Source organism: Pinus tabuliformis, chromosome 6 (assembly GCF_031772625.1).
Source record: "Pinus tabuliformis cultivar Carrire ecotype Pingquan chromosome 6, CPIR1, whole genome shotgun sequence".
In the NCBI taxonomy this organism is placed as follows: domain Eukaryota; kingdom Viridiplantae; phylum Streptophyta; class Pinopsida; order Pinales; family Pinaceae; genus Pinus; species Pinus tabuliformis.
The window spans coordinates 1,371,898,786-1,371,970,874 of record NC_142292.1 but is presented as its reverse complement, the minus strand read 5'-3'; positions in this window follow the sequence as shown (position 1 = coordinate 1,371,970,874).

Genomic DNA, 72,089 nt, shown 5'->3' with positions numbered 1-72,089 from the left:
AGAAGCTTTGCATCAGCAAAGCAAGTGGATGAGAGCAACATAGGATTTGGAATCTTGGAGAAATGAAGGCAACATCAACAGTAGGAAAACAACATCCTACAAAGGAGGCACAACTACAACACAAGGTTTGGGATCCTGGAGGATTTAGAAATTGATGACACATGACTAGGAGGTCATGACATTTTTCTACCTTGGGATTCATATCCTTTTCTACCTTGGAATTCTAATGTGGGAGCATTAATATAGCTTCCCAAATCCAAGTATCATTTTAAAGAAAAGTTGTAAAATGGGTATCAACATTAAAAAGGAATTCTAATTCCTTGTTTGTAAATAATCTTAGTTTATTTAATTATTATAGAATAACTTGAGGAAAGAAGTGGATAGGAAATAATTTGTCAATACCTTGAAAATCACGAGAGATTTAGGGAATAAATCATGAGAGATTTGGGGAATGAATCGAGTGATTTAGGGATCTAGGAAAAGCTATTTTTCCTTAATATTGTATTTAATCATTGTAAGCCTAAGGGAAAAGCTAATGGCCAATTGAATGTGAAATCGTACCATATAGAGGAGGAGAGTTTCTGAGTATATGTGTATGTACAAATTTGATTTAATGAAATAGATTTTCATGAATTTATTGTGTTGATCAATTCTATGTTTATATGTTTGCTTGAGAAGAATTCTAGTATTTGTGAAATATAGAATAAGCAAAGTTTAAGCATCTGTGGGAATATTGAAAATGATGATAAATTAATTTATAAATTTTTCATGTGAAGAAGTAATCATGTATAAGGATTAAGGATAGTTTATGGTTAAGTGGAATGAGAGAACAATTTTTTTCATGCTATAAAATTCACTGTGTGGATTAGAATGGTTTCTACATGATTAAATCCTTGTAGAGAAAATGAGAAGACGTGTTGAAGATCACATGAGGATTGGGAGGCAACATTAAAACATTCCATGTTGAATGAAGAAATCACCCAAATCTGAGCCATAGGCATTATGTGGTGGTTAGAAAAGGTGATTCGTGGGTGATATGGAGTAATAAACCTCTATGGAAGAAAACTATTTCTAGTCGTTGTTGAATTTGGTGTTTCAATCACTGACAAAGAATTCTAAAAACAAACTAAAGCAATTCTGTGTTTTGGTATTTTGCATGTGTTAAAATTCTAATTGTTTGCTACAGGAACTCTTTGTTCTAGTTACTAACAGATTTGATTTCCTGTAGAGTGCAATTTCTTACGAGCTAAGTTCGTGGAAGGATTCTATTGCATGGAACACTCGTTGAGGGTAAATTGACTTGATGTTGATGTAAATGGGTATTCATATCATCCATTTCATGGAATGAAATACCAAGCCAAATTGATGGTCAAAAACAAATGGGGGCATGCGAAAAAATAATCACACCGACCATATATTATTAATGCATTCAGGTTGTCAATCAATCGATTGAGAAGCGTGAGACCCAAGAAGTGGAACTTTGCATGAAAAGTGGATTTCATTGCTATCACACGTCCCCCAATTCACCAGATAGGTGGGACACTGGCAACCCCTACCTCGCTCCCCCAGTGCGAGAGTCACTTGTTCCAAGCCAATTATTTTTTAATTAAATAAGAAAAAGTATTGAGAAAAAAACATTAAAAATATCAAAAAATAAAAAAATAAAAAATTTAATTATACCAAAACTCAATATTGTCATATTTATGTAAAAATTAATGAAAATTAAATTAAATTATATTTTTTATTTTGTTTTTTAAAACTATTTATATTTATTAGGAAATAAGTGTCAAAACATGGAGTTGGGTTACACTTTTTGGCAAGAGAGGGCGAATTTAGGTGAAATAAAGATGGATTGATCGAGCATTTTAAGTGCTCGTTGGAGCCATTTTTAAGCACTTGATCGAGCTCCTTGAGCACTAAAAAATACATCGGTGGAGCATTAAACCTAACTCTAAATCTCCTGTGTACCATGGGTTAGGAGCTCGATTGGGCTTTAATGATCAATAAAGCTGGAAATTTTAAAAATTATGTAAATGTCAATAATGATATACATACTTTAAAATTTTAAGTATTTAATAGTTTAAAATAAAAACAAATTTAACTACTAATTACATTTTAATAGGTAATTAACAATGGTGTGGATTAAATTCTAACTACATTTCTAGCATTTTGGTGTATAGATTTGAAAATGGATTCTATCCCACTTGCAATTGAAATTGTAATATTTTTTGGTAACTTAAAAAATAGTGTTTAATATGATTTGAATTTTCAATGTTATAATTTAAATAATAAATTGATTAAATGTAGGAAAATTTATCGATTTGATTTTAATAGATATTATAATTTTTTATATGAATAAGTGTAACTCAAAAATGTGAATTTGACATTGTTGGAAACGTGTATTTATAAAATTCACTCAAGAGTTAATAAATGATGGGTCATAATCATATCTATCTATTAAAATAAAACATATATATATATACGATCATAGACTTCCTAAGCTAACTTTAAATTCCAGCCAAAACCACCTAAGGCTCAATCGGGGGTGGCATAAAGACACAAGGGCCTGGTTAAACTATTGGGAGAACAACAAGAATGATGCATTGCAAAACATAAATAACATTAAAGATATTGTTACTTCTAAGTTCAAAGAAAAAATGTGGTGTGAGAAAGATTTAGCGGCTAAAAGAAAATTAAGTTATTATAAGAAGGTCATCAACCCCACCCTAGAAGATCAAAAGTATCTCTTTATTTTAACTAGCTCAAAGAAGAAAATTAATATAGCAAAGATTAGAACGAATTCTCATGAGCTCCATAGTGAAATAGGTCGTTGGATAGTTCCTAAAATGCCATGGATGGAAAGGATCTGCCATATATCTAAGAATAGGAACATCGAGGATGAAAACCACTTCCTCTTAGAGTGCCCCGCGTACAACCACATTAGATCTCAGTTTCACAATCTTTGTTACAATACTGACCTTCCTAGCCTTTTACAACGTCAAAATTATAGTGAACTCGAGAGGCTTCTCTCCAAGCTTTTTGAGAATAGGAATAAAATCTTAAATCAAAATAAATAATTTGTTTCTTTAGGTCCGATAGACCAATGTTTGGTCTCAACGGATGTTAACCATCATCATCATCATCATCATCATCATCATCATCATCATATATATATATATATATATATATATATATATATATATATATATATATATATATAGTGCAGTAATATCCACTTGTTCGGGGAAAGAATTAAGTGCAGTATTAATTAATGTAGTTGTAATAGTTGTGATTTATAATTAATACAATGGTATATCTCTCTCAACTTGTAAAATGTGATTCCACTCAATTCTGTAATGCTTTTAAATGTGGATATAATGCAGTAATATCCACTTGTTCAGGGAAAGAAATGAGTGTAATAATAATTAACCTAGTTGTAATAGTTGTAAGTTATAATTAATATAGTTGTAATGGATGTAATGGTATATGTTGTTATAAATTTGGCTCAACTTGTAAAATGCGATTGCACGCAATTTTGTCTTTAGCGTGCACAAGTGCAAAGTATATATAGAAATTTTTACTACTAACTTAGGTTTGCAATATATACTTTTAAAATAATAAAAACATAAGGAAATCATTTAAATTTTAAAACATTATTTATCTAATTTGAATTTGAGTAATCTATATTTAAGTTATAAAATTTACAGAAATATAAAGTAATGATTTGAAAAAATATAATATATGATTTTTTTTTTAATTATTAATAAGTAATGCTATAGAATCTATATAATTAGTGTTTAGTTTTGTATTATATTTCGTCCATAGTTTTATATATATATATATTTCGTCGATAAGCATATCTATATGAATTTTAGATGGAAGGAGGTTTGTTGAATTTATTTTTCTTTTTTAATTGAGAGCCTATATTAAATCTCAAGGGAATATGCTCAACATATGTTTCTTCTTAATGCTTATCAATAGTTTTAGTGTATTACATAGTTTTTTAGGTTGCATTGACTTTTAATAAATGTAAAAAATTAGATTTGCACCACGTGGCTCCCCACCCACCAATTCCTTAGAGATTTGAGATTATTCCAATTCTAAGAAGTTCATCATCATTATTTATAACATTCATTTATATATAAGAAAATTTTATTTAGCAAAATGGTCCATTAGTTTTATTAAATTCAAAAAACTAGATTTGTACCATGCGACTCCCCACCCACCAATTTCCTAGGGATTTGAGATTATTCTAATTCTAATAAGTTCCTCCATGTTGAGATTATTCCAATTCTAATAAGTTCATCATTATTATTTATAACATTCATTTATATAAGTAGAATTTATTTATAAAAAGGGTCTATTACTTTTAATAAATTTAAAAAAAATAGATGTGTGCCATGTGGCTTCCCACCCACCAATTCCTTAGGGATTTGAAATTATTCCAATTCTAATAAGTTCCTCCATGTTGAGATTATTAGAATTCTAACAAGTTCCTCATTATTATTTATAACAATGATTTATATATAAGAAAATATTATTTAGCAAAATGGTCCATTACTTTTAATAAATTTAAAAAATTAGATTCGTGCCATTGGCTCCCCACCCACCAATTTCTTAGGGATTTGAAATTATTCCAATTCTAATAAGTACCTCCATGTTGATATTATTACAATTCTAATAAGTTCATCATTATTATTTATAACATGCATTTATATATAAGTAAATTTTATTTAGGAAAATGGTTCATTACTTTTAATAAATTTAAAAAATTAGATTTGTGCCACATGACTTCCCACCCACAGATTTCTTAGGGATTTAAGGTTATTCCAATTCTAATAAGTTCCTCATTATTATTTATAACATTAATTTATATATAAGCAAATTTTATTTAGCAAAATGGTCCATTACTTTTAATAAATTTAAAAAAATAGATTGCACATGGCTCCCCACCCACCAATTCCCTAGGGATTTGAAATTATTCCAATTCTAATAAGTTCTTCCACGTTGAGATTATTCAAATTCTAACAAGTTCCTCGTTATTATTTATAACATTCATTTATATAAGAAAATTTTATTTAGCAAAATGGTCCATTACTTTTCAAATTTAAAAAATTAAGTTTGTACCACGGGGCTCCCCACCACCAATTTCCTAGGGATTTGCGATTATTCCAATTCTAATAAGTTCCTTCATGTTGAGATTAATACAATTCTAATAAGTTCCTCATTATTATTTATAAAATTCATTTATATATAAGCAAATTTTATTTAGCCAAATGGTCCATTACTTTTAATAAATTTAAAAAATTAGATTTGTGCCACGTGGCTCCTAAGGATTTAAGATTATTCCAATTCTAATAAGTTCCTCCATGTTGAGATTATTCCAATTCTAATAAGTTCCTAATTATTATTTATAACATTCACTTATATATAAGAAAATTTTATTTAACAAAATGGTCCATTACTTTTAATAAACTTAAAAAAATATATTTGTGCCCTGTGGCTCCCCACCCACCAATTTCCTAGGGATTTGAGATTATTCCAATTCTAACAAGTTCCTTGTTATTATTTATAGTATTCATTTATATATAAGAAAATTTTATTTAGCAAAATGGTCCATTACTTTTAATAAATTTAAAAAATTAGATTCGTGTCATGTGGCTCCATGCACACCAATTTCCTAGGGATTTGAGATTATTATAATTCTAATAAGTTCCTCCATGTTGAGATTATTCCAATTATAATAAGTTCTTCATTATTATTTATAACATTCATTTATATATAAGAAAATTTTATCTAGCAAAATGGTCCATTACTTTTAATAAATTTAAAAAATTAGATTAATGCCACGTGGCTCCCCACCCACCAATTTCCTAGGGATTTGAGAACATTCCAATTCTAATAATTTCCTCCATGATAAGTTCCTCATTATTATTTATAACATTGATTTATATATAACCAAATATATAGCAAGGTATTTTCCTATGTCTTCACTATAGTGCAAATAATTTCATCCATTTTGATGTTAAGATGTCCCTCAACATGTTCGAAGATCATATTGTCTACTCCAATATTATGCTCACAACGAAAGAATATGGGCTACAAGTTGTAAAAAAAAATTAAAATGCAAAATTTGAAAAAAAATGTTTGCATATTAAAGATAAAATTGATAGAAAAATATAGCCCAAATATAAAATAATAACATTACTTGAAATGCATAAAAATGTTTAAACCATGAAAACTTATTTCTTTTCATTGTACATATTAGTTGACATTGAAATATTTTACTTAAAATGGGATTTCAATATTTTACTTATGAAGTACATTGTTTATATTAATAAGTTTCATGCTAACTTCCTCCATGATTAATAAATTATGAAATTTAGAAATTATGGCTGATGTTTTCAAATGTATTTTTATTTTAAAAAAATGAAATGAATTATTTTGTAAATTTATTATAAGTAAAATAGATGAAATAAAAATATAAAATTGGGGTTTTTCTTTTACCATTTTTTCTTCTTTTTTTTTTTTTAATTTAATTATCAATTTTGGAAATATATCATATGTTAAAAATTGTAGATTTATAGATTTAAACTTTCATCAATAATGTTTCACATGTTATATTTTTTTAAAATTTAATATATTCAAATGAAATTATGGTAAATGAATTTATGAATTTACAAATGCTTATTTCGTTTCATTTTATTATATGAATTTATTTTTTAAAAATTCATTATCTATTATTCATTTGTTTTTAAGATTTTGCATTATATTTTGAATTTGTTTTTCATTAAAAAAAACCTATAAAATAATAATTTATAGGGTTTATTAATCTAAAGCTTTATATGCCTAGGATATAATATTATTCATATGGTTTATAATATTAATCTTTGGGTTTAATATAAATCCATTGGGTTTATAATGATGGCCAATCATGGCCCAACGTCACATTGTGATAAAGATTTTCCCATTATGAAAATCAACCAATGTCACATTGTGACAAGCATTGTCTCAATATGAAGAAAAAAAATTCATTGTCTATTATTCATTTGTTTTTAAGATTTTGCACTATAATTTGATTTTTTTCATTAAAAAAACTATAAAATAATAATTTATAGGGTTTATTAATCTAAGGCTTTATATTTATAGGGCATAATATTATTCATAGGGTTTATAATATTAATCTTTGGGTTTAATATAAATCCATTGGGTTTCTAATCATGGTCAACCATGGTCCAACATCACATTGCGATAAGGATTTTCTCAATAAGAAAATCAACCAATGTCACTTTGTGACAAGCATTGTCTCAATATGAAAATCAACCATGGTCAACCATGTTCCAATGTCACATTATGACAAAGGTGGTCTCAACCATGGTCAATCATGGTCAACCATGGTCACATTGTGACAATGACTGTCTCTTGGTAAAATGTCACATTGTCACAACCATGGTCATCCATGGTCAACCATGGTCCAACATTGCATTGTGACATAAATTGTCTCAATATGGAGATCAACCATGGTCAGTGATGGTCAGTCATTGTCCAACATCGCATTGCTAAAAATGTTGTCACAATATGACAATCAATCATGGTCAACCATGTTCCAACATTGTATTGTTACAAATATTTATCTTAGGATTTATAATATTTATCTTAGGGTTTATATTCCATGGGTTTATAATATTTATCCATTGGGTTTAATATTATTCCCTTGGGTTTATTATTCCCTTGGTTTTATAATATTTATCTTAGGGTTTATATACTTTGGGTTTATAATATTAATCCCTTGGGTTTAATATTATTCCCTTGTGTTTTTAATCCCTTGGGTTTTTAGGATTAATCCCTTGGGTTTATAATACCATTCCCTTTAAGGTTTATATACCTTACATTTATAATATTAATCCCTTATGTTTAATATTATTCCCTCGGGTTTATAATACCTTTGGGTTCAATCATGGTTAACCATGGTCAACAATGGCCACATTGTGACAAAGAGATAAAGATTATCTCTTGGTCCAATGTCACATTGTCACAACCGTGGTCAACCATGATCTGATGTCGCATTGTGACAAATATTGTCTCAATATAGAGATCAACAATGGTCAATGATGGTTGACCATTGTCCAACGTCGTACTGTGACAAACATTGTCTCAATATGAAAATCAATCATGGTCAACCATATTCCAACGTCGCATTATGACAACTATTTATCTTAGGGTCTATAGTATTTATCTAAGGGTTTGGGTTTATAATATTTATTGTTTGGCTTTAATATTATTCCCTTGGGTTTATAATATTTATCTTAGGGTTTATATACCCTGGGTTTATAATATTAATCCTTTGGGTTTAATATTATTTTGTTGGGTTTATATTATCAGTCCATTGGGTTTTTAATCCCTTGGATTTTTAGTATTAATCCCTTCGGTTTATTATTCCCTTGGGTTTATAATATTAGTCCCTTTAGGGTTTATATACCTTGAATTTATAATATTAATCCCTTAGGTTTAATATTATTCCCTGTGTTTATAATACCTTTGGGTTTTAGAATTAATTTGTTGGGTTTATTATTCCCTTCCATTTATTTGGTTCATATTCCTAAGGTATAATATTATTCATAGGGTTTATAATATTAATCCTAGGGTTTGAAATAAATCCCTCGGGTTTATAATCATGGCCATCCATGGTCAACGACGGTCCAATGTCACAATGTGCCAAAAAATGTCGCAATATGAAAATCAACCATGGTCCAGCATTAGATTGTGACAAACATCGTCCCAGTATGAAAATCAATGATGGTAAATCATGGTCAACCATATTCCAACATCACATTATGACAAATATTTATGTTAGGGTTTATAATATTTATCTTAGGGTTTATGTTCCTTGGGTTTATAATATTTATCCCTTGGATTTAATATTATTCCCTTGCGTTTATATTATCAATTTGTTGGGTTTTTAATCCCTTGAATTCTTAGCATTAATCCTTTGGGTTTATTATTCCCTAGGGTTTATAATATTAATCCATTAGGTTTAATATTACTCCCTTGGGTTTATAATAATTTTGGGTTCAATCATGGTCAACCATGGTCAACCGTGGTCACATTGTGACAAAGACTATCTCTTGGTCCAACATCACATTGTCACAATGATGGTCATACATGGTCCACCATGGTCCAACATCGCATTGTGATAAATATTGTCTCAATATGGAGATCAACCATGGCCAACGATGGTCAACCATTTTCCAACGTCGCATTGTGACAAACATTGTCTCAGTATGAAAATCAATCATGGTCAACCATATTCCAACGTCTCATTGTGACAAATATTTATATTAGGGTTTATAATATTTATCTTAGGGTTTATATTCCTTGAGTTTATAATATTTACCTTAGGGTTTATATTCCCTGGGTTTATAATATTTATCCCTTGGGTTAATATTATTCCCTTGGATTTATAATCCCTTGGGTTTATTATTCCTTGGGTTTATAATATTTATCTTAGGGTTTATATACCTTGGGTTTATAATATTATTCCTTGGGTTTAATATTATTTCATTGGATTTATATTATCAATCTGTTGGGTTTTTAACCCCTTGGATTTTTAGTATTGATCCCTTGGGTTTATTATTCCCTTCTGTTTATAATATCAATTGATTTTGTGTTTATATACTTTGCATTTATAATATTAATCCCTTGGGTTCAATATTATTCCCTTAAGTTTATAATACCTTTGGGTTTTAGAATTAATCCCTTGGGTTTATTATTCGCTTCAATTTATAATATCAATCCCTTGGGTTTATTTGGTTCATATTCCTAGGATATAATATTATTCATGGGGTTTATAATATTAATCCTAAGGTTTAATATAAACCCCTTGGTTTTACAATCATGGTCATCCATAGTCAACGATGGTCCAATGTCACAATGTGCCAAATATTGTCTCAATATGAAAATAAACCATGATCCAATGCCACATTGTGACAAACATCGTCTCAGTATGAAAAGGCATAGTCTAACTTATAGAAGAAACGATCTTTTTTCATGACCATTTTTTTGGTTAATTTTAATCAAAATATGACATATTTTTCAAAATTTGAGTTTAAATTGTTTAATCTTAATAATTTGAGTGCCCTGGGGGTTTTCCAAAGTGTTGAATACATTTATGCATTCAAAACTATATTTTAAAAAACAAAAAATCTTGAAATTGTGTTGTCGGATTTTGGTGAATTCCAGTGAAAAATGTTATTTCGTCTATACGTTAGACAACACCATATAAAAATCAATGATGGTAAATCATGGTCAACCATGTTTATTTTAGGGTTTATAATATTTATATTAGGGTTTTTATAACTTGGGTTTATAATATTTATCCCTTGGGTTTAATGTTATTCCATTGCAATGAGCCACTGTAGATGTTGGAGACATAGAGAGGCAGGGTCTGATATTTACAGCTATATCAAGAGTGAAATCAACAGATGGTTTGCAGATTTCATCATCCTTTTTTTTCAAAATTATGAAAAAATGAAAGAGAGTGCGAGAAGGGATTGGTTGGAAAGTGTGAATGGTCGTGATCATTATCCTGTTAATTTGAATTGGTGCAACATTTTTCATTGGTCTCGGTGTGCTTTGGAAAAGGCTAGCGTTATAAGTGTGTTCTAGTGGAGTGTTTAAATTTGAATTTTGTATCAACCACATTTAAATTGTTGTTTCATTTTTATTAAATTTTTATTTCATAATTACTTCATTATTATTTATTAATATAATTATTGTTATTATCTTTATTTATTACTATTATTTTTATGAATATTATTATTATTTAATATAATATTAATTATTATTAATATGGTTCTTATTTCTATATTAATATTATTGATAATAATATTAATAACATAAAATCTTAATATTGTTGATAATTAATATATGTGCTTGATATGGGTCTATCGGCATTTATCAACCACATTTATTAATGTGATTGTGCTAGTGTGAACATATTTCAAGTTTACTGGATGGTGACAAATTCTTAAATGTTAGTGAGAAATAGTTGCTTTTTTTTAATGGAAAATTTTATATAAAAAAACTATAAAATGATTAAGTATAAAAATATGTTATATTTGAAATAAAAAATAATAAACAAATTATCATTTTCAAGAATTTCAAAATTGAAAAATCAAAGTTAAAATATTTTATAGAAAGTCGTCTATATATTATTATAATTATTTTCTTGGTAAAATAAAATACAATTTCGATCTATAATTAAGGAAAGTTAGAGTTTGGAATATATTTGAATATTTATAAAAATTATTTTTGTGGGATAAATAAATTATATAATTCACTTAAAGACAAGTATTAAGAGGCTTTGTTTTTTTTTTAAGATAATTATGATAGGTTGGTCTAGCTATAGGCTCCTTGGTTTAACCATGTAAAGGGCTTGACCGAGGGTTCCTTAAACCCTCAATCGAGATATTTTGTAGTCATATTGCAAGCGCTCCATCAAGCTGTTGAGGGCCTAAAAAATAGAGTTTTAGCTCCTCTTCTACTTATTTCTTTGCAACACTATTTTGTACCCTAGCGGTCTCTAAGCAAAATTTGTCCTTAAGTGGCAGAGTTGATCATGTTGGATTCAGGAAGGAATCCTATATCCAATGGCATATGAGTTTGACACTCTAGATGTAACACCCCTGGTCCCATAAATAATTATTTTTTATGTTTCCTTTTGTTACTATGTAAAAATTGGTAGGTCTGATGAAGGTGGTGAAAGAATTTAAAAATTAAATATGTGGTTATTATTAATTACTTTAAAAGGTTATGTTGGTCAAAGAAAATATAAGAAAAGACTTAAAAAAAAAAAACTTGAGTTTCTAGACAGTTAGACCATTACTTCCTTCCCATGGAGATTAAAAGGAAAAATCTCATATGGGAAAGGCCCATAGTGGCTAAGGAAGGAAGCAAGAGGAAAAAGAGAGAGAATTGGCAGGATGTTGTCAAGAAGCAGATTTATTGTTGTAGGGTCTTCTTGAGCTGGTGTTAACCAATGGAAACCCTTGAAAAGAAGGAATTATGGGTTGGACTGGTGGTCTTGAGGCTCTGGAATGATTGATGTGTGAGACTTCTCTGGAAAGCAAGAGGTTGTAGGGAGGTCTAGACGACATTGACAGCCTCACAGGTTAGGTGGATAAAATAAGTCTCTTCTGGTCTTGTTTTCTAACATAGCTAACCACACATATCATTATAGTGTTACTATAACCTCACTACTTTGATTTACTGAATTTTTACTTAGAAAGAATTTGGGACTCTGAATAAACCAAATAAGTTCCTTGTTGATTTTCTTTTCCATACTGAAAATTTTACTACTATGGATAGTCATATGAACTAAAGATTAAATAGTCATTATGGGAAGAAAATATTGAAAGATATCTTGTTAATTGAATATAAATTTTTATTGTTGTGTATATGACATAAATGTCTTTGGATAGTGATTTGTTGAATTAATCTCTTTTGTTTGGAACATTTGAACAAATGTGTAGGCCGAAGGAGAAACCAAAACCGACCCTATCTGGGTATTAGCAGAAGAATGTGACACTTATTACTGATAAGTAGAAGAATTGTTCATAAATAGTTTGTGCTTGCAGATGGGTCAAATGAGTTAATGTAAAGGAAGTAATGTATAAATTAATCAGTGGAATATTTATAACAATGCGAGATAGGTTAGTTATCGTTGTGAGCCCAAGGAGCACTGGGAAATAGTTATTCTCCCAGGAAAGGGATAAAAACTTTGTGGCCAGAAGCTGCACCCATGTAGGTGTTGTGGGTAACTAGTAAAACAAACCATTAATAAACATTAACTGTTTTATTTCAAAGAAATACTTATTATGAACATAACATGTAGTTTGTATCTACGATAAATAAAATTCACAAAGTCGAATAGTAATGACATGCATGGTGAATAATAGAAATTACAAGAATCCTTATTATAAGCTCGACGGTGATAGAAAATATGACATATAAACAAACTCGAATTCTAATATACGAAATAGTTGTGGCACCAATGAAAACTCATTATGATAACCTTGTTCAAGGAATAACAACAACAAATTTAAAAGAGAACACGAACCCCAGTTGATAATTGTCAAAATATTAACCATAAAGGTATATCAGAGAAATAAATTACAAGGAATAGTTAATTCATGGGGAGAACCCCTGTATTAATTTAAAAGATCAAAAGACATTGTTTACAAAGAGACCCTAGTTTGTACGCATAGCTTTCTACCATACGTTGTCCCAAAGAACTATTATAAGTTTCTCAACTCAGGAAATTCGATACAAAATTATGAAGACAGACAATTAAAACCCTAGGTACAAAACAGAACAAGCAACCCTAACTTGTGACCTCATATTAAGGGAGTTGTCGGAAACTGATAAGAACTTGGTATAAGAGCATCCATTATAGAAGAAGCTTTAGAACCCCACAACTCAAGTCCAGGAACCGAAAGCATAACAGAGAAATATAATGAATTTCCCAACTTTCATACTTGCAATTAAACAAAGGTCTAATGAGATTTATAACCATGGTATCTTGCAGCAGTCAGCCATGTTACTACTATGAATGACAAAACCTGACTCGAATAAGTAGCAGTATGAAGGCATTAGTACCTTGATTAATTGTTGATAGACTGGTTTCAGATGATGAGCCTCGCATAGAAGTAAAAAGTAAATTTATAAGAACTTGAGGTGAAAGGGTTCAACCCAAACCTCGCCAAAAAACTAAGTAACAACAATTTCATAGTCATTCCTTACCTGGAAAGGTGAAGGTGGCTTTGTGCACTCGGACAAAACTTTCCATGGCCAAATTGAAGCCCCCCATTGCACCTTGGTGTTACGGAAGAAACAATAATGTTGTATCAAAGAACCAAGAAAAAGAAATGGCAACCTAGAGACTCTGGAAAATGAAATCTGAGAATGTTAACTTACTGAAGGACAATGACCAAAGTCGAAGTCAAGAGCCATGTGGCATAGCAGTTGTAGAGGCAAAATATCGAGAGGCAGAATGGTGGTGTTGGTGAGGGATCGAGGGGAAGAGACAGTTTCCATTAACTGCCCTTCCACAACTTAAGTCGTTCAATGAAAACCCTAGCGTGCAGACAGTGTATATCATCACTCCTCTAAAGCACCCATCGCCTCATTTTCGAAGAAAACTTGTCTCTAGAGAGTTCCTAACCCTTCCAGAGTTAACTCTTGACCCGAGACATGAACCAAAGGTGCCAGAACATAGGTTTATCGCATAGGGTTATATAGATATATTTAATCACAATTAAATAATGACATAGGTATGTGTATTAATGCGTAGTCTAATGAGGTAGAGGAGTTGCCCAGAAAGTTATGGAAATTCCCGTCATATTTAGAGAAAATCCGGCAAAGATTTTTTTAAATCCAAGTTATAGTTGTTAAATTTCAAATGGAAATTCTCGTCATATTTAGAGAAAATCCGGCAAAGATTTTTGTAAATCCAAGTTATAGTTGTTAAATTTCAAAATTTTAGGTGTCCTAGATGTATTTGATGGTGCTGAATCCATTTCCACCATCAAAAACATGATTCAAATATTGCCTCTATAAGATTTTTTTGAAAAAAATTGCTCGGATTCCAACCACTTTTGGTCGTCTGGGCAATTCCTCCACCTCGTTAGACGACTCTTGTGTATTAAGGGGTGAACCATACAAATAATCAACATATGAATTAAAGTTTAGAGCATGTTTCCGGAAGTATTAAGTCCATTGGATATCCATTACAAAATCATTGATTCATGTGTATAGGTACATAAAAAAAGATTATGGTATGGGTAAGTTATATAGTTTAGTTGTGAAGATGGTTACACTTGAAATGATATTAATTTGTTTTAAACATAATGCTTGAAACTTTTTTGGACAATTTCGAAGGGGCTAAATAAAAATTCAATAACATAAAATAGAAAGTGTAAAAAAAATTCAAAAAATACAAATATCTTCGTTACTAGTCCTCCTCAAAAGGGTATTTTTGGTTTTTGAATTTATTTAAGTAGAAAATAATATTATGTGAACACATGTGTATGAAAAATGCAATTGAAATGTTACTTCACTAACTTCAAAAAATAATAAAAAATATAATTTTGCATTAAAAAAAATAATATTGGAAACTTAGTTCTCTCAATAAATATATATATATATATATATATATATATATATATATATATATGAAATTACACATTTTAGACAAATCTTTGCTACATGAACACATGAAAACCTCTTAAGATTTGCAAAAAATGGCAAGGACAGGCATTTCTTTTCTTTTCTTTTTTTTTTCAGAAGAAAAAACGTTGCCACTTCTATTATAAATAAGTTGTTCCATTACATGTACATATCTAGAAGTTTCAAATATCAAAATGGAAAACATGCTACCTAAGAGATATCATCAAAATAGAACCAGCTTGTAGTCCAAAAAAAAAGAGCTAGTGAGGTGAAAATAAGATATACACCAAGAGTCTCTATCCAATTTGCCTTTATTTACTAGCACCCAAAAACAAAAACTAATGTCATCAAAATAATAAGGAGTGTTTATCTGAAGATACAAAAGGAAAAAAAAGAAACATTTACCACCTATGTTATAAGGAGTACCATACTAATATTAGGAAAAAAAATAGATAGTCCACGGTGAAAGCATGAAGATGGGTTACACTTATAAGCTAAATGTGATGATGAAATTTCAATTTTTTCCTCTTTTATCGAATTGAAGCAATCAAAATTCATATAAGCACTGTGAATTTTGATTCGGAGTAAAAAAGAAAAATTGTAGAGAATTTTGTTGTACTAATGATATTTTTTGCAAAAATATTTAGTGTCGTATAATATGTCAATTTTCCATTAAATGAAATGTTTGTCCTTGCAAATTTCCATACATCTTAAGAGGTATGTGTGTGTTCACATAGCATAACGTAGTCTAAAATGTGTAGTTTTAAAATATATATATATATATATATATATATATATATATATATATATATATATATAGCATTATCTATACAGAGAGAGCTAAGTTTTTTATATTAAAAAATATATTTTTTATGCAAAAATGTATTTTTTATTATTTTTCGAAGATGGTGAAGTAATAAATCAATTGCATTTTGTAGACACATGTGTTCACTAAGGTTTTTTTTCAACTATTTAAATAAATTGAAAAACCCAAAGTATCATTTTCAAGAGCACTCATAAATGAAGATAGTGGTATTTTTTGAAATTTTTCTGTTGTGTATATTTTATGAAATTGATTTTTTATTCAACCTCTTTAAAAAAATTCAAAAAAAAATCAAACATTATGTTTAAAAGAAATTAGATGAAAAATATAATATGAATTCGAAAATTTCAAACTCATATATCATTGGATAGAGGATTCCTTCATGCATCTAAAGTGATCAACTCTGCCAACTATGGACAAATTTAGCCCTAAGACCGCTAGGGTACAAAATGGTGTTGTAGGAAATTTTGCAGAAGGGGTGCTGAAATTGTGGATTTTAGCACTTAAGAGGCTCGATCGAGCATTTAGTTTCAAAATTCAAATAACTCAATCGAGGGTTTAAGAAACCCTTGATCAAGCCCTTAGCATGGTTAAATAAAGGCTCAATCTAGCTTTAAAACTTGACCTAACCTATAGCTCAATATAGCTTTAAGGCTAGTTCAAGGTCATAGCTAGATCTAGCTTTAAGACTCGATTGAGCCACTTTTTTTTAATTCCATGCCTTGGTTGTATTGGTGGGAAATTTCAAAAACATGGCGCGACCGAGCCATTAACTCGATCGAGTTGTTGGTTAACCTTGGGTTACATTGTTTAAGCCCTAAAATAGCTCAATTGAGAGCTTAATAAAGGATTGGTCGAGCGCTTAAATGGCTCGATCGAGCCGTCGCTTTTTCCACCCAAACATGCCCTCTCCCACCAAAAAGTGTAACCGAACTCCATGCTTTCACCCTTCATAATAGACAAAGTTTTCCAGAAACCAGTAAAGGCACCTCAAAATTTCCCTTTGTCATTAGCTTGCCTTCCACATAAAATTTGTCCTAGATTGAGCCAGAAGTAGCTATTAAAGCTTTCTTTGAGAGGGTATCTGCCACAGTGTGTGTTCGTTGTAAACATGAGAGAGAGTAATATGCTCAAAGGAACTCTCCAAGAGCTTAATGTGATCTATATAAACTATTAAAGAAGCGGTCGAGAAAGTAGACTGGTCAGCCACCATATTAATGATTGATCTAGAGTCCCCCTGTAAACAGTTAGATTTCGGATTTGAAGTCGCTTAGCAGATATCAACAAACTCGAGAGTGCTAGTAATTCAGCCTTTTCGTTTAATGGAAAATTGACATATTATATGGCACTAAAATGTTTTGCAAAAAATACTATTAAGACAACAACATAATTCTCCATAATGTCTTTTTACTTCGGATCAAAATTTGTAGTACTTATATGAGTTTTGAGAGCTTCAATTCGATAAAAAAATAAAATTTTAAAATTGCATCATCACATTTGACCCAAAAATATAATCCATCTTCATACATTTACCCATAAACAAAAATTAATAATAATTAATATAACTTTTAAAAATATTATAATGTCAATTATGCTTAATAAATTTATTATAAACCCCTAACATATAAGATTATAGGATTATTTATTTAAATGTAATGCAATAAAATTATTTTTAATATTTTCTAACATAATTTTCCTTTATTTTATTTATTAAATTTTTACACTATATAATTATATATTTTCAAATTTTACATTTTATATTTATTAATATTAAAAATATAATTAATTTTTATTAAAATATTTAATCAATTTTTAAAATTATTATATATTTTTAAATTCAATTTTAGTAGAACTTTCAGTTTATTATTTATAAATATTCAAATAAATAGGAAAAGACACATGTATCTTGGTTGATTTTCTTTAACTTTGTTTTATGCTAGGATCGTTTGCTTCGACAAAAACCCACCGTAACATATTGCTCATTTCTTCTCAACTTCGCAAATTAAGATAAGTCACTTTGTTTATAGTTGTTTTTAAGATAAATCACTTTGTTTATATTTGTTTTTATTTAAATTAAAATTAAAATTTTTAGAAAAAGACACTATATTTAACAAAAGTTTGTTCTTAGTTAAAAGAAAGCTCTATCTAATCAATTTGGAAGCGCTAGAAAATTTAAGATTTTGATTAAAATCAATTATGATTACTAGTGTGGAAAATAGTTTCAAGAATAGACTCGAAAAACAAATAAATGTTTAACATATAAAAGTTATTGAAAATATGTACACGAATATAATAGGAAAATGAAAATGAGAAAATCACAGAAAAAGAAAATGATGCAGGAGCATCTGGACTTAGCTAGCAATGTGAAAGTTTGTTCACATGTTGTGGCTAAACAAGTTGAAATTCATTGACCTGATGGATCCAAAAGGCAGTTTTACTGAGAGGGTTTGATCTCCCAATAAATGAGTTGTATTTCATTATTGTAATAAGTTAGAAATTGTCTTATTTTAGGCTCAAAGATAAGTTGTTAGCATAGGTGTGAGATAGAGCTAGGAATTAGAAGATTTGTTGTTAGAATGATTAAAATAGGGATTGAGTTGTTAGATACAGTTAGAGTGATATTCGATTGATAAAAGGAAGGAAAAATGTAATGAAAACAGAGAGGATTGAGGGGAGGATTGAGGAGTGGATTTAGAAGAGCGAGAGAAAAATAGTGTGTGGATTTCATAGAAACAGAGGTCTTTTATTTTGTTGTAATCGAGCCAAGGCCGAGACTCTATAACCCTTTTATTTATGAATAAATGATGTTGTCGTGTAATTTCGTTATCAAATCTGCAGAAATCGTATTATGCTTTCATATGCTTTGTTTGTGTTCAGGAGAGAATCAATGATTACCCGTTTCCATGCTTTACAATAGATAATACCGAGTTAAAAGAGTAATCGGCAAGTTTATTATATCATTTTGGTTCTGCAAGCAGAAAACCCAAAATACACTAAGGATCGACACAAAACACATTCAGATTTCGAATCCGGACTTCAAATATTATGGACGAAGGTTTTTAATGCTATCAGGTCCGTGGAACCCAAATCGCATCACTTCAGTGGAGAGGAACCGGCTTGTTGAATCGTCGAATTCCAACTTTGCGATACAACCGGATCCGAAAAGTTATAGAGAAGGCTTGATAATCTATCAGGTCCATGAAGGGTTATCACATCGCCGCATTGAAGCATAAGGAGTCTAGCCAAGTGAACACTGTGATTGCGATTGTGCGATTCAATCACAACCATTGGATTGCAATTAACCACGACTGTTGGATCGCCAAGAGGTTTTGCGATAGTGGACGATATTTCGGGCATATCAAACGTGGTAAGTTGTTTGGAAGGGTCGGCACCCGATCCCATTCAACCTTCGATATGAAGCAAAGGCGGAGGGGGAATAAAATCGCTTTATCAAGCGGTTAACTCCTGGTCTATTGTTCTATCTGAAATCTCCGACGACCATTGGATCTCACCGATCCAGATCAATAGTTCCAAAGCAACGGTGCATTGACTTTCGGCATACGATAAGCGCCCCAATATAGAAAGGTAAATCCCATTTTTTCGGCTTGTTTTTTTTGTGCATTTCAGTTTAAAAGAAGAATAGTCGGGTTATAGCTTAAAGGGGATCCACGGGGTGATTATTGGGTTTTCGTGAGTTCCGCTTCTACGCTACGTCAGAAAACGACAATACCATATGTAAAACTTCAACAAATTTAAGGAGATCAAAGTGTAAAACTATGTGAAACTTAACATCTCAGTATGTGAAAAATAAGTAATAATACAATTAACACAAATTGAGATGTGAAATTAAAAGACAAAAATTATATGAGGAATCATGGAACAATAATTATTTATAAATAAAGATGTAGAAACTAAAAAAACTTTTTCTTACCATATATGACATATTACAGATTAGAAATAAATAATTTTTTTATATCAATTTTAGGAAATCAATATTTTAAAGAGATCTAATAAGAAGAATAGTGAAATTGTTTATGATATAAACAAGTGTTACATAGTAGCTAGTTTTTGTCACTTAGTTTAAATATAGCTAATTTAAAGTAAAAATATTGAATTCAAGTTTGCGTTAAGGTTTAGAATTCAGTCAATTTAAGTTTTACTAATTAGTAAATTGAGGTATTTTGTTAAATGTAATTTTGCATTGTGGTTGTCTAGAATCTAATTGTTGGAGATTTAGCCCCTACTTGTCTCGTGCATATTAAATGATGTTCCACATCATTAACTGTAATAGTTGTGTAAGTTGTTTGGTTGTTAATCACATGGATTTTAGAGATTTAATCCAGCTAAAATAGCTCATGCTTTGGTGTTTGGTTGAGATATTCTCTCAACTAATTGATCGTATGGTTAAGATAGTATTTCTATCTTAAACCAATAATCGATGTATTTATATGTATGTTTAACGTAATGAAAAATAAGTTTTGGTGTGCAATTAGTTTCTTAAATTGGTATCAAAGTAGTGGTTTTGGGTTAGCTCCCTTAAGGGAGGGCCTAGATATTTGTGAGAGAGATGTGAGAGTTATTTGTTGTATGATTAGAATAGAGATGTAGATCAAATTAACACGTGTGTGAAAAAAATTATGTGTTCCTTTATGTTCAATTTCATACATCTCTGGGTTGTGGATGCATGGAGTTGTTTAAGATAGTACAGCTTGCGAGGATTCCTTTGGAGTTTTTTTGTGGCTCTGCTCAGTGGGCCTACGGGAAAGAGAGGAATCGTGGCTCATCAAGGTTGTTTAAATTGCATGTGCTCGCAACAACATCCATCTATTGTTGCAACATGGGCTAATAATTCCTATGTGTAGATCTGGGATTTTAATATGCATTTGAGCTCTTTGGCGACAACCAACTCGAGCACAACGAAGACGATGTTGTTGCAACTAAGGATGGAAAACATCAAGACCAATACTATGGGAGTTTTCATTGTGTAAGCATTTCTAGAAGAGTTGGGATATATAGCAGGCTTTCTGCCACCAGGGAAAATTTTAAGGATGGAAATTTATCTTAAAGTTTAGAAACATTGGTGAATCTTACTAGTCCTTGATATTTACACTTTAAAATGTTTGGTGATATTTTTTAAAAATACTCAAATAAATAATTATTTTATCCATAGTCTCTATAATTTTTTGGTGATTTTTAAGGTAAAATAATTTTATACTATAAATTTGGGCGAATCATTTTTAGGAAAAAATAGAAATTGGCAAACTTTTTCTAGAAAAAACATGAAAAAATTGTCATCTTATGAATATTAGCCCCTAAAATTTTCCATCTATGCCACTACATTTAGATATATGCTTGATTGGTCCCAGGATCAAGTCTGTTGCTTCCTTTTTCTTTCGTATCTCTCAAGATTTGGGTTGCTCAATCACTTTGGTAATTTTTAAATGATTTCTTCGAATAGGGTTTTGTAAAATCTTTGATCCATTTCGGTGAAAAGCATGTGCTCAGTAGACAAAAATAGAAGCAGACACTATAAGTCACACATTCCTTGCAATTAAATATATTTGACACTAATAAATGTTGATATATGTAAAAATCAAAGACACACCTTTGGGTGCTGAAATGCCTTGGGGACTCGAATCCACAACCAGTAATTCAATTTTGTCATAGTAGCCTTGTTTTCTTCTTCAGTATAGGCTTTGAGTTTGTCTGAATTCGCCAAAATATTAGGATCACATGACTTGACCTTAATCTCTACAACATCGAATTCCGATTACGTCTTCTTCTTAGTGGGTTGTCACTCATCTAATATTGCTTTCAAAACATATTATGTATTGGTGGTGATGCATTTGAATGACAATGAAAAAGCCTTGAGAGATTGAACTCAAGCAAGTGGGAGATAATGTCGAAGGCTTTTAGTTAAGTCGACTTGGGGGTGAAGAAGACCAATCTTTAATCGACATATTTTTGGGTTCGTGTGTGCTTCTTTGGGTGTTTCCTATAAGTTGAGCTTGGCTGGAACAATTGAGTAGTGTTAATGATCAATAACAGCCATGTGTTAAATGCATGTGTATGTTCCAGTCCTTGACATTTGAAGGCGGTGTGTACCCTAGTAAAGGAGCTTATGACCAGATATTTCCTAGCACTATTCATGTTCGAGCTTATGACCAAATCATGTGCATTGATGCACCTAGCAGATTTTGATATGCATCCATATGTAGCTTAAGTGGAGAAAATCAAGAGGGAAATCTAAAAGAACATGAAAGTGAATGTTTGCAAATATTACAGACCCATGAACTCTATCACGACTTCCAATGTAGGGATTGTTTATAATGGTAGCCTAGATCATGTGTATCTCAGTGGTGTAGTAGTAAAATTATTAGTATTATAATTTGTTTGTAAAATTGATGGCGATAACTTCCAAAATCAGATAAAGAGGTCATTTTGTAAAACTGACTCTAGATACATTTAGTATCTAGACGGATTTCCTATAAAACTAGCGAGTACAACGGTTACCACCCATGTATCTCAGTAGATGGAATTTCATCCATAAAATTACTAGTAGTCTAGTGAATGAAAACAAGTAATTGGTTTTGTTTGAAGCTATTATTTTACGAGATCAAGTGGAAGTGAAAATCGAAATGGATGGTTATCCAGATATTTTGGTGGTTGTGGATCTAGGGAAGGATCCCTCATTATTTTTTGAAGACATGAGTGGTTTGCTAATGAGGTTATGTGACAACTTGTGGATATTCAGTAATTGAATTCGGGAGTTTAGGAGTAGAACTCAAGAATATTCCAACTTGCCAACCACACCTTTATGATGGTTATGAGACAACTTGATGGATTTCACTCTGTGTGATTTCGAAAATGATTAGAGAAACTAATGAATGATTTTTCAAAAAAGAAGACCAAAGATAAGTACTCATTAAGGGAGGGTCTTGGAAATTTAACTCCTACTTTTCTTGTGCATATTGAATGATGTTCATCATCATTAAATGTAATTGTTGTGTAAGTTTTTTTATTGTTAATTAGTTGGCTTTGAAATATTTAGTCCAACTAAAATAGCTCTTTTTTTGGTGTTTGGTTGAGATATTCTCTCAGCTAATTGATTGTATGGTTAATATAGTATTTCCATATTAAACCAATAATTGATGTATTATATGTATGTTTAATGTAATGCAAAATAAGTAATGTTTTTGTTGAGAAGGTTGTCTAGAACATTTTACATTTTCTTTGTAAAGTATAGATAGATATATTTTAAAAGGTATTTATTCTTGTCATATATATCAAGGCATTGAGAATAATTGACCCCATTACCTCCCATTAGAGAGGTGCTTTAGCGACGAGAACTCAACCAATTGATTAAACCCTCAAGACTGATTATATGATAATTAAATGAATCTATTCTAATTTTTAAAGTATCTAACAAAGTTTAATATATATTAAATAAAAATTTATGGTTTGAATTAATTTTCACTTAATTATTAATGAGTTTATCCCATTGCTTTTGTTTATGAATAAAGTTATTTAATTCGACTAATAAAATTTTAAACATGTTAACTAACAATATTTATTAATTTTGAACTTGTTAATTAATAATATTTATTATAAAAGTAATTTAAATATTATAAAATAATTAAGTTACATTTTAATTACTCAATGGTTATGCCAATTGATATATAAAACTGAAAAATCAATTTCCTACTAAGGGGCAAAGATTTGCATAAAATTTGGTGGTAATAATGACTAAAAATATTGCACATTTACATTTTTACTCCTACTTATTAAGCTTGCACATTTACAGTTTTACTCCTACTTATTAAAGTGTTGAAGAAAACATAAATAATGGGGAGAAATAACAACACCTTAAGTGTATTTATTTACATCGTGTTCTTATCCATTTTTCATGCAAATACTTGCTTAAATTATGGTCATTAATAAGTGATGGTAAATATGTTATTTACATGAGTATGAGTTACTTTCAAGTATTTTACTTTTTGGTGGTTTCCTGTGAAGCTTAACAATGAAAAATCTAAAAGTATCTAAAAATCATGGCATAAATATTGCAACTGCATCCAAAAATTATGGAAGAAAAATTTGAGGCAGTTACACATGCCATTGTGTTGTGAAAAGGTTGCAATAACAATTTTTCACATACTCCCTACTATCCCTAACCCCCACTAAGGGTCTAAATTTTTCAATGCTTTTCAACTCTTTAAAACTTAAAATGGATGATATCATTGTGTTCGTCTCATTGAGACCCTTCCAAAAATATAATTTTTTCCTCTATTTTAATTCCAGATCAAAATATATGGTCGATTAATTATTGGCCTATTAAATCTCGCCATGTCATATAATTTTCCATATGGCACCCACATGGCTACCCAAATCATGGCCACCCCACTACCACATGGAAGCACAACCCCAACTATCGAAATGTTCATGAATGTACACATATACAAGAAATTCCCTTTAATTATGGTCGAATATGTAGCAAGGGTTAATAGGTGCATGTAACAGGCACGCGGGCCACTTCGGTGTCGCATCACCCTGGGAATACAATCTCGGAAGGACCCTTTACAGTTCTGCATTGAAGCTGCTAGGGAAGAGCTTCCAAGGTTACGTGGAAGCTTCCCCGTCATGTCACCACTTTGAGCCAAACACATGAGGTCCTAATGGTTATGGACCCTATCCTTCGCAACTTCACACCTCCGAGTGGGCCCCTTAGCGCCACCTTACCGTGGGATAAAATCCTGAAGGGAATTCTTCAATGCCTTCGTTCGAAACCTCTAGTGTCTAGGATGTTGGGGTGATGTCATCAAAATAAAGCATTGGGGTGATGTTGAATCATCCACATGGCCTCCTCTAAGAGCGCTATGTGTCACATGATTTATGCCATTTTGAACCTGTGAAAAGGTGAAACAAGGTGCCACATAGCACACCACAAGCGAACCACGTCACCCTCCCTTCCATCTCATGTTCCTCGTCATCCAAGGTCCCACCACCAATTCCAACCCCTTGTAATATGCATTTTCACATTATATGGGAATTTAGGGTTTTCCACCTCAATACGCAAGATATTGGTTCACAACCCCATTATTACATCATCCCAAGGATTTTACCCTAGGAGATCCCAATGGGGCCTCCTTCCAAAACCACCAAGGTGAAAGACTTCCAGGATGATCAGACAGTGGAAATATTTGGCTCATATCAAAAGTCCAAATTTCCTTCGCATGATCCATGTCAAAATATGTGTTACCCCACTTTTATTGGCCTTAACCCATTAAAAACATATCTCATATTTCATGGTGCTCTCTTGGCTCACTAGCCCACTATGTCACATCATCCTGATAGGATTTTCCCAGCCCCACATAGAAATGTCTAGGGTACCAAACCTTCGAGGTCCATTTAATAGTGGATAAATGGCTTATGATTAATGACTCAAATCACCCTCACTTTTGCACTTGGTCATAGCCTCGGTTCACATGGTTTCAACGGGTTCACACTATTTCCTTACAAAGTACTAAGTTTCTAGTCATGCACATATATGTATATATGAATACACTTACAATGGCTTGAACAACTCTTAGAGCTATCTCTCCTAAGATTGTAAATAATCGTCGCCTATAGCAAATATATATATATATATATATATATATATATATATATATATCTTAATACAAGGCTGACCTAGCCATAGTCATATTTATATACATATATACGAGCTCTCTCTTCTGAGCTCTCGGGTTCTAGAACCAAGGTTAAATAGTTAATTCATTTACAGTCCAAACCTTCTTTTAATTACCATATATATTCCCATATCTTCAGACATAGAATTTTAGGCCAACTTTCGATCCCAAATGAACACATGAATAAACTTATTCCTGTAAAGATATCCAAAACACCTACAATAGATTTTTCATGTCATATTGACATATGTAGCCATTAATCTAGCCAATTAATAGATTTGTGCTGACATATAATAATCAACATATGAAATATAAGTAAACAAAGATACATCAGTCCTCCAAGAAATAGCGATCCATAATCCATATCATAGAACTTTATCATTATTACATGAATTCACATTCCTCATCACATCAAAAGCATTAGACCAGTACATTGAACCAATACCAAATAGGATTCAAGACAACGCATCAAACATACGCTTAAAAATCAATGTATAAAGGTTGGTGTGTATACTTATCTTATCGATGTGCTTAGAAATTGAGATTGGGACTTCAACTCTCCACCTAATGATAGACAATCGACAACCAATTATTTCTTGCATCTATTACCTTGGAGCCAGATTCTAGAGCTTGAGGTAGGATGCTATCAGAGGAATTTTAAACTAATATTATCAGTTTAAACAGGGTGTCTCGAGGCTTCCTTGCCTCCACCCACCAAATATTAAAATAAAATAAAGGAAGTAAATCATTTCACTCACATACAACCATCATCCATTTGTGGAATCATTAGAGGAAATTTAATCCTAAAATTGGCCTACTAAGGAAAAATAATAAAATAATAAAATACGAGATGAATTTTGGAGGGAAAATAAGAAAGCTACTTTTTTTAATTGTATTTTTCCTTATCTCCTTATAGTTTTACTCAAATTTCAAAGTGTAGACACTCGTTGGATGCGTAATTAAATTCCACATCCAACGAGTGCCCAATATGCATACTTTTAAGAAGACCCACATTGATAAAATTGAAGATAAATTTTAAAAAAAAAAGTATGTTCAAGATGCTTTTTTAATGTATCTTCAACTTTTATCAATGTGGGTCTTCTCAAAAGTATGCATAATGGGTACTCGTTGGATGTGGAATTTAATTTTTCATCCAATGAGTGTCTACACTTGAAATTGAGTAAACCTATAAGGATATATGATAAAAATATAACTAAAAAAATAGTTTTCTTCTTTTCCCTCCAAAATATTTACATGTACCTCTTTTTAAATTTAAAGGATTTTTATTAATTTACATATTATGACATGGAAACTACATGAAAAATTCAGGGGCGTTTTCAGGCTGAAATTTCCTCTAATGTAAACCAATATCATCAGCTGAAATAGGGTGTCTCAAGGTCTCACTGCCTTCACCCACTAGTGATTCAATGATTTCATATTAGATAGGGAACATTTTCTTTTATACAAAGTGGCTTGCAGAATCCAAGCATATGTAGGGATTTAGATATAGAGAGTCTCAATTTAGATATGGAGAGAGAGGGAGATATATAGTTAATTATATGGAAGTTTTATCAACTATATTACCTTTGAAGGAATAAGGAGTGCACCCTCAGAATATTCTTAGTGGAACTTCCATCTATGTTCTAAGCTCAACCCCATGGAATACCATCAAGTTTTATTAGCCACTAGCCTTGGGTGTGTAGAATTTCCCACTGTAGATCAACAAATTATGCAATATACTAAAGAAAAATACAAGATCTACTTCTACAACAAACTTGTTGAAGCTTAATCGATTTTGAGCAAGATCAAATAGAACACATATAACTGAGAATGAGAAAGCAATCACACATGAACATAGAATAATACTCTGGGGAAAGCCTCAGATAAAAACCCCGATCTCTGTATTATCATACAAGTGGGAAAATGTTTGGATTACACAAAGCTTTAGCTCACAAGCTATCCATCTCTCAGTATAATCCCTCAATGCAGCTCACGGACTGACTAGACACAAGATATGCCTTCCCTCAGCCCTCCAAGTCTCCTATTTCCTTGCACAGTTTCTCTTGGGGTCCAATGCTGCCACCTGTGTGAATTCACCTCTCACACAACTCACCAAACTTAGAAGCAACTACACAATCCTGAAGGAGATAATTCCTTCTGCATGGATGAGTTTCCTATATAGGAAAAATCCTCCAACTGATAGTACATTGTCCCTTCCTCTGATCTCAACTGGGTCTCTAACTGAACTGACATGCATGAGTTATTTATGAGAGAATATTCAGTTATCTGAAGTGCAGTAGTTACATGCATGCATGCATTAATTAACTGAACTCACAATTAGTTCCACAAACTATTGGAACTAATCTAACTGGACTTAACTCAGTTAACTAAGCTAACTAATTACAACTCATCTTGATCTCCTTAATCAAGGGATAACTTCCTCAATCAAAGGGAAAACTGTTGCATGTCTTCACATAGACTTCATGTTTGATTTTCTCCAACTAATTAACTCAAGATGAATTAATTAATTATTTTACAAACAGTTGCTAAGATCAAATTCAAATTTTAATTCTCAATTTTAGTTCAGGGACTAACTAAAATTGGAATGTATCCCGAAATGCTATTTATAGCAAAGCTACTTTTAGCATTTCTATTTTATCATTCCTTGTTACTATCTCCAACATTGGTACCTGAAATGCTATTTATAGCATTTCTATTTTTAGCATTTCTTGTTGTTATTTTCAACACTCCCTCTCAACAAGAAAGGCCTTCAACTCGAACCCAATCCTAAACCTTTGGAATGTTCTACACGCAACACTTCTCCCTAGTGTTGTTACTCCAACAACTCTAGAAACAAAAAAAATCTAGCCTGAATCAGAATGATACTTCTGTCATCAAAGTCTTTCACTGCTATTGCCTCTGTTGACTAAAAACTCTGCACCTTTGTGCTCTTCAATATCTTACTGCTCTAGCCTATGTCACTTTGATCTATGACCACATCAAACACACTGATTCTTGCTGCTACATCCGTGTTTTTGCTAGTCCTATCTCCCAGCATTGCATCTGCACTACATCTCCTCTCATCATGTTGCATCGTGCTTCCCACTATTGTACTGCAACTCAGTTACTGAGAAGTAAGTAACTGATCTCCCAGCTGACCTTCCTGTTGGGCTAGAAACATCCTCTGATGCTAAAGCTTCCTCTTCTGCTCCATTTGCGTCTGTCTCTACCCACTCATCCAGTCCTGCTACTCCTCATCGAGGCTCTCATAACAAGGTCTAATCAAAGAGGTTGGGTACCTCAAGGACCCTGCCCCTATTCCAACCTTCTTGGGACTGTCACTCCACATCGCCCACCTCCTACCTGGAGGTATGGATGCATGTGATCCCTCTGCCCACTTGGATCAAAATTTCCCACTACTATAGGTCTCTGCATGAGTGGATGCCTCCACTCAGTCTCCTCTCGGCTTCTCTAGTTGTGGCTTCTCAACAACTTCCTAAAGCTGCTTCACCAATTGTGGCTTCTCCACAATTGTCTGAGACTTCTTCTGGCGCTGCATGTTGAGAGGTAATGTACTCTCCCTCTCAAACACCAAGTCTCCATCAGTTGCCTTTCTCCTCAAGGCTTTGCATGCATATTGAACCTCAAAAGCATACATGTTCTTGACTCGTGAAGCAATCTGCTTCACTTGTCTCTTGGTGATGTGTCTAAGGAAAACCTTTCCCTTACTGAAATCATAGCCTTTGTCTTCCAACATTGCGATCAATACCAAGTTTTTCCTCAGTCCTGGCACATACTTCACATCTGTCAAGGTAATGCGAGCTCCATGCTCCCTCTGAAAAACAACTGTGCCTACTCCTAACACACTATACTTTTCATCATTACCCATCTCTATGAGTATCTGGAGTTCTGTCTTCTCCAAGGTACTGAACAAACTCTTATCATCGGTCATGTGGAATGAAGCTCCACTGTCAAGAAACCAACCAAATCCCACCATGGATGAAACCAGGCATGAGATGAAGGTGAAATCCAAATCGAACTGTGAGGCCAGTGCCTCACCTTCTGATCCATCCTTGGATCCCTTTTTGGATTTCTTCAGTGGACAAGTTGTAGCAAAATGGCCCACCTCATGACAATGAAAGCATCACACTTTCGATTTGTCAAACTTCTTCCCACCATAGGAAGAACTCGATTTGGGATGAGAATCCTTCTCCTTCTCTTTCTTTGCCTTACTTGTTAAGGCACAATTTTCTTCATCCTCCTTGGATGAAGAACCATCTCTGGTGCTTCTCCTTATCTCCTCCTGCATCAGATCCGACCATCTTTGTTCCCAATCTGGCAGTTTCTCTCTTCCATTTACCGAGTCTTGGTAGCAATGCTAGCTCTTAGGAAGATCGAGGAGAGCAAGACTTACCATGTCATCATCGATTGTTGTGATCCCTACACTTCCAAGCTCATCCCTGCAGGTGGTGAGCATGTTCAGATATGTAGAGATCGTGTCGCCCTTTTCACACTTAATTTTCGAAGCTTGTCTTTCAGCACCAGCTTCCGCTAATCGATGTTGTTCTGATATAGATCTTTCAATGTTTTCCACATTGAAAACGGTGTCTCCTTCCCATGGAGACTCGAGACTATGTGGTCTCGAACCCCCTCCAGAAGGATTCTCCTCGCTCTAGCCACACATTTCTTCCATTCCGCCAATTCTATAGCATTAGCTTCTACCGGCTTAGGGACTTCTTGATTAATGAAGTCCTTTAGACCGTCGTCCTCTAATACTGCTTCCATGCGATCCTTCCAGGCTATTTAATTCGAGTTGCCATCAAGGGCATACTCGAGTCTTAAACCGTTGAACGCCATTGGTGAAATTTGAGATGTGATAAGAATTCGAATTCTATAATCAGGAACTTTAAACTTCAAACTTCTTCCTTCTTTGTATAATGTTCTTTGCTTTGATCACCTTTGCTCTGATACCATGTAGAATTCCCACTGTAGATCAACAGATTATGCAATATACTAGAGCAAAATACAAGATCTACTTCTACAACAAACTTGTGGAAGCTTAATCGATTTTGATCAAGATCAAATAGAACACATATAACTGAGAATGAGAAAGAAATCACACATGAACACAAAAGAATACTCTGGGGAAAGCTTCAGCTAAAAACCCTGATCTCTGTATTATCATACAAGTGTAAAAATGTCTGGATTACATAAAGCTTTAGCTCACAAGCTATCCATCTCTCAGTACAATCCCTCAATGCAGCTCACAGACTGAATAGACACAAGATATGCCTTCCCTTAGCCCTCCAAGCCTCCTATTTCCTTGCGCAGTTTCTCTTGGGGTCCAACGCTACCACCTGTGTGAATTCACCTCTCACGCAACTCACTAAACTCAGAAGTAACTGCGTAATCCTGAACGAGATAATTCCTTCTGCATGGATGAGTTTCCTATATAGGAAAAATCCTCCAACTGATAGTACACTGTCCCTTCCTCTGATCTCAACCAGGTCTCTGACTGAACTAACATGCATGAGTTATTTATGAAAGAATATTCAGTTATCTGAAGTGCAGTAGTTACATGCATGCATGCATTAACTAACTGAACACACAATCAGTTCCACAAACTATTGGAACTAATCTAAACTTAACTCAGTTAACTGAGCTAACTAATTACAACTCAAAGTACAACTCATCCTGATCTTCTTAATGAAGGGATAACTTCCTCAATCAAAGGGAAAATTATTGCATGTCTTCACATAGACTTCATGCTTGATTTTCTCCAACTAATTAACTCAAGATGAATTAATTATTTATTTTACAAATAGCTACTAAGATCAAATTCGAATTTTAATTCTCAATTTTAGTTCAGGGACTAAATAAAATTGGAATGTATCCCGAAATGCTATTTATAGCAAAGCTATTTTTAGCATTTATATTTTATCATTCCTTTTTGCTATCTCCAACACTCGTACCTAAAATGATATTTATAGCATTTCTATTTTTATCATTTCTTGTTGTTATTTTCAACAGGGTGCCTCGACCTCATAGAAGTTATCAACTAGCATAGTCTCCAGTGGATTTATGAGCCCTATAAGGCATAGCCACTGGTAAGTGATTTAAACAGGATAGCTTCTTAGGTTTCTCAACTGGACTATATCATATGATATTTTCTTCTCCCTGAAATTCTCTCAACCTGATAACCTTCTTTACCCTCTTAGAAAATCAGTTTGATCCTTAGGAGCCTCTTTGCCTCCTCTTTTTCCTTTTTCCCTTTCTTTGCTGGTGTGTATGAATCATGTATGATTCTTCCTTTCCAACAAGAGCCTCTCGCCTTTGCACTTCTTTCTCTTTTCAACATAATCCTCTCACCCTCATTTTTGCATTTCAATAGGAGTCTCTCGGCCTCCTTTGCTCATTTCGATAAGAGCCTCTCAGCCTCCTCTCCTTGGTTTCAACAACAACCTATTGGCCTCCCTCATTTTCCTATGCATATGAATCTTGTCCCCCCTCACCATACCTCTCCACCTCTGCTCCTTATGGTCATTCTAACTCACTGAATGAAGGAGTATGTCCTCCTCCTCATTCTCAGCCATCATAGTTTAGTCCTTTTGTGAGTGGTCTACATGGACCAACCAACCTTGATAATGCAGCCTATATTGCATATTCCATTGGTCCTTTCCTCTGCTTATAGTTCTTTCCAAAAGGCACATGTGTTTTTCCTTCATTTGTCCAGCTGAATTAATACAAATTCAACTCATTAAAAACCACTCAATCAACCCATGATTGATATTTAAAACAACCCACTTCCTCAAGTAGCCTCCCTCCTTAAGCAATGGAAAGTTTTTTACAAGTGAAATGAACCCATAGGGGATGCCACAATCCCCACACTCTTGGAGGAATACCATCCCCGGTGTTCTGATTCAAAACACAAAAGTGAACATGTTAACCCAAGCATAAATTATTTGGAGTTTTATTTTTACTCCTCTTTTACATTTATTTTTCACATACACAGTTGTTTTCCCAACAACTCAATGGATGTATAAATACATTAAATAAATCATCTTCCATTGGATATTTGTAGTCTTATTGGTGTTTTTGTTGTGCACTCTAATATCTTCAAGTCGTTTCAGTCTTCTTTTCAGTCAACTTCATTCACCCGAACTAGGTAGTCCAATGCCCTGCATCACAACATACAATTTTTCATGGGATTGATTATAGAGGATATTACAATGAAATAAAAACATACCCTTATGAATTGATCCCTCCATGAGTCTAATCCCTACAATATTACTTAGAAACATGGTTAGTCATTCCTTCACAAGGGTGAGCCCTGATAATGAACTATTAATCACAATGTTATTTCACACTTTTATTGATACGTCAACAAGTTTGTGAGCTCGGGACATATTTACTTATGTCATAAGGTCAAGGTTGAGAGAACCTCTTATATCCATGTAAGGCATGCATGGGATTACTATCAATGGTCCCAAAATTTATCCAAGGAATTTGTTGTCTTATTCCTTTGTTATTGCTGGTTTCAAACCCTACTACTGTGATGGTTCCCAACCATAATTTTGTCATATCAACAACACCTTTGCCTTCTCACTGCATCTAAATATAGGGATGCATTTTTGTGCATAAATATGTTGGTCTTGAAATTTTAAAGTTTAGAAAACCTCCATTTTTATGTCCTTCCCATGATTTTTCTATCATTGTCCATTTGTCCTTATGGACTCAACCATCCCACTTAGCTTTCATATTATTCCTTCCTTCAACTACCCTTCATTCATACATCGAGCTTCACTCAGGTATGCTTTCCTCATTGAAGTCCACTCATCTCTTCCCTAGAGCTCCATTATCTTACCTCCACACCCAACAAGCTTCCCACGACCTAAGACATGGAAGGAAAAAGAAAGGAAATGAAAAATTCATAACAGTTTGTAACAGCAACGCAAACTATAAACGAATTAGCATTGCCTTGCACAAGTCAATAGACAAAATGATAAACCAAGCATGAATTCAATCACGAAACACATAATACACAAACATCCCAAATCACAACAAATCAATCCCCATAAGTTTCGATATTTCTCAACATTTATAAATGAAAACTCATCCCAAGACCTCTTTAGGGCTCCATTCAGTCACTTGATTGAAACCAACCATAGTAATTAAACTTAACCTTTGTACCATTAATTATAATTTAATTACATTGCTTCAACAAAAACAAAAATGGATATGTTGTCCATATCTAATCAGTCATCACGCCCATTCATTCTAGGTGATCAACCTTCCTATTTTCCATGGCCATGTGGGTTCTAAGTAAATTTTGGGCTATGTCCTCCACTGTCTATGCTTCTTGCATAGTATGCAGTCCTAGTTGATTTCTTTGTATCAGGGGACATACTCTAGACAAATGTTTTTGCCCACATTTCCAACATATCATGGGCTTATTCCAGGACCCATCCTCTTCTTTGTTATGAGTAAGTCATACTTCATTAATTGCACTGAGCTTTTGTTGAGTTTAACCTCTGTTGGTGGTGAAGCTCCTTGTTTTCTTCCCAAGCTGATGTCCCAAATTCCTTCCCTTTTTCCTCCAATATGAAAACTACCTTTTTCATTCAAATCAGCCTTAAGCTTTGGCCTACAGCTAGATTGTTCGTAGGGTGAAAGTATGATATGGGTTACACTTTTTGGCCAAATGTGGCAATGAAATTTCAATTTTTCCCTCTTTTATCAGATTGAAGCCCTCAAAATTCATATAAGCACTGTGAATTTTGTTTTGAAGTAAAAAGAAAAATTGTGGAGAATAATGTTGTTGTCCTAATGATATTTTTTTCAAAAATATTTAGTATTTTATAATATGTCAATTTTCCATTAAATGAAATGCTTGTCCTTGAAAAAATTTACACATCTTAAGAAGTATGTGTGTGTTCATGTAGCATAAATTAGTCTAAAATGTGTAATTTTTAAGATATATATATATATATATATATAGATATATATATATATATATATATATATATATATATATATATATACACACACACACACAGAGAAGCTTTTCATACTAAGAATTTATTTTTTATGCAAAAATATATTTTTTTATTATTTTTCGAAGTGGGTGAAGTAATAGTTCAATTGAATTTGTAGACACGTGTTCACGTAAGGTTTTTTTGAACTATATTTAAATAACTTGAAAAACCAAAAGTACCCCTTTGAAGAGGACTCGTAAAATAAGAGAGTGGTATTTTTTGAAAAAATTTCAATGTGTATATTTTATGATATTGAATTTTTATTCAACCTCTTTAAAACAATTCAAAAAAAATTCAAGCATTATGTTTAAAGGAAATTAGATGAAAAATATCACATGAATTCGAAAATCTCAAACTCATATGTCATTGGCTTTAGGATTCCTTCACGAATCCAACGTGATCAACTCTACCACCTAAGAACAAATTTAGCCCTAAGTCCACTAGGGTACAAAATGGTGTTGCAGGAAATTTTGCAGAAGGGGTGCTAAAATTATGGGTTTTAGGACTTAATAGGCTCGATCGAGCGCTTGATTTCAAAATTAAAATAGCTCGATCAAGGGTTTAAGAAACCCTTGATCGAGCCATTACTGAGGTTAAATAAAGGCTCGCTCTAGCTTTAAATATCAATCTAGCTTTAAGGTTGGCTCTAACTTTAAGGCTCGATCAAGTAACTTTTTTTAATTCTATGCCTAGGTTGTAGTGGTAGGAAATTTCAAAAGCATGGCTCGATCAAGCCTATTACTCGATGTAGCCAGTGGCTCAATCGAGCTCCTGGCTCGAGTTCAATCCAACACATTAAACATATTCTTAACAATCAATGTACAAAGGTTGGTTTGTATACTTATCAATTTGCTCAGCAACTGAGATTGGGAATTTAACTCTCCACCCAACCATAGACAAGATGCATTCAAGTATTTCTTGCAGTTGTCACCTCCGAGCCAGATTCTAGAGATTGAGGTGGGGTGCTATCAGAGGAATTTTAAAACAATATTAAGAGTTGAAACAAGGTTTCTTGAGGTTGCCTCACCTCCACTCACCATCTATCAAAATCAAATAAAAGTAGTGAACCATTTCACTCACATACAACCATCATCTATTCATGGGATTAAACCATTATCATCAATTGAAACAGGGTGTCTCAAGGCCACATTTCCTTCACCCACTAGTTATTCAATGATTTCACATTAGGTAGGGAACATTGCCTTCTATATAGAGGGACATCCAACATCCCAACATCTCCATGCATTTAGATATAGAGAATCTCAATTCGGAGTAGGAGAGAGATATATAGTTAATGATATGGAGATTTTATCAGTTGTATTACCTTTGAAGGAACATGAGTGCACCCTCCATAAGATTCTTAGTGTAACTTCCACTTGTGTTCTTAGTCCAACCACATGGACTACCATCAGGTTTTATCATCCACTAGCCCTTGGTGCCTCCACCTCTCTGAATTTATCAAGCAACACAATATCTAATGGATTTATCAACCATATACGGCACAACCACTGCTCAATGATTTCAGTCGGCCAACCTCCTGGGTTTCTCAGCTGGACTTTATCATCTAAGATTATCTTCTCACTAAAATTCTCTCAGCCTCATAACCTTCTTTTCCCTCTCAGCAAATTATTTTGATCCTCAGGAACCTATTAACCTCATCTTTTTCCCTATTACCTTTCTTTGCATGAGTGTATAATCATGTATTATTCTTTCTTTCCAATAGGAACCTCTCGGCCTCCACTTCTTTCTCTTTTTAGTATGAACCTTATCTTTTCAATATGAACCTCTCAGCCTCCTCTCCCTCTTTTCAATAGGAGCCTCTTAGCCTCCCTCATTCCTGTGCATATGAATCTTGTCCCCCTTCACCAGACCTCTCATCCTCTACTCCTTATGGTTGTTATAACTCACTGAATGGAGTATCTCATCCTCCTCATTCTTGTCCATTATAGTTCTATCCTTTCATGAGTGTTCTGCATGGACAAACCAACCTCGATAATGCAACCCATATTTCTCATTTAATTTGTCATTTCCTTTGGTTGTAGTTACCTCCCAAAGACACACATAAGACACATGGGCATGTCCTTCATTTATCTAGCTAAATTAATACGTAATCAACCCATTGAAAACCACTCAGTCAACCCATGATTGATATTTAAAACAGCCCACTTCCTCAAGTAATCTCTCTCCTCAAGCAATGGAATTTGTGTCCCTCTCTCAGCCATTTTTATTTTTTATAGTTACATAATTACAAGGATAATGTTTTAGAAGGGGAATTGACCTGCATGGGATGTCACACAATCATTACATAATAAGACTTGAACCAATTATATTGTACATTAAAAATTTAAATATTAATAAAAATAATAAAATTCAATCCATAATGTTAAACTAGGGCATGTGAGTTGAACTCTGGTATCCCTAGGGAAAAATCTTGAGTGCATCTACCATGGCTACTACGGGGCAGTCCCTCTCCCTCTACCCCAAATTGATGAGAATGCATTATTTCAAGCGATGGTCTCATCGATTGCAAAATGACCTCGAAAAAAAGACTTGAATGCCAAGTTTGTCAAGAAAACAGAAGAAATTCCATCTTTTGATCTGCCAATGGGTGTGAGAAAAACTTTGGTAGCTTTCTCGGAGCGAGCCCTTACAGGGTAGTTCACTTGGATTTGGCCATCCCCAAAATCAAAGGAGGTATGGATTATAATGGAAATCAATCATGACTAGTAATATTAAGTTATATGCCTGTGGTAATGGATTTTTTGCCTTTCTATTCAAGAATAAAGAAGACAAAGATATAATTTTTAGACATGGACCCTGTTGTTAAGATATTAACAACAGAGAGATAAATTATTACTGATATTTTTCAAGAGGAATAATAAAATAACCAACAACAATACACATATAAACACATAAATACACAATTTTATCTAGGAAAACCCCAAATCCGGGGAAAAACCCCAACCCAATGAGATCTCATTAGCATTTTCCAAAACCCTTGCCAATCTGGCCAAGTGAGCCTTCACCGCTCACCTCTAGGCCTACATTACAATGAAGTATTCCCATTATTTTATAGGCTCCATTACATGCAATACCATGGGTACACTATACCATGTGCACAAAACCACTATTATTTAACTAGGTCAACCTTGACTCAAACCCTGAGTCAATTTTACCTAATAATTCCCCCCTTAAACTTGACTTGGGGTTCCTTGACTAAATCTAGCCAAAACCTGCTAAGTGAGACAATCCCGCTCACTCTAGCCCTTCCCCACCATCAAAGTTTAATACCCAGGGTTTCAGTTAACCCAGCATCCCCCCATCACCTAGGTCTAACCCAGACTTTACCAGTAATTACCCAGGGGTATGCATGCCTTACTAGGTCTTACAATAATATGCCCATTTACATGTAATAAAAATTTACTCCATAGTATTTTGGTTTCCTTTGTTATTGTCTTTGTGCATATGACATCAATGTCCATATAAAAAGAACCCATCTACCGGATTACATGGGTTGCTAGCCGCTGTAACCGCTAGTTATCTAGGCATTCTTTTCAGGTACATGGTTCATAAATTAATTAATCCACGTGCACATATCCTCTCATCTCTCGTGATCCACATTCAACCATCTCCATTATGGTCCTTGGCATGTGCTCCCTCAGATATGCCTATAAAACCACGTAATACCAGGACATCATCGTCATTGCCATTGACGTTGATGTACATCATTTCATCGACTGCCTTAGATCTCTCTTTCTTTCGACTAATCATGCCTTCTGTTAAAGTCTTCACATTAACCTCCATAGGTCATTGCATATAGCCACCATACATCCTCTTACCTCTAGTAGAACTTCCATGGGCTTGGTATCGCCAAACAAATTCACCTTCTATTAGATATCATTTTTTGGGATTCAACTGCGTTAAGGAAGTAATTAACGTATGACCATTTTCATGAGAGGTAGTCGTAACTGACTCATTTCTCATGATTTTTGAATAGTCCACTTAGCACTCATTGCATCGAGTGATGCTCACATGGGTGAAGAAGTGGGATTGAAACTAGTGAATGAATCACATAGCATCAATCATCACTTTCGGGGCTTGCACCCGGTAACCAGGACTTCCTAGGAGGTCACCCATCCCAGATCGCCTCTGGCTCAAGCACACTTAACTATGGATTTTTCCCCACGGTCAAGCCCACTTAGTTTGATACCCCATTTGCAAAACCTTAGTAAGTATTGTGGTTCATGAGGCACAATACTTGCTAAGGTTTTGAAAATGGGGTAGCAAGCTAAGTGGGCTTGACTGTGGGGAAAACTCCACAGTTAAGCGTGCTTGAGCCAGAGGTGATCTAGGATGGGTGACCTCCTGGGAAGTCCTGGTTACTGGGTGCAAGCCTCGGAAGTGATGATTGACGCTATGTGATTCATTCACTAGTTTCAATCCCACTTCTTCACCCCTGTGAGCATCACCCAATGCAATGAGTGCTAAATGGACTATTCAAAAATCATGAGAAATTAGTCAACTACGACTACCTCTCATGAAAATGGTCATATGTTAATGACTTCCTTAACGCAGTTGAATCACAAAAAATGATATCTAATATAATGCACTGCGAAAACCCCTTAATACTTAAAATTCAAAAGAGTGAAGGGAACTCTACTTGAATGGTTCATGAGGCACAGTACTTGCTAAGGTTTTGCAAATGGGGTAGCAAGCTAAGTGGGCTTGATTGTGGGGAAAACTCCATAGTTAAGCATGCTTGAGCTAGAGGAAATCTGGGATGGGTGACCTCCCGGGAAGTCCTGGTTACCGAGTGCAAGCCCCGGAAGTGATGATTGACGCTATGTGATTCATTCACTAGTTTCAATCCCACTTCTTCACCCCTGTGAGCATCACCCGATGCAATGAATGTTAAGTGGACTATTCAAAAATCATAAGAAATTAGTCAATTACGACTACCTCTCATGAAAATGGTCATACGTTAATGACTTCCTTAACGCAGTTGAATCCAAAAAAATGATATCTAATATAATGCACTACGAAAACCCCTTGATACTTAAAATTCAAAAGAGTGAAGGGAACTCTACTTGAATGGTTCATGAGGCACAATACTTGTTAAGGTTTTTCAAATGGGGTAGCAAGCTAAGTGGGCTTGATTGTGGGGAAAACTCCATAATAAGTGCGCTTGAGCCAGAGGCGATTTGGGATGGGTGACCTCCCAGGAAGTCCTGGTTACTGGGTGCAAGCCCTGGAAGTGATGATTGACACTATGTGATTCATTCACTAGTTTCAATACCACTTCTTCACCCCTGTGAGCATCACTCGATGCAATGAGTGCTAAGTGGACTATTCAAAAATCATGAGAAATTAGTCAGTTATGACTACCTTTCATGAAAATGGTCATATGTTAATGAATTCCTTAATGCAATTGAATCCCCCTTAATACTTAAGATTCACCTTCTTCTGCCTAGGAACCCCTGTGGTTTCATCCTCTGGAAATTTTCAAGAGCTTCAGCAACTCCCACTCCACTAGTGTCACAAATATCTCGGTGTCATCTGAATCAACTGTGAAAGTGGTTTAGGTGCCACTAAAACCACCTCTCTGTAATAATCCACACTCGCATTCATATTTCAACTCTCATGGGCCATCGCTAGACAACTGCCAGACTGAATCCTTGGAGTCTTATGATTGGGACACGGAACTCCACTGTGTTATGTGCACTCAAATCTCTAAATTCTGCATTGATCAGTCCATCCATAAGGGCAACATTCATTTCTTAACAGTGCAATACACAACAAAAAGTCATGTGTCTTGGGTCTGAGCCTTAGCTTTGGCATCAACCTCATTCATGGAGGTTGACAAAGCCTTCGTCATCATGAGCCTCTAGCATATCTTCCATCTGCCTCTACCTCTTCGATGTCTGGCATGCCGATCTTTCCACAACATCGCATAGAGTAGTGACACTAGGCAAAATTTTCGCCAGTATGCAACCTTTTCCATTCATGTGTCTAGAGTCGTCCTTTCCTTTCCCGCGGTTGTTCTTCGATAACCATTAGCCCTGAGTTGGACAAATCGTTCAGCCTGGAGCTTTATTTCATCCTTAACTGCATCCACAATCATCTTCTTCAAACCAATCACATTATCTAGATTGATGTAGCCTCCATAAGTCCACGTTGTCATAATCCAGATCTTTCTACCGCTGAAGTTCCAATCCTCGAGGAGTGAGGGCACATGTTATCTTTCCCTCATCCACAAAATACTTGTCGTGGGATCTTATAAATGTCACTTTTCAAAGCACAAGAGCACTTGAAGTCAATACTCTCCTTAGCCCAACTTGTATAGGCCCCTCATTTTCTATGTCAGATGCATACAATACTTTTGAAGGGCTTCATGATCCACAAATCTCATTGACAACACATTTACACAATTCAAATTTGTTTTTAAAATGACTGCGTCCATCAATTTCTAACTGTCATTGTCTGTGTCATACTTGACCAGATCTAGTTTGTTCACATGTAAAGCAGATTCACAACTCTTTCCATGGATCGCTTCCAGCAATCTTGCACCCAGATTGCATTAACATTTACCAGATTTCATCTCCACTGCAACACCAAAAGCCACTAATTTTGGTAATTGTTTACTCATCCATGCCGTCTTTGAAATTGGCTTGATATTTTAGCTAAAAACACTTTCAACTATAGATCCACAAATTTAGCCTCAAATCTATTATCAACCCACTATGGAGAGTCTAGGTTAACATTTACCACAAAGATGTTCCTCTGAAGCAAAAACCTGGACCATGGCTCTGATACAAGATGTTAAGACATTAACAACACAGAGATAAACTAATGCTGATATTTGTCAAGAGGAATAATAAAATAACCAACAAAAATACACATATAAACACATAAACACACAAGTTTATCCAGGAAAACCCCAAATCCAGAGAAAAAACCCAACCCGATGAGATCTCATTAGCATTGGCCAAAACCCTCGCCAATCCAGCCAAGTGAGCCTTCACCGCTCACCTCCAGACCTACATTACAATGAAGTATTCCCAACCTTTTATAGGCTCCATTACATGCAATACCACAGACCATAATAACATGGGTACACTATGCCATGTTCCCAAAACCACTACTATTTAACCAGATCAACCTTGACTCAAACCCCGAGTCAATTTTACCTAACACCTACTTCTTTGGAAATAGGGGGATGTATCACAATAAGTGGACACTGGAACTTAATCAATGAATACATCCCAACTGTAATCCCAGTATAGGTAAAACTACCTAGACTTCCTTCATCCTACTAGAGCAACGATTGCCTGAGGGCAATAAAAAATGTAGTAGGAAAATACATCAATCAGGAAGAACCAAAAGGATCACAGACTGCATGCGTAAAAAAATGTGTGGAGGTTGATCATGAAAAAGTGATTCCATCATAAATTAACTTAACTGTAGGGGAATGGACCCATCGATATTCGTTGGATTATGAATAGATCCCTTTCAAATTATGATACTGCCATGAGTATGGGAACTTTGCAAGGGACTATAAAAAGGCTCCTCCCAAAAATGTGTCGGACAAGCAAGTGAATCAATGTCATACTCAAAATAAGGGTGGAAATAAGAATCGAGCATGGGCTAACAAAGAGAAAATTAGTAAGGAAAATAGCAGGACAACAACATATGAGAATTTCTTTGAAATATTGTAGAATTGGGAAGGGAATGAGGGCATAGAACTTGAAACTAATGAGAAATATCCATAGTTATATGAAAACCGGGTAGAATAGGTGGGGGAAGAGGAGAAAAAATGTTAGTAAAATGAATGGGATGCATTTCATACAACCCAAGGTTTGGATATGCTGCAAGATAGAGTAGAAGAAGAAGTTATCACCCAATAGGGGTAACAACTTGAACCAAAATGAAAACGTTGGTATGGGATGATGAAGGAAGTAGTCTCGAAATGGAGAGTGGTAAAATAAAGAACTAGGGAAGACTACCTAAGAAGATGGTGAGAGAGAGGGAAGTTGAGAAAAATAAAAACTTTGGGAGCCAATCTGTGTTACTAGAAAAGATCAAATTAAAATCATTGAAACGTGCAGAAGGGAAAAAATAAAGTGGAGGGACTCTCAAAACTCCCTTTCTAAAATGATTGTTCTATCACGGAATTTAAGGGGTATGGGAGGCCCCCAAAAAATCCTAGCTCTAAAAAAATTGATTGGAAAGGAAAAGCCAACAATTTTTTTGTTGCAAGCGACAAAACTTGAGGTAGATGCCTCAATTGAAAAGATAGAACAAATCTAGAAAAACAATAATTGTATAGCTCGAGACTAAAAGGGTGCATCAGGAGGAGTCGGAGTATTTTGGTGTTATAGGCCATTTTTTTGCATATGTTCAATAGGCTTGCAAACCAGATCAATCAACATCCATGAACACATTGTCATCATCTCTACACAAAGCTCTAAGAATGACTCTTCCAAATCCTTGAGTTTCAGGGTCTAATAACCTTATTTTAGTGATTTTAAGGCCCAGTGCACCTTGCCCCTTTAGGGCCCTACTTTTAGTAGCATGTTATTTCCTTATGCACCAACACTAATCAGTAGCAGGATTTCCATTGTTGGGGGTGTGTTAATTCTAGAAATTCTAGAAAATTAAAAAGATTCTCAAAGCTTCCTCTTCCAGAAGCTTCCAAGAGTTTTTTCAACCATTTACCTTGGACAAGAAATTTGAATCCTATCTAATCCTACCTTGAATATTTCACCTCTTATCCCTTGAGTTCATCCCCCCATATTAAGTGGATCTCAAGCCTAGTTTGGTAAATGGATAAGAATTCCTAAACTAGCATCCCTCTCCTATAAATTTACAACCATCTAGAACATTACTGTTGGCTTTTGGATACTAATCATACCCTCATGATGTTGCCTTGAACCTAAGAGAGTCATCATCTTCATGCACTAGGGTGACATTGAGGTGTGCTTTGTGAAAATCAAGGAGAAGTCAAATTGGGGAGATCTCTACAAGATCAGCTACTATTCTTGGTTGCAAACTCTATCCTATTCATATTAACACAAAGAGTATACCATTTTCCTATGTGTTATGTTATGTTTACATTCATATATTTCAATGCTTTTTTTATCCATTAAATAGAGTAATTAGATAATTCTACATAGATATCATAGATATTTGGCTTGTGTTGATTTTATGTGTAGGTTATAATTGTAGCAATCAGAGCTACCATTTGAGCTTACAAGTCGAGAGGAGAGAAGAGGTTGCAATGGATTCCAAATAAGCCTCTTTCCATTCTTTAATTTCTCTAAGGGAAACTTTATATTCTTTGATTTTTGTTGTTATAGACCGGTCCACTAGGTCTAGGGAAGATACTTTTGTCTACAGTCGTAAATTTGACATAACAAATTGGTGACTCCACTTGGGATCATTTCATTCCCTTAGTGGTTTCCTTGTCCCAAATACTTGTTTCACCTATTGAACAGACCTCCATTACCTCACTCACTATGAATTGACCCTAGGAACACCTTTCATTGAGCTTCACATGATTTTTTGTGTCACAACTTAGCCTTACCTTAATCAATTCTAACCTTGCCCTAGAGACAGAGTATTGCAGCACTCCCAAACCTTCTCTGCACCTACGCTACAAAGCATTGGTTCCCTTTCAACACATATGCTTACCCCTGTTTCATGCAAAAAAATTCATTTTCGTGATTTTCTATCTAATTAGCTTTGTTCCAGTTGGTTCTCCTTGTGTCCTTGAGTGTGTTTTGGTCACTATAAGCCTTCATCTTATATTTTTTTGGTTTTGAGTACCTTTGATAAGAATTTGTTTAGATTTTTCATTGTTCTTGTCATTAGGTCATTAGAAAATTGATTTCTTGATCATTGATTTCTTGAAAGAATTCGTCTTTCAATCATCATTCTGAATAGTTTATTTTATTAGTGATTAGGCAAGCATCTTAGTTTTCATCTGAAAATTAAGTGGAATTGAAAAGAAAAAACTTTTGCATCTTATATTTCATGTAGGGTTTTGTGTGTGAATTGGAATTAGGAACAGCTGCATTAGGGGAATTAGTTTTAAAAACTTGTTTTCTATTGGGTTGTGTTATATTATTTCCACGACTAGTCCCAGTAGTAAAGTTGAGGGGAAAGAGGGGGGGCAGAGCCCCCCCTTTGTTGCGTCGAGCACGGCGGGGGGGGTGGAAGCCCCCCTTTTCGAGGGGTTTGAGGGGGGTAGTAGCCCCCCTCTATGGGGTCTGGGCCCTAGGAAGAAAAAATTTGGACCCTATATTAGGTGGGTAGACCTACCTATGGTTTTTTGCATGGATTGCGCACATGGTTTTGGGCGCAATTGTTTTCGATCCATGTTATTTTGTAGATCTGGTAAAGGGAACTATGGTTATGTTCTAATCCAGGGTTAATGGATTCTTTGGCATGTATATATATGTATTGTAACATTGAAAGGAACATAATGGAAAATCAATCTAGTAGTCTTGATTTTGGGATCCAGGTGAAAATTTGTGTATATTTGTTTTATGTGTTATGCTCTTACCATTGTTTATTTTTCTAGTTTTTAGAATTCGTATGAAGGTAATTTATGTACGACATTAAAACCTACATTCGTTTCATCTTGTATGTTGCATATTATTTGTTCTCTTCCCTTCCATTCATAGATTTTAATTGAAAGAAAAGTCTCATTTCATCATGCTAGATTGCATTTTTAGGATATTCAAGCGAAATTCTTGGTGAGCCTTGAAAACTAAAACTTAATTCAAGATAAACTTTAAAATTTTATTGAGTCAATATTAAGTAGCATTTGAAACATTAACACAAACATCTAGAAGTCTAGGCTAGAGACATGTCCCTGCATCTATAAACAAAAGAGTTGTCATTTTTTCCAGCGTTACATTCTAGGGGTGATATCTCGTTCCATGTACGTAAGTGTATTGGACCTTTCTCCATGCACCTCTGGGTATATTGGATGGTGCTCCACGCATGAAAAGTATATGGGAACTCTCATTGTATGATTATGCATCAGACAACACTAACATGGACTGCACTTCCACATATCATCGAGTATATTTTGGAAGTGCATCATAGGTTACTATCATCACCATAGGTAACCGATTCAACCGCCTTGTATACTGTGATACACTAAACACAAAATTTGAGGATATTTCCTGCCCATACTTAAATCCTTGGTTATCCAGGGTTGTATATTGTAGTTCATAGTTTCTTCGTAAACGTTTATGCCTATGTTACCCTCTTTGATTTAGTTTTTGTGTTAATTGTTAAAATTTATTAATCTAATGTGGAAGAATAACACCCTACCCTCTGTCGTTCGCATATAATGAAAAATAAGCCTCCTCTTCCACCAGAGGCAACTCCTGGCCATCGTCAAAAGTATAAGAAGATGCAGACTACCGAATCTAGTGCTTCATGAGCTACTACTTTTGGTAATCCACCAGAATCATCATTTCTTGTGAGTATTAAGACCGAGATTAATTCTCCATTGGCTGGTGAATCTTACACAGTCGAAACTAAAGTACTTGAAATATCATTACCTGAGGTTATTGAACTTGAATATACTGAATCATAGACAAAAAAACCTAAGGTACCGCAGTTATATGCACTTATTACTTCAGGAACTTCCTCTTCTCTTCCTTTTTCTTAGACCCAACCACAACCTATATATCTTGGACTCGGCGGTGAACCACTTCCACCTGATCTTGTGTGTATCAAAGAGATTCCACAGGAAGATCCTCAACCCTCCTCTCCTATTCAAGTAGGGGCTCATTTTTATCAGGCTCATCCTTTTCCTTCTTTTCATACTCCATTACAAACTCCTTTGTTTGATTCTTTTCCTTTCAAATTGCCCTTGAGTTTCCATCAACAATCATCTTTGGGACAATTAACCATAACTGAATCTGCTATGGTTTCTCGGCCTGTATCTACTACCATGACTGAGATAACCCATGTTGCAATTTCATCCATGTTTGTAACATCGCTAGAGACACATTTGTATGGTGGCTTTTTCGTCTCGCCTAGTTACCAATATTTGTCTGGTACATTTCTAGCGCAACATCTAGTCCATGGACCTCTCCCATGTCATCTACATATGGAATTCCATATTGAACTTCTTTGATGAGAACTACACAATCTGCTCCTCCTCGTCCATCTACTCATACGGTTCAGCAGCAGAATAGTCCTTATGTTAGTGGGTATGGACACCTACAATAGCCCAATCCACCTCCCATTGGGAACCCTCCTCTTGGGGGGCAGTTTCCTCTGTATGACCCTTCTCTTTCAATAGGGGGGCACATATTTTCAGGTGTTTCCATCTCCTTAAGTTAGTGCTTGACCTCATATGAGTCCTCCGTAATCAAGAATGGTTGTTAATGTTTGGAAACCTACCCCACCCATACAACCTGGTTCGGTTGTGGCTTCATCTTTAGTTTCTCAACCTCTTCCACTTACATCTTAGATTCTCGTTAAACAACATATATATCAACTTGTTCAAGCTCAAGTGAATGTGAGCTAACCTTTATATGTTGCATATTTAAGTCAACCTATTCCACTTGTATCTGGCGCTTCTCAGGCCCTGTATACCCAACCTTTTCAAGGTAACTTACAATCACATTCATTTGGTCAGGCCATTCCTCAAATTTAAACAAGATAGAATGTATATGGTATGGCACAAGCACAACCTATCCAACCTTTTGTTGGGATGATGCAAAATCCTATAGGGAAACAATATCAATCGTAACAAGGTATCCCACAAATGCCTTATGGTAAACAAATCCAAACCCAACTATTTCAACCTTTACAAGGTTATCCTGGAGTCATGAAGCAAGGATATTTGCATACTAGTTATCAAAATACTCCCTATCTCAGAACACAAATACATGTTCCTTAGGCCATTCCATCTTACCTAGGGTACCCTCCACTGGACCTCAACAAGCAGTTACCATTCGTAGAAACTCTCGAATTGTCGGATTTGACCAAGCTCACCAATGATCCCATCTCTCATTCTTCGTGGTGATCAGTTATTCCCACAAATTTTCCTAGTGATATCCCTAAATTCAATGGAAATCCTGGAGAAGACCCATCCACACATGTGATGACTTATCATTTGTGGTGTTCTTTGAACTCTCTTAATGATGACTCTATTCATTTGCGTATTTTCCATCATACACTCACTGATACAACAACAAAATGGTATATTTAATTACCAAGAGCTTTGTTCGATAATTTCAACACCTTGGCTACCACATTCCTAACACAGTTCTAGTTACCGACCAATACGAGACTGGAACTGAAATTTTAAATAATTTAAACAGACTAATGCCACACACATTTTGGATCACATTCATAAGTGGTGACATTGTCGTCGTTTTGTTAAAACTTTTGTTCATGAAAAATTGTTAGTTGAATCGTTCAATAAGTCTATGTTTCCATCTATAACAGAAGATGTCATGAAGGGCAGAGTTGTGACCAAAGAGTAAGTAATTTCTTGAGCCTAGTATTTGGATCTTATATATACCCAATCCATCACACTTTATGATAAAATATCAAATTCTCCGCGACTTTCCAATATTGTTCCTCAACCTCTTAGTAAAGAATCACATGTTGTTAATGGCGTGATTGGTTCTTCCAGCGAGTAGTCGACGAGTAAATCATCTAGTTCGACTCTTATTGTGGTTGATAAAATCCTTCCTTTTACTACTCCTACGGCTTCTAATTCCGAGATCAATGTCATTTAATCTTCCAAAGGTAAATCTCATCAACCAGGAAGTAAGAAGAAAGGCAAAGGTAAAAAGAAGAAATATAATCCTTTGCAAGATAAATAAAACAATCAGTCTTCTAAAGAAAAGTGGAAACCTTGTTATTCATGTTTTAATTTTAATGAGGAGCATTCCACTCACGATTATCCACGTTGGGTTGAAGTGAATCAGTTTCTTAAATCATCCACTACACTTGTTGTGTTGGCAGATCTGTTTCCAAATCAGGAGACCAATATGGTTGCTGGGGATCATGCTTCCTCTAACTCGGTTTTAATGCTTTCCCCTGCTAAGCTGAAAAATGATGTTATGGTGGCCACCCGCAGTAAATAATATGGTAATGTGAATCCCTCGAATGGTCAGGATACCAATCAACCTACCAATTCGACTACATATCCATCGGATCCTACAACAAATTCCATACCTATTTAGTTAACAATTAAGCCTCCCAAAGGCGTTATCCACAAATCTTCTTTCAACCCTTGTGCGACATAGTTGGGAATTTGGCCTCAATCTCCTTCAGCTATGTCAACTCTTGAGGCGTTGCAAAACCGTCTCTCCCAAAAGAAGGATTTTCCTTTTTCAATTGGATGCATTGATCCTTCGGATTCCAACCTAGTAGTTTTTAACCATGAGAATCATACACCTCGACTTCTGGCTCAATAATATTTCATGATCCAAGTTGTCGTTCGCAGTAAAAATATCCATCAATCCGTTGTGGACAAGGGAAGCTCAACCTATATTATGACACTGTCTTGCTGGAAGGCCATGAGTTCTCCCCAATTAAGTTATTCACTGACCACTCTGAAGGCTTTTGATAGAAGAAGCTATAAACCTTGTGGAATTTTGAATTTGCTACAAGTAGAATTAGGCGGTAAGACCATATCCATATAAGTTGAGGTTATCGATGACCACTAGATTACAATATTCTATTGAGTCGTACATCTGTTTATGCCATGGTTGCAGTCGTTTAAACATATTTTAAAATCTTCGTTTTTCCTAATAAAGGTGGTATAGTAGCCATTGATCAGGTCACTTTATTTGCCATTGATTCTCAAGTTACTGGAAGCATCCCTCTCATGGTGGAAAACCCTCACCCATATTAGCATGTCGGGGTTGGAATGCATAACGATTCCTCTCTCATGGGAACCTTTTTGCTTCCTCCCCCTTCACTTCCCAACAAATCTACTTCAGTTGCCTATATCAATATGATATTTTATTTTACTATTCCAGCTGGTCCGTGCTAGTTCCACATGAATCTAATATAGACAGATTTTGTGACCGTATCTTGTTCAATCCCATTGAGCTCGACTATGAAGCCATGTATTCAGCTTGTGTGGCTTATTATCCTCCCTCCTCTTTGATCAATTGGGTTGGTCATTCCTTAAATTATGGCACATCCTCTGATCCTTTCTCTTGTACATTTTCTACCGATGAGAGCATCATGGAGATCATGATGTCAGACGATGCATCGTGAGACGATCATCACCATCGTTCCTCCTTGCCAAATTCCTGTGAGGATAATCTTAGTGAATTATATCGAACTGATATCATTTAGTTGTCTACAAATTTTGTATCCATTCACGATGTCACTTCTAAGAAGAACTTGTTGAATATTGAAGAGACTATCCTTCTTGATATTTTGATCAAACCTGACATTGTCAAGAATCTACATATCAATGAGTCTTGCTCTCCTAATGAGATCAAGACCTATAAATCCTTATTCTAGGAGTTTAGATATGTTTTCATCTGGTCTTATGAGGAGATGATTGGTATCAATTCAAGCATTGTTGCGCATGAAATTAAGACGTATCCTGATGCTAAACCAATTTGGCAATGCCTCCATCCAATCCATCCAAAGAAGGCTGCTGATATTAAGGCTGAAGTTGAAAAACTTCTATGAGTTGGTTTCATCTACCCAGTGCCTTTAATTGATTGGGCGTCTAATGTTGTTCTTGTCATGAAGAAATAGGGGATAATTCGTATGTGTGTCGATTATCACGACATTAATCATACTTGTCCAAAGGACAATTATCCCACCCCATTCATCAACCAAATTATTGATGATTGTGTCGGTTGTGAGATATTTTCAATTATGGATGGCTTCTTTGGATATAATAAAATAAACATTCTCCCAGCGGACCAACGTAAGACCAAGTTCATTTGTCCCTGGGGAACATTTTCATATCAGAAGCTCCCTTTCGAATTGAAAAATGTTGGTCTATTTTTCAGATGGAAATGAATTATGACTTCCACAACATCTAACGTATTGTGCAACCATATTTGGATGATTTTCATACTCACTCAAAACATCAGGCTGATAACCCAATGCATCTTAGGGTCATATTCTTATGATGTAGATATTATAACATTCGACTCAATCCACACAAGTGTGTGTTTTGTGTAAGTTCTGGTCAAATTCTTGGTTTTGTTGTATCGAAACATGGAATTTGTATTGACCCATTAAAATTCCAAGTGATTATCGATATGTCTACTCCTTCTTCCCTCCTTCAACTTAAACGACTCCAAGGGAAGGCTAACTTTCTTCGAAGATTCATTCCCAACTATGCAAAACTAACCAAAGAATTTACTCACTTGTTAAATAAAGGAGTTCCCTTCCATTGGGACGACATTGCTCAGAAGGCATTCGATGCCCTGAAATATGTTCTGATTCGAGCATCCTTGTTGTATCCCCCAGATTAACAATGTGATTACTTCTTTTATCTCACAGTTGTAGTTATTACCATCGCAATGGTATTGGTATAGGAGGATGATGTAGGGACTAAGCATATATTTACTACTTGATTCATAATCTCAATGATACTGAAGTTTGTTAGGTAAAGTTGACTTGGGATAGAGTCAAAGTTCACGAGGTTAAACAGTGATGGTTTTTGGGCACATGGTATTGTGCACCCATAGTATTATGCCCATGGTATTATATGTAATGGAGCTTATAAAAGGCTAGAAGGACTTCATTGTAATGCAAGACCTGGAGGTGAGCGGTGAAGGCTCACTTGGTTGGATTGACCAAGGTTTTGGCCAATGCTAATGAGATCTTATTAGGTTCAGTTTTTCCCCGGATTTGGGGTTTTCCCAGATAAACATTTGTGTTTATGTGTTTATGGTTGTTGTAGAATATTATGGGTGCACAATACCATGTGCCCCAAAACCATCATTGTTTAACCTAGTCAACTTTGACTCTATCCTAAGTCAAGTTTACCTAACAAAGTCAAGCATGTCAAAAAGTTGGCTTTGGAGGTTGTCCAAGTTGTTAAGAGGTTTCACCATTATTTACTGCTCCACAAAACTATGGTTGTTCCTGATTGTAGCCCCATAATGTACATCTTGTCATGATAATTGTTGGTGGTCAAGTAATCTAAATGGATTGTCATCCTCCAGGAGTTTTATTTGGAATTCATTAAATCCAAGTCGAAGAAATCCTTATTTTTTGTTGAGCTAATCTACAACCTTCCCACTGTTGAAGCTAAAACAACATATGGTTATTCTATTCCAGACAAGTCGTTGTTCCTGATCTCGTCATCTAACTCATGGTATGGAGACATTATCAGATATCTCCAAACCCATAATTTATGGTTAGATACCTCTTGCTTTGAGCAGTGACGTATCTTATATCAATCCAAAAATTATATTATAATTGGTGACACCCTTTATCGTCGTAGATCGATACAGTTTTTCGCAAGTGCCTCACTCATGAGGAGGCCGAGAAAGTATTAAATGAATGTCATTCTGGGGCATGTGGTAGTCATTTTTCTGGTTATCCCACTACACTAAACATCTTGCATGTTGGTTACTTTTGGCCTACCATATTTCATGATTGCATCCTCATTGTCCAAAAGTGGCATGCATGCCAAATACACGATTGTAAGACCCGTGCTTCACCTGCTCCTTTGAATCATGTTATCATCATTGTTCCTTTTGTGAAATGGGACATTAATTTCATGACATGTAACACTCACTCGGTCGGGGAGCATGTTTATAACATTGTAGTGGTTGACTATTTCACCAAGTGGGTCAAGGTGATGCCTACATATGATAATACCTGAAAAACAACTGCTCTCTTTTTCTTCAACCATGTCATTGCACGATTTGGTGTTCCACAGGCCATAGTTGTGGACCATGGAAAACATTTTCACAATAACTTGATGTCTAAATTGACTACCATGTTGGGACTTTCTCATGATATTTCCACTCCCTACTGCTCTCACGTGAATGGAAAATTTGAGGAAATCAATAAATTTCTCAAAATGATTCTTCAGCGTATGACAGGGGTCCACAAATCAAACTAGCATTTCATTCTTTATGTGGCATTTTGGGTGTATCAAACCTCCATTATGACTACTAGCGGGTTCACATAATTTTAATAGTTTTATGGCCTAGAAGTAATCCTTCCAATTGAATGTGAACTTTCATCTCTCAAACTTGTCATCGAAGTCCTCCTTGCCACTTCCACGGAAGAGGAATGTCTCTTACATCTAATGCGCTTAGATGAAACCTAATGTGTTGTCGTGATGGCTAATTAAGCCTATAAGAAACATATCAAGGTGCAATATGAAAAGAGTGTCGAGCCTCATGTCTTATCGGAAGGAGACCTTGTCTTTTTATATGATCAAGAGTATGATAAATTAATATCGGGGAAGTTCGATCCAATGTGGATAGGTCCATACATTGTCCAATGTGTTCTTGCTAAAGGGGCCTATAAGCCTGTTGATTTCGATGGAGTTCCATTGGTGCAGCCTAAAAATGGGTTGTAAATAATAAATATTATTCTTGAGTTTTTGCGTGGTGCATTGTGTACATGTTGTATATAGGTGTGTTGAATGTGTTTGCAATGTGTTCCCTTTGGAGTTTCCTATGGTTTTTGTTAATCCTGTTAACATTTGGTTTGCATATTTTGGCATCCCTCGAACCATATGTTGGTTATGCTAATGGAGAAAGTCGTAGTACTCTAAACCTTTCTTCTGTGGCATGGGTTACATATGCTCCACATGGCGAGTTAGTGAGTTGTATCGGTCTCTCTACCAATAATATCATTTATTATAGAGCAGTGATTAAACTATTGTCTAATGTTATTTCCCATGGTATCCACGTCTGTATATTTATCAGACTTGACTCACAACTTGTAGTTATACAGTTGACTAATGTCTATTCAGTTAGGATTCCAACTATGCTTCATATGTTCATGAGGGTTCGACTTCTAGAAAGATACTTTGATTTCATCCAATATCAAAACATTTATACAAATATAAATACATTGACAGATGCACTGGCTAATCATGTTTTAGATAGAAATTTCTGACACATGTAAATTAAATTCAATACTCATCACATATATTGAAAGAGATAATAAAACCATAACAAACACTGAATATAGTTGGATATATATATATATATATATATATATATATATATATATATATATATATATATAGATATATATATAAGTTTTTTTTACAAAAATTTGTGCCTGATACACATATGGCCACACGGCTTATCATATCAAAATATACATGCAATCAAAATATGGTTATTAGCCTCCTAGTAGACTAATCATAGTTCTCATGGTAGCATGCCACTGCGAGAGCCACCTTGCACATTAGCTGGTTGATACAACCATGCACACCAATAGTATGTCATTGCAGTCTCATAGGAAGTTCGTCAACACTAGTCTTAGTTATGCCATGGGTCAACCCCTCCATGTAACGCTCAACCTCTGCAAGGGTCTCAGCCACATTGATATCTTGTAGTACCTCTCATTCCACTACAACAACATGTATTGTTGTCGGTTCCTGTTGTGGGTCACCTGCACGTTGAAGATAAGAAGAACCCACAGGTCAAACGGTTCCAATGGTTGAATGAAGAAATCAATAGTTTGGTCTCAAATACATCAAAAATCACAAAAAAAATATAAAACTTCAAAATCAAAAAATGGTCAAAATGTTTCTTGTTTTACCTATGGCTCCCCATCACTTGCCATCAGGAATCATGAGATCTGGGTCTCTATGAAAATACATCCCTGCATATGGATAGTCCTCTATGATAATGACTTTCATGTGCAACCATCTAAAGAAGACTAGTGTTAAACTCATCTATGAAAGACCTGCATGTCTAGATATGATATCCACCCACCTCCTCATTCGTGGGACTCTCGGATCTGCGGGATCGAGTGAGATATGTTGTGACCTGAACAATGGAATCTTCTCTAAGGCAAAATAAATCAAGATCAAACCATAGCCAAAGCTATTCAACCATACATCGTTTTCCCTCACTCCAGTTGAATATTGTTGGTTCCATACACTCTAGAGCATACTGCATATGATATTTGTTGGAAAAATGTAGAGTCGCATTGCCATTCAATCTTGCAATGATAAACAAGATCGTCCTCAAAGGAAATCGGACCACATCCTTGATCTCGATCTTCCAATCCTTGGTCGGCTGAGATATTTGTCTACAATGTGCACTAATGTAATCATTGATTTTCTCTCCACCCCTCCGCGAACCAGATAAATATATGGGGGCACCTCGCTGTGATAGACATGTTGAGAAGTATATATATTCCACCTATATCTCAATCATATGTGCACCAAGTTTGAATCCCTATGCCTGAACATCCCATGCATGGACAAGATACCTCAACAATTCCATTTGTTGCCTCATACCAGGAAGCTAGAAGAATTTCAAGAGACCACAATCTCTCAAAGCCTCGATAATGACAGGATCATTAACTATAGTTAAATATTTCTCCTCAAGATATCTTTCTCTCCATATTAAATCCATTTTTCCTGATAAACACTTGAAACATCACAAGAAGGATCATTAGGAAAAACCTCATGCAAAAAAATAGAGAAATTTTGAGAGAAACAGGAAAAACAAGTTTGGGAATTGCGCTCCGTGCACCCCCCTAAGGGGAGACAGATCACTACAGTGCCCTCCTAAATGTATTTTTCTACCTATTCAATTCTCCTTTCAACTTTTTGGGGGTGCACTGGACGTAGGGTGAGAAATTAGAGCCCTAGGACCCTAAAAACAAATAATAATAATAATTAACAAAATGGATACATGAAAAGAAAGAGGAAGGTTATAGCTCCTACCTAGAAGTGATGGTGCTCGAAACGGCCCACCTGATTTTTGACAATAAACTGCTAAAGATTGGGGCAAAAACACTCATAATTCACTCACCAAGAGGTAAAATGTGAAATTGTAAAAATGAGTTACCTTTTTCCTATTTTATGATCATTTTCATCATCATTTTTATTAATATTTTATTATTTTGACCTAAATATGATTCAATTTTATCATGAAATGGTTATTTTTAATATTTTGGTTGTGTTTTGAGCATATTAACATTTGTTTAATGGATTTAGTGATGTTTGCATTGAAACAGATAATTTTGACCGAAAAGCACACTTTTATCACTTTTTCAGGCTCTGTAAATTTACGAAAAAGGAACCCCCCTAGAATACTCTTTCAGCTCTTTTTAGACTCCCAAATATGAAAAGATTTTCAAACAATGGTCTTTTAGAACTCGTTAAAGTAAATGAAAAGACATCTACTCAGTATAAGTTTAACCCTTTTCCGGACTAAGATAGACTAATTACAAAAAGGAATACCTTAGTTGAACATGGCTAAGAGGTTCTTCTAAGTATCATTTTCTATCTTTTTGGACTCAAGAGACTATTTATGAAAAGGAACCTTTGGATTTTTATTTTTCACCTCTTTTTCAAACTCTCTAAACATGAAAAATGAGTCAAGTTACACCTTTATTGGACTCATAAAAACATCAAACAACAATGGACTCATCAAACATGACGGGACTAAACCACTCCTTCTTAGGGTTTTTTAAATATACTCAGAGGGATTCATCCGAAGGATGAACTTATAGATCAATAATATGTTCTCCTCCTCAATATTGCTAAAAAATAACGAGGTATTGACCAGAAATGGTTGGGGAAATTGGGAAAACAAGGTATTCCACATATTAATGGTAGTGAGTTGCTCTTGAACATGACACTCTTCAACTTCATCTCTGTGGCTATTGGGTTGGAAAATTTTCTTGTTTTTTGGTTCGTCATACCATATCAAATCCTCTGCTTTTGGTTTTGGGTCAATGCTGCCAACTCCATTCAGTTTCGTCGATATGTTCAAGAGAATTCATTCATTTGATATCCATTATGATAATATTAAGCCTTCATTCCATGTTTGTTGTGCTTGAATCATTTTCATATCAGCGCCATTGTGTCTCAAATCATGATACATGTTCTGTGTCGTTGATGGGGGATACATCAAGGCCCTCCTGCGATGAGTCGCTTCCTACTGAAATCAGATCATTATCTAGGAATTTGACTTAGAAACTCTTCCTTCGATACGTTGGGACTTGCATACATCAATGGCAAGTTTCCTCACTATCAGCGATAGGTCTTCATCATTAGCCTTTGACCGGAAGACTTTTTGTTGTGTTTGACTTCAACTTATTCATTCACACCATATGAATTGTATTGTTGTACCTTGAGAGCCATTAACATCATTGGTGGTTTCTCTCGCATTTGTTAATAGCTTACATCAATGGTTGGTAATCATATGGTGGTTGGCATGTTCGACTCTCACTCCTTTATTCACATGGTTATACTCATACATTGGATGATCAAGTGAATGAGATAGAATACCCTAGATCTAGTTCCATCCATCTGGGCTGCGACTTCAGGATTAATGCAAGACTACAAAGCATGATTGTTATTTTCATACAGTCATTCGATCATGGATCCACACTTTTCCATCAATGGACATGACTTCTTGATCATTGTACAAGTAATGTTAGCTTATTTCTTGAGCATGGGTATGCCTCCCTCACCAAAGATGTCATGATGTAAATGTATTGTAACAGATGATGATCTAGACCGATTGTTCTTGATCTGAACTTGTCACAATGAAAATCACTTCAGTCATCAATTATTGTTATGACTTTGCGTTTTAGGGGGAAATCTGTAATAGGCCATTTTTTCGCATCTGGTCAATAGGCCTGCAAACTGGATCAATCAACATCTATGAACACCTTGTCATCATCCCTACACAAATCCCTAAGCATGACTCTTAAAATCCCTAATTTTATGGGTCTGATTGCTTCATTTCAGTGTTTTTAAGGCCCAGTACACCCTGTCCCTTTAGGGACTTGCGTTCAGCAGCAATTTACTTCCTTCTGCAGCAGCGCAGATCAACAATAGGTTGCCCCTTGTTGGGGGTGTGTTGATTCTATAAATTCTATAAAATTAAAAATAATCTCAAATATTCCTCTTCTAGAAGCTTCTAGGAGTAATTTCAACCATCTATCTTGGATAAGAACTTTGAATCATATATGATCCTACCTTGGATATTTCACCTCTTATCCCTTGAGTTCATCCTCCCATGGTAAGTGTATCTCAAGCCTAGATTGGTAAATGGATAAGAATTCCTAAACTATCACCCCTCTCCTATAAATTTACAGTCATATACAACATCAGGGTTGGATTTTGTAGACTAATCATACCCTCATGTTGTTGCCTTGAACCTAAGAGAGTCATCATCTTCATGCATTAGGGTGACATTGAGGTGTGCTTTATGACAAGGAAGGAGAAGTCAACTTGGGGATATCTCTACAAGATCAACTACTATTCTTGGTTTTAAACTCTCTCCTATTCATATCAATACAAAGAGTATACCATTTTCCTATATGTGTTATGTTATGTTTACATTCACATATTTAAATTCTTTTTTGATCCATTGAATAGAGTAATTGGATAATGCTGCATAGGTGTTGTAGATCTTTGGCTTGTGTCGATTATATGTGCAGGTTCTAATTATAGCAATTGGAGCTATGGTTCGAGCTTACAAGTTGAGAGGAGATAAGAGCTTATGACGGATTCCAAGTAAGCATCTTTACTTTCTTCAATTTCTCTAAGGCAAACTTTATATTATTTGCTTTATGTTATTCTAGACTAGTCCACTAGGTCTAGGGGAGATACTTATGTCCGCAGTTGTAAATTCTGCATAACATATGGGATGAATCACAAATTAAAATTGTGGAAAAACTTAACAAAAATCATTGGATAGTAGCATTTTTGGAGGAAAAAAAAAGTGGAGAGAGAATACCAATGGTATGTGTCTACAGTCCTGTGATATATGGCAAAAAAATGGAATTATGGGATTCCCTAGGAAGAATAAGGGAGAAAACTTGGCATGAAAACTGTGTGATGGGAGGAGACTTAAACATAGTTTTGAAGGATGTGGAGAAAAGAGGAGGAAGCTTTGTGTGGGATCCTTTCCACGAATGGATGGAAGACATAATTATGGAGTGGGATTTATGGATTTTCCACCAAAGAATGGAATGTTTACTTGGTCAAATAAACGCAATGGAAACAGTCATATCATAGCTCGATTGGATCGGTTCTTGATTCATAGTTGTGTGTTGGATAAAGGCATGGAATGAAACACAAGTATTATTGCAACAACCCTAGTAAAAATCCATGTAAATATAAGACCAAGGTCATGGGACACTTATTCCACACAGAATTGTGGGGAAAATATCCTAGTGGGTGTTCATTTCGGTTATTATGGCTAAAGGAAAATGGAAAAGGCAATGGCAAGGCTTTGAAAAGGAAAAAAGGTATTTTTGGCATTTTATTTATGAAAATAAAGGAAATTAGGATAAAATGGAGGTGAAAGGTCACAAGTTGCATGTGAGGAGGAAAATGAAGGAAAATAAGGGAGAGTTGAAGAAAATAGAGGCCTCATCAATAAAAATACCTTAGAGAATCATTTCATAGCCTTTTGTCAGTTCAGTTTTAGAATTAGTCTCAGAGAGGAGAAGAGCACTAAGAGGAGAAGGGAAGAAAGAAAGAAAACGAAAGACAAGGAAAGCTAAGGAATGACAAGTATAGTAAAGGAAAGCAAGAATCAAGTAAGGAAAATTTGGATCAAGCAACTTCAATAAGAATACTTGCAGGTAAAAGGTTGCTTGTATGATTTCCTAGTTGGTTTTGACATACATAGTATGTGCATGTTGGTATTTGGTTCTTTTGTTGTCATTGGCATGGATTTTTTCAGGTTTCAATAGTGTATTTTAGCCTAACCTTGTCATTTTTGAATAGCCATGGTGTGATGGGATTCTTTATTGGTTTGAGCTTTGGATTTCTGGATGGTTTCAGAATCTAGGGTGAGGTGGTATCTGGAAAATTCCCAAAGGCCTAGGAATCCCTTGACCGGTAATGGCAGGATACATGGTAAATCTTGAGGGTGGAGACAAGAAAATTCCTCAAGGATGGTGAAGGAATCTAGAGGCATCCAAGCTCACTTTGGTTTTGTGATCTCATGACAGGTTTAGGTGAGATTACGATATGATGAGGGTGGAGGTGGTTTAAACTCTGGATTCCTTTCGTTTTCTTTGGATTGGTTTATCCCAAGAGATCCCACATTCATGCTTAGAATATGACACAGGGTGATTGACTGAAAGAAATATGTGGTTCAGCCAAATATATGGTTGGGCGGTTCGTGGAAGTCCTGAACCTGGTTGGCTTTTGCCTATGTTTAATAAAATCTAAGTTTCTCTTGCTTTGATGAGTAAATGTACTTTTTATTATGTGGTTTTAATGGTTGTTCTCTTATTGTTATTTATTTGGTTATAAGCATGGTTATATGACATATCTTAGTCATGGCTCTATTCATGATTTTACTTGTAACTGAATGAATAATGGATGAAATACCTAGTTGATATTATGACAGCTAATGTGAGAAGGTAGAGACCCTTCTTGTTAAACCTCATATAAGTTTTCAGTCCCTTATGTTCAGACTTTCATTCATTACATGTTGGTTACATATTTACCAAGTGTTTGACAGAATTTCAGTCTCAGTTGGGGATGGTTAGGTCAAGTCTTGGTTCCAATTTTTCATTTACAGGCATTTTCTTCATGTATTTTATGAGTTTTGGAAGTTTCATAGTTTTCTGGGCAAAGGCTAAGCCCCAACCTTGGAAAATAACCTTAATTCTTGTAATCGTTGGCATAACACTGGCAGAAAAATGCTACAGTCACACTGATGGAGGCCTATGGGAGTGAATGAGAACCCATAGTCACATGGAGGCCTTGGAGAGGGAGCAACTGGGACTCTAGGTTAGGGAATAAGTGAGTTGTCTCAAGGGTTGGACACCTGGAGTAGTCGAGTTACTCTTGGAGGTCTTGTGACACTCAAGGGAAGTCATTAAGGTCTTGTTGTGTCGACTCCATTTCCTTAAGGTCATCTAGGAGGTTGAGTCATATCTAGGAGGTTGAGTCATATATAGAGGAGGCATGTTACAGGCACTATTACAAAATGGCTAATTAGTTACTAAAACAACGACTAAAATTTACATATAAATGACCATTTTTCAATCGGTGACCACTAGTAGCTAATTTACAATATCTTATAACGTGACCAACTTTTAGTCGTTTTTAGCTTAGCCATTAAATGATTGTCTCAATTTTATCATCTAATAATATAGTTAGTCATAAATTTGGTCATTAATTTAGTTATTAATTGCCACAATTAATGACCAAATATATTATAAAATATATTACTATGTGATCATTCGAGAAAACCAATTAATGACCAAAGAAATATGACCAAAATGTTGGTCGTGTTATAAGATACTGTAAATTTGCTACTAATAGTCATATATATGAAAATTTTAGTCATTTTTTGAAACCAATTAATGACCAAAGAAATATTACTAAATGTTTGTCGTGTTATAAGATACTATAAATTAGTTACTAATAGTCGTATATATGCAAAATTTGGTTGTCATTTGTAATGAAAAATTAATCATTTGCAATAGTCATTTATATTTTTTTGGTAGTTTCATATTTATTATATAAACTACTAATTTAGTAGGTTATATTCATTTCATTTATTTTCATTAATAATCATTATAAACAACTAATTTAGTCGTATATTCATTTTATTTGTGTTCATCATTAATCAATATAAACTACTAATTTAGTAGTTTTAGATTGATATTATGTGTCTATTATTAATCAACATAAATTGATTAGTATGATTTTGCAACTAAATTGAAAAAACATCATACAATGTGCACTAGTTCATCTAATATGAAAATTCAAAATTACATATGTTAGTTAGAATACTAGACAATATCAAGTGAAACTATAAATAATTTCAACCACATAAATATATTATATGAAATGTCAAGTATTACAATATGAATTTCAAACTTAACATTGGCTCGACTACAATTTACACATAAAATGTTGTTTCATCACTACAAAACATTATCATTTTCCTTCCAAGTCATTGTTAGTGAATTCACCAACTATGAAGACTTGAACATCAATCTCTATGTGTGTGTCTTATGCGGGATATTGTCTTTAAGGGTATCACTAGACCGGTTCTCTTCTCTCTCTTTTTGCATTTTTCACTCCAGTATTAGTGTTCTCATATTTCTTCAAATCCTGCTGCTTACCATCAATACCGAGTTCCTTTTCTAAAAAAATAAGAAGATATAATGCAGAGTGTAAGACATGAAAGACGATGAACACTATAATATAAACGAATGTAGGCTATAAAGGATTTATATTACATATACCTCAACATTAACAAAGTTAAAGCCATTCTTCCCCATAAAAGCAAGAAACTCAAACAAGTTTTCTTCAGTTGAGCGATAAAGCTTAGGCACAATCATGCAAACTAAGTTACATGGTAAAAAGCTCAAGCTGTAAATAACTTGTGAAAACAAATAATTTGAGGTGTGATGTCTAATCCTTGTCATTTTATTCGCAACGACAGTTTTTTCTCTAATGCATGAACTTGGTCAAGCATGTAAACAACATGTGCTCAAATAACAACATGAAAGTAAACTTTTCTAATAGTCATGAAAATCTTTCAACACAAAACAGTTAAAAGGATTTCAATCAATATCATGTAATACTAATTTCATCTTCAAGCTTTGGTTGTTGTTTGAACAAACATAATACCAAGTTTTTCAATTTCATAGTTAAAATATAAGGAAAAATAAAAAGAAACATTCAAAATAAAATCAAACAATAAAGAGAGGATATCATGGAATAGACATTGCAATTATAAAAAAATTGTTTACCTGTCCATCGATATCTTATCAAGCATTCTTAAAACATTTGCTTGCCCAAAATAACCATGAGGTGAAAGAATCACAACATTAAAAACCATAGTAATACTTACTAGAAACATTTCCAAAGTCAATGGTTGAAGTCACTGAAGGATCTCCAACAACAAATGAATCCTATCCAAGACGTGATCTCTATATTGTCTCCCCATCCTTTTTCCTATCAAATTTCATGTAACCTGCCCCCACCAAAGTCAAGTAACAACCAAATGAAGGCATTGACATTTGTTTTTATATTTTATATGTATAAAATTTGAATATTATTTGTTTTGGGAACATATTAATTCGCATTTAAAGCCTTCCTGTCATGAGAATGTATCAATCAACTAGGACATCAAAAAATTTGACCTCAAAGAGGTCCTCTAACAATTTCTACGATATCAATATTTGTCTTGTTGTGATATCTTGGATAGAAAAAATAACATATCTGCAAAAGAAAAAGGAATATATTACTTATGTTCAAACTATGTATATGGTGTATTCTTAGGTAACTTTTTAAGATGTCCCTTTGTCTTTACGAAAGAGGATTGTAGCTTGGTTAAACTCTATATCCTTTCATTCCACATCAATTTCTGCAAGATAAATGTCAAATATTATTCTTTCCCATTTCTCAACATGCTAGATATGATAAATTGAAAGTCACGTAAAAGAAAGAGAAAAACATTTTCTAACCAAAAAAAACAATCAAATAGTGCATCTAATAAAACTTCACACCTCAGAAATTACTTTGCCACGTGCTCAGACTAAAGGTGATATTCTTGAATCATCTTTAGGTCATATTTAATGGGATATTCATATGTTTACCATGATGTCAATTTGGTGCTAAAAGAAATATATAAATCCAGGTTATTATTAGTGAAATTCAAGTATAATTCAAAAAAATAATGTCATTATAAGGTATAGAGAGAGAAACATCTTCATAACTAGGATTCTCTATTTTAGTTTGGTTTGAGTTGAGTTAGTATTTGAATATATGTTTTTCTCTAAAGACGTGAAATAGAAATATGAGAATTGAAATAACCCTATGAATTTTTAATTAATTCATATTATATATCTCTAAAACAGCCAAGTCATCCTTCTCTGTTGTTTGATAGATATTTATTGGCATAGAATAATAATGAATTAACTATCAAACACAATGATTCAATATATTAACCAAGGAAAGAAAAATGACATGGCTTTGGTATTTGTGTGGTCGAAGGAAATCCAACAATGGTTGCATGCTTTCTTTATCATGAAATAGTATTGAAGACAAATGTTGGTTCAAAAATTGAACTCCATTACCAATAGGAGATGGTCATGTTAGGTAAGGAAAGGATGAATTGAAGGGCTCAATTTCTAGCTCCAATACATAGTTATCCTTGTCACTACTAAATACAAAGTTGTCGTCATTTTCTTATCCACATAAAAAGAAAAGTGATTTTATATTTGTGTACTTGTGATAGTATATGAAAAAAGAGCACTAGTGGAAATCAAAGTGTGTCATCCCATCATCCAACCTAGCATAAAACTATATATTCATTTGTTGGCTACAATGGAAATCAAATGTAAAACCCACTCAACTTGATCTTTACATCACATATCTGTAATGAACTAGTATAATAGAAGCATGCTAACTCATAAACAAGAGATGATAAAAAAGAATAATGGAACATTGTTTCCTACCACATAATTGGCATGAAAAAAATTTCCACAAAATCCATCCAAAAAATGAGAACTTATGGAAAAAGAACATATCATTAGTGTTTTGTACCCTCTTTAACACATGTAACCTAGGGAAGTAGAGGAGGCCAAATGAATCAGGATTCAGTTGTGTGGGATATAAAAGCATAAATGTGGGAAAACATGCCTACCAATTCACAAAATATCACTATAAATAATAAAACATGTTGAGGATAGTAATGATGAAAACAAAGCATGTATGAAGATCAAGTGCCTTATTGGTCATCAATTAGCAAGGCGGCTGGTAATTTTTACTCGTAAAAAAAAATATCATAATTAGTGTAATGACTGTGTGGATCATTTTGTGAATTTTTTCACATGTATATTATGGCATCCTTGCAAGAGAGAGTGATTAAATTTCTCCAATTTTGTTCAGACTGGTTTCTCTTTTTAGATGCTTATGTGAATGGATTGAGAGCTACCTTTCTTCAGTATGGAAATTCAAGTGCCCCTCCTTTTCATTCAATATGTGGAGATGCCCCACTATTGAAAGACCTTAATAGTTCTGAAGCCAATCTTACAGACATAATAGACGAATCTGGTCCAAATCAAGATGTTTCTCTGGTGATTAGAGAGGGAGCAGCAACTCGAGAATTGTTTAGTATTCCTCTTGTGGAGCTTGAAAGATAGTGTAGGAAAAATGGTTTATCTATTTGTGGTGGTAGGGAGGTAATGGTTTTTCGATTACTTAGCTTAGAAGAAGTAGAGAAGCATAAGAACCAAGATCAAGACAAGGATGTCAAGTATGGGTATGACTTTGCAATCATAGGGGAGCATTCAAGATAAACTGATGCTTATTTAAAATTGGGAGGGGGAAGGTGGAGCACAGGTGAAGAAAGAAAATCCATAGTTGATGATGATAAGGACTATATATCCTTATCATCATCTAGGAAAATTGTTTAGGAAGAATCATATTTATGGTCATGGGTTGAGGAATGTGAATCAGTGGATGCCTCTTGTAGTGGAACTTTACCAAAAAATGCCAGTGTGGTGATGGTAGTGTCACATGATGTGCCCCCAAAAGTTCAAAATATTCTAGCAAATGTCAAGGAAAATTGTTTTCACTAATCCTTAACACATATTTTTCCCCATCAGCATTTTGATAAACCAATTATCAAGATCATAAAATGATATTCTCTTTAATGAGGGAGTCCAAGGGCTAACTGTTTAAGGATATGATCATTTTTTTTAAAAACGGACAGTCTTGTCTGATTTGCAAGGACTTGGGTGTCAAGCTTGCTACCGAGCCATTGTTATTCATATGTCAAAATTTTGAGTATGACTTGGGGTTGAGCTTGACAGAGAGGAGTTTGCTTAATACTGTTTAGTCAAGGAAAAGAATCAAATTCAGAGTCCATTTGAATTATGATTCATGAAGCAGAGTAATAGAGTTGGTGAGCTTAATAGGGCTCATCCTCTTCATGATGTGTTAGATTCAAATGGAATGAAGGTGTGAATTTCAAAAGGCTGAGATATGATATAAATCTTGGGAAATTTTGACCGAAAAAATAACGCGAACCTTAAACCTGGTAGTGTGAAATCCATTGTTTGAAGTGTGGCTACTGAAGACAAATTTATTAAATACTTTTAAAAATTAACATACAAATAATTCATAAAAGCAAGGCATTTGGTTGTCAATCAAATGTCAAACCGGATAACAATTCAAGCAATAGCTGGCAATGACAATCCAAAATCGACAGGGCATATTCGAAAAATGTTCAAATCTCATTGGGAACATCCTAATCTTATAGGTGCTCATCTAAAGCAACCAAAAATGTTACCTTGCCTGGTCAAAACCAGCGCAAACAATGAATGATAAACAAAATGAAAATGGGGCAAAATGTCGCATACCCACTCCATGAGACTTCCATTCGCTTCCATACTCGATGTTGCCCAAGACTAAGGAGGTCATTGAACTAGTGCCCACATCCTCATATCCACAATATAATTCATCCTCGTATCCACATACAATGTGTATTGGAAATACCCTTCCGTAAAGAAAAAAATAAAAGAAAATGAAGCCAGAAAGCCTTTTTACTGGTCAACAATTTAAAGATTTTTAATCCTATATCTAAAAAGAAGATTCTCATACCAATATCCCTTCTTGCTTTGAAACTCTATTCAAATAAATCACTTCTTTCGAAAACTTTACATATCGTGGATCATCATTATTCAAGTCATCACTTAAATGGAGTTCCATCATCTCTAGAGAAGGGGTGCTCTAAAGAAAGCAACCTAATACACTGATTTCCCTATCATGAAATTCAGTTATGTCTACATAAACATGTATCGTATGGAGATGTTATAGTGGGGATCTGAGAATTTGAGGTATGGGATATTTTTCAAGTTCCTGCATTGCATTTCAAAACCATAATAAGCCAACTCTGAACTCATTGACGAGGTAAAAGACATAAATATTCATTATTAACATCATCGAAAAAAACCATGGAAGAATTCTATGGTCTTTTCACATCTTATAGAAGGTTAAATTTTTTAATTAGGTAGTGTAGATTTGCATTAAGGAATAGACATGAAACAAAGTAGTTACTTGGTTTTGTTTCATATCTATTCGATATACTGAATTTTCAAACATGACATAATAATGAACCAAAACATAATAGTCAACCTAAGCTACATCAATATATGTTTTGTATAAAACAAATTGATGTTATACCCTAACAACTAGGTAGCAAATGCAAACACTCTTAAAAATTGAAACATGTTGTTCATTTCACATGTAAAAGAAAAGCAGAAATTATGTTCCTACCAAGATAAAGTTGTGACCCATTAACAAATGTTGGAGATTAGGAAGCCTCTTGAGCAACAAATTGAGAAGACATATATTTCTTTAAGCAAAGGCCCAACACATATGACCAGCTCCTTTAGTGATTTAAATATCCCCATCATCTCAATCAATATGTCCGCAAAGAAATTGTACGCACTATCAGGACAAGAGTCCATTTCCAGTACGGTCAAATTACTTCCACGTTGCATATTGAGTCTCAAGATAGAACATGAAAGCTCTTGAAACAATATCCCATTCACTCTCAAATATTCTATCAGGTATGCCTCACATACACATACAAGACAACCTGCATTTACAGTGGTTTATCTTTTATCCACATACAAATTGAATTTACACTCATTTCACTTTTATCCACATAAAACCTACGTTTACACATATTTCACTCTAAAGCGTTGAAAGTAACAATAAAATCCAGACTTACATGGTCATAGTTTGAATCAATGTGATTGAAGAGGTTTCGTCTATATCTAGCAGTTGTTTGACGCAAATTCAGTGATTCCTCTAAACGCAGGGAGTACACAGAAGGTCAAATACTGACAAATCGATATTCCATATGGTTTGGCTAGTCGAGTGGGGCATCTGTTCAAATTGGATGAGCATACAACTAAGCTTTAAAAGAGGTCCTATGCAAGTGCTTTTAAATGATATCACTTGGAAGCTTCAACATAGTACTCAGTAACATCATACAGATGGCCACCCAAAAATAAACCATTTGACCCTCTCGAAATTTGAAGAACCAAGTCATCCTTTTTCAGAAGGCCATTGCTACTATCATTTTGAGCAATTATTTCAATGTCAAAACATGGGATCGCTAGCAGCACTGACCCTGAATGTACTTTCCTAGGCACCCCACAAAAGCAGGAATAGCGGGTTGGCACCCATGAGTTTTAATGACAACGTGTTGACTTCTTGGATAAAAAAATATCTTTTCAAATTTGTTTTTCTCACTAGCATTGCTTTTATCTCTCAGAACAAAAACCAATTCATCTTCAAGATCGGCCCAGTGAGTGTATTGATATACGTCAATGTGTCTTGGTCCATTAGCACTTGAAACAAGTTTGACATCATTGATTATAGCTATAAATGCACCCTCCTTTTGCCATATGTCTACAATAATGCTTCGAGGCAACTCATTTTCTGTAGGATAAGAACTTGAATCAACATGTATTTCACCACTCAGTAGATATTTTTCATGGGTCAAATATATAGGCTTATGGTTCCATACATTGAATTCTAATGAAGACATTCCAAAGAAAATGCATGAGTTCAAGAAATAGAGTGTGTGCACACCAGGAGCCTCTAAGAAGATTTGCTACCATCCTTTCTCAATCAACAAATTCATGGGTTTGTTGTTTGGCTGTAAGATGTAAGAATCCACATGATGAGTAGACATAATATGCAACCAATAGCCTTTTTGGATAAACACTATTTTTGAATGATCGGAAACACCAACATTGACATTAATAACCTTTCTCTCCCAACACCAATCATCATACCAATCTAACAATTCAGAATAAGGTCCATGTTTTACCTCAAGACACCATGCACCAAGTGACTTTCTCAAATATGAAGTCAATGCTCTCATTTGCTAAACTTAAAGAGTTCAACTTCTCTGAACCAAGAGTTCAACAACTAGAGAAGTAAGTGATATAAAAATTGAGGAGTCACATCCTTCCTTGCATATCACTGATCCAAAGATATCAAAAAGGGCCTTTATAAATTCAATGCCAAGCATTGGTCCATTTACTGTCACATCAATATGTGATGCTGAAAATTGAAGACCAGAATCACGTTCTGTTGTTGTGGTCAGTGGGGATATTTTATATTCACCTGGTTGAACCTCAAGGCCAACTTGACGCTTGTCCTATGTGTCAAGCCAACCTAACGCTTGCCAAAATAGCCATCTCTCACTAATTTTAGGCAACCACAAATATTATAATGTGTTGCTTCTATCTCTGGGATGAAATTCTCCAAACAGCTAAAATCAAAGTGATCCTTATCAACCTTGATTTTGTAGCATGTTGATGTTACCTGATCAAGTTTGTAATATCCCTGGACATCTGTTGTATCTATTTCTCATCCATAAACTAATATCTTAACACCTTCAACACCGACACAATCAGAAGTCACGACACGTCCTCCAACTAAGAAACCTATGACCCGAAATGGCTGAGATATATTAACATGACTGTGCTCAACCAGAACCTCTATAGATGGAGGTGAAACATCAAATATTGTATTCTCACCCTTGTAGAATGGAAACAACCTATATTTTCCACATGGAATAAAATTAAAAGAAAATTTCCCATTTGCATCAGATATTGCATGACAAAGCGCTTGATTTGGCCAAGGGGCTACTCCAAAACCCTGAGGGCACTACACCTCATGGACATCATCTGAATAAAGGTATACATAAACACCTAAAATAGGGTTACCCTAAAAACAACCAATTACCCTAAGAAACAACCAAGCCATCCATATCATAACCAGGGACAGAAAAGATGTCATCTACTACCAGATTTCCAAAGCCCAACTCCATCTCTGGAGAGCCTCTTTGCACAATTGTTAAGAGAACATGAGAATCATGAATTTGAAAGAGAATATTATATAACATATACTCTATAAACCTCAATTTTTGTACCTCATGTGTAAATCCATCCCGGCTAAGATGGACATTAAGTATGACATTGTATCTTCTTCCTCTGTTTGACAATTGGCTCACAAAGCCCACTCTTTCCACTTCTTCACGTTTGATTTCACGAAGGGCTATTGTGTCATCTGGACACTCATCTTTAAGGAATAACTCTCAAATATTTACGTGGGAAGAGATAACGTTGGGAATATTTAGCTCTGAGGACTTTAGTTTCAAGATTTTCTGCAAGCCCTCTTCATGACACACAAACAAATAGAAACACATGTTAACACTTTCTACATAGAACATGTTAACACTTTCTATATTTTATTTCCTAGTGTCTTCACAGTGTAATATTTTAGGTTGAAAACATTAGGCTGTTGTTGGGTCCCTATAATACTAGTGATTACCCCATTAATATTGTAGCTGCATCCCTTATTAATATTGTTGTGCCCCTATTATCCCCATCTTGTTATTACTGTGCCCCATAGAATCCCTCTATTGTTATTTTTGTGGATTTATATTATTATTGTTAGGTCGGCTGGGTTATATTGTGACTCCTTAGACTCTTATATATAGAAAGGAGGTTTTGTCATTTGAATCATCCAAGAATTGTTTATTTATGTAATGTAAAGGAGATTTCCCCCTCGAAGAGGCTGAATTCTAAGGCGTTGGTCTATCTTTTCTATCTTTTCTTGAGCTGGTTTCATAACATTTGGTATCAGAGCTTTGGATTCTAGGGTTTCAGTGCTCCAAACAGGTCATCGTGGCATTTTCGCTATAACTTTTTTTCTGCGACGTTTCAGAAGCTAAAAAAAAAAACCCATTTGAGAAGAAATTGCGCGGAATATTAGGTCCGAATTTCAGAGCCGTTTGTGCTATATTTGTAGAGATATGATCTGAGGAAGTTGGTCTTCTTGCATACTCCTAAATTTCATTCCAAACAGGTGACCTGGGGAAAATCATCATAAATTTCTCTCTAAGCATCTGATTGAAATTTCGTAAGAAGTTACAGAAAGAAGACAGACTGTAGTTTCTTGTGTATATTTTTCAGAGAGAAAGGTCAAAACAGTGACTCGTGGCACATCGTACAAGTTCGCTCTACTGAACTAGTCTATAATCCGGTCACTATGGGAGATTTTGCATAACTCTTCCTTGGAGAATCCAATTTGGATCAGATTGGTGACATTGGAAGGAGGACACAGAGGGCTACTGTAGGTCTCAATTTCAAAACTGGATGATATGAAAGTAAAAAGATACATCAGAGGCAATATCGAGCTCCTACAAAGTGAAAAAAGGTGTGTAGATTCTTTTAAATTTTTGCTTAAGATTGGTTTGAAAATTTATTTTGAAGGAATTCAAAGGGCATAATAGAGCATTATTATCGGTAACAGATGCCCTGAGAAAAGAAAATGCAAACACCTAGTAAGCAACCTGAAAGCCCTAGCATGACTCATCATGAAGAAGAAGAAATGCTACATGATATATCAAAATTACAAGAACAAGTGCAACAAATGTCACGCTCACAAAAGCTAACAGAAGCTAAGATAAATGGCATGGAATCTAAGATAAATGGCATGGAAGCTAAGATGGATGATTTGAAGATATATTTGAAGACAGATTTGAAGAGAGACATGGCAGATTTGAGAAATTTTCTACAAGAAATACTTACTAATGGTGAAAAGGTTGTAAAGGAAACTCATGATGCGAACAAAAGAAATGTTAATCATGATTTCATAGACTCCAATGTGGGATCAAAGACCCACCATATCCCAAAAGTCGATATGAGGAAGTTTGATGGCAAGGATCCCGCAACATGGATATTACAGATGAAACAATTTTTCGATCTCAATAATGTGCAAAACACACAAAAGGTACGTATTGCAACTTTATATTTGGAACCAAATTAGTTTGTATGGTATCAATGGCTTTGCTCTCGTAAACAAATTATCACTTGGGCAATTTTTACGGAAGAATTGACAGCACATTATGAGGATACAAAAAGCAACACGTTTTTTAGCCAATCGATAAGTCTCAAACAAAGGGTTCAATAATGGAGCACACTGAGGAGTTCCAAAAATTGAACATAAGGGTAAAAAGTATTCCAGAGGAGCATAGGATTGATGTGTTCATAAGGTCTTTAAAGAATAATATCCAACATGATGTTCGCCTTTTGGAACCTGAT